This window comes from Oreochromis aureus, linkage group 23, assembly GCF_013358895.1.
Source record: "Oreochromis aureus strain Israel breed Guangdong linkage group 23, ZZ_aureus, whole genome shotgun sequence".
In the NCBI taxonomy this organism is placed as follows: Eukaryota; Metazoa; Chordata; class Actinopteri; order Cichliformes; family Cichlidae; genus Oreochromis; species Oreochromis aureus.
This window is the reverse complement of record NC_052963.1, coordinates 42,292,149-42,352,234: the sequence shown is the minus strand read 5'-3', so window position 1 is coordinate 42,352,234 and position 60,086 is coordinate 42,292,149. Positions and strand designations below refer to the sequence as shown.

Genomic DNA, 60,086 nt, shown 5'->3' with positions numbered 1-60,086 from the left:
AGCAAACTGACTGCGCTTCACAACAAGATGACATGAAGGTGAACCACACAACAGGTAATCTAGACCAGATTAATTTTAGACAGGAGAACACACAACTTTAAACTGCTCCAGCTGTGTTCATTTCTTAGCTGCAGTCACCTTGAAATGCTGCCAGACGCTAAGCAACAACTTATGATGAACAAAATTGTTCTGTACAGATAAGCTGCTGGATGAGAATCTGCCTCCCCCATGGCTGTCTCTCAGCTCCAAAGAAGGAGGGACACTTCAGTTTATGGATCCGTTTTGTAACAATTGCACATCAGCAGAGACAGCTGCACATCTGCATCTGGAAAGAGCAGATGTGCAGTGTTGGCAGGATTTTGTTGTACTTTGTTAAACCTAATAAAAATTATTTAAGGCATTTCTTTTAAGAATTGGACATTTACATTATCCTAACTTTTTATACTTCAAGCTTCAAGGATTAAAAAAAAAAATAAAAGCAGATCCTTTGAAACTATTTCTAAAGTTCAAAAGGTCTGCAGAGGAAATGTTATGTTATGCAGCCGCTTCACATGAAGCAGTGAAGTCTATAAAATGCCTCTGTGGATATTTGTTTCTGGTGCACTGTCACCCAGCGGTTCACTTGTGACTTGGTTTCCAGTTGCTTTGTAACTGATAGAAGGCGCACCTGAGAATGGACAGCAAGACTCTGGCAATGTGACGACTGGTCAGACATTTCGGGAGCTCAGAGTGTATTCCACTGCTGGCTGTTACGTGTTGCATAAAGCAGCAGACAAGCTGAAAGCTGTGCATTGATACATTTGTCAAGCTGGTCACACAGACCTCTAGTACATTTTCTCTCTCTGAGCTGTGATCTGTATATCCAGATTGTTCAGTTCCAGCCAGTTGAACCGGCTTCAGGTGTTCAGTTCAGACTCAAATGGTTTTTTTTTTACCAAAAATTATACATAAAATATTGACATAACCACTGTGACAAATGGGCACTAACCCTGGAGTTTGGCCTTTTTGTACAGACCAAACGGACTACAACTTAAGAAAACACCAGCAACAAGAAAACTGCTGCAAAAGCACACAAAACACAACGGAAATAGGAAAAACAAAAACAGAAATAGGAAAAAAGAAAACAGAAATAGGAAAAAAATGATTTCCAAAAGCACAAGAGAAGTGTTTATGGGGAGACAATAACCCGACGGACCAGTTGCAGGAACCAAAATATGCTAGGTAAGAGTGCTTTAATCTCATGATTCATATAATACTGACAGATTTTTAGGCTAATAGTTAGGCTAACACACGTACCTCTCATCTTTTCTTTCCTCACAAAACTGATGGATCCTCCACTTCTTTTAAGTGTCTCCCAGCACAATTGTAAGCATATTTTGGTTCCTGCAACTGGTCCATCGGGTTATTGTCTGTTTTAGTTTTTCTGTTTCTGTTTTCTTTTTTCCTATTTCCGTTTTCATTTTTGCTATTTCCGTTGTGTTTTGTGTGCTTTTGCAGCGTTTTTCTTATTGCTGGTGTTTTCTTAAGTTGCAGTCCGTTTGGCCTCTCGGGGCCACCGTATTTTTGCCTCTCTGGACTATATTTGGAGAGAATCGGGGCTTTTCAGTTTGCTAGCTTGGTAAACACAGTGCATCCACAGACTTATCTGAGCTAATTTATAAATAAAATATTAGAATTTTACTTACTAAAAAATACAGACTTACATTTACCTTTCTAAAAGACAGTGAAACTACAAAAACAGTTCAGAGGTGCACTTCGGTTACTCCAAGTAGCCGAGCTAAAGGCTAGCAGGCTAGCCACCAGTGTCAGCATCCATCATCCCCTCAAAATGGCCACAATATAATTTAAACAGGTAAGTTTTAGAAAATTTCAAATTATCTACAGATACTACAACCATTTTTTAGTAGGCCATAAATATATATATTGCTACTTTTTTGCCATTTTAACATAGGAGCATAGAAGGACTCATTGCCCTTGGAGCCAGCCTCAAGTGGCCATTCTGGGAACTGCAGCTGTTGACACTTCAATATTAGCTTTATTACTGTTTTCACTCTCTCTGTGTGTATACAACACTTTGTATTTAATCATGAGTTATTAAATTCTGGCTATGTTTCACAGTGTGTCTTTTGCACTGCCCCCCTCCCCTCACCCCCCACAGGTTGGAAAAATGGCTTCCGCTCCCTCAGCCTGGTTCTGCCAGAGGTTTTTTCCTGTTAAAGCTATTTGCTCTTTCCCACTGTTGCCAAGTGCTTCCTCGTGGGAGGTCATCTAAATGCTGGTGTTTTCTCTCTATTATTAGAGTCTTTACCTTATATTACAAACCACCCTGAAGCAACTTTTGTGATGATTTGGTGCTATATAGATCAGATAAAATGGAACTAAACTGAAAGGAAATTTGACTTTGAATTTTTTTCAGCCTTGAAGGTTGCAGCTTGGTATTTACTGCCTGGAGATTTATTGATCAACATTAGATCCACTTCAAAGAAAGACCTACTAATGCTGGCTAATAGCAGCTAACAGTGGCAAAAACAGCAGAGCTTAGCAACAGAAAAATTCAGGATATCACCAACAACAAGTGAGCATCACAGACTCATCGACTTATAGACTCCTTTCAAGTCTCCTCCAAGGAAAATAGACATGGACACCAGCTGAGATGAACAAGGAAATGACTCACTATAGATGAAAGGTGGGCAGAGTTGTTTGCCTTACAGTGGCCACCACAGATAGGATTATGCACTTTAATTGAGAGGAGTAAGAAAACAGAATTCAGTTGACTGCAACGTCTGCGATCTGCTGATGTCTAGCTGTGATATTTTACAAAGTGCACCTTTAAAATCAAACAAATCTGTCCCTCAAATCGTTCCAGTTCTTTGTACATTCCCTCATGTCCATTCTGATGAAATAAAGGCATGAATAACAATTTCCAATTAACAGCATGGTACAAAGGAACTCACCTTGGCAACTTGGAAGTGATAAAAGCAAGAGCGAGTCAACATGAGCCTCCAAGGGGAAGGCTGACTCAAATATTAAGTCATGATTTCGCAAAAGTGTCAAGGAGGACCTAGAGTTTCCATTTCCACAAATCTGTTGAAGGCACAAACACTACCTTCTCTTTATTAAGTTGGAGAAAATTGTCAAATATCTGATTTTTGATACAGTCCAAGCACCTATGGAAGATCTATAACTTAGAAAACAAAATATATAGTGCTGAAAAGAGACAGTAACAGAAACAGTAATGGCCCCAAAATAGGACCCGAACTTACAAGCAGCCACAGAAAAGGATCATTCAGACAAATATGAAGAAAATAATGAAAAACAAATCTACAGAATACATGAAAAAAAAGCTTTTATTGGTGTAACAAGTCTTAGTGAACCACTAGTTTAACATTAGCCAGCCGGTCCTGGGTAACATATGCGCATGTGTCCATGCAAATAGAGACTCATACAGGTCTTTCTCTTCAGGGCCATCCATCTTTCTGCATTTCTCTCTCTCTGTAGGCGAATGTGGACACTGGTCTCCATTGTTTGCAAAATCTCTCAGTCTGATTTCGTCCATCAGTCATCAAACTGAAGTATCAGGTACACAGAATACAGAGCTCAAGTTTCAGAAAGCTTGTCGTAATCCATCGTCCCGCAGATGATCACACTTGAAAAAGTGCAGCAGGGAAATTATCATAGAGTTATAAAACCAAAACAGCTTTATGACACTCTGACAAAGGCAACATGTGAAGGCTGAATCATCAAACTACCCTGTACTACTGTGGCACAAACTAATCTCTGAAAAAAGTATCTTTGCGTCTGTATTCCATACGTGTTTCCTTTATGTCTTCTTTCAGACCACATCAATGCCTCTATTCTGTTTCAGTCTTCTTGACACAATAATGAATTGGGAAAAGTCAACACCTTCACTTTAAATGGCTTAAAAGTCAAATTAGAGCGATCACATCATGGAAACTTCCTTTCTTCAGTCTCCTTTCTACCTAAATCTGTCTCCTTCTACTTTGCCCGTCTATCTCTGTTTGTCTTATATACGCACCCTCTAAGGCTTTAAGTGTGAGATGCTGTGTGCCAGCAGGACTTGTAGCCACTGACATTGGGTTAAATGTGGAAACAGGACCTGCGTGTCTGATCTCCGTCTCTTTGTGAAAACATAGCAACCCAAATAAGGAGATCGGCCACGGCTGAAGAGCGGAGCAGCCAGACCATTCCTGAGAGCGAGCTTGGATGGGTGGTTTGATAGGGTGGAGTGTGTGTCTAAGAGAGTGATAGCCAGGGAGTAAGGATGGAGTGGACGCAGAGTGGTGAGTGGCTGAATGAAGAGAGGAATGGACAGAGAGTGAGAGGATGGAGAAAAGTGATGGATGTAGGGAGGGAGGGGGAAACATGGGAGGAGGATGGCGATAGGGGTGGTGAGTGGAGACTGGAGGCAGGTTCTGTTGAAGTTTAAATAACCATCCTTATAGGGCTTGACTCTCCATCTCTGTTCACAGCTCTTTCTGTCTCCTTCCATCTGTCTCTCCTTTTCTGTCTCTGCCTCTCTTGCTTTCTCACTTTCTCTGCAGCTTTGTTCTGCTCGAGCTTTCTCCTGCACTGCAAGCAAGGCTGAATCTCCTACATCTCAGCGAGAGCCCAAACTTTTAACGGTGCGTTTGAACATCTCAGAGGGAGAAAATCCAGCCAAGCAGCCACCATGGAGGCCATCAAGAAGAAGATGCAAATGCTGAAACTGGACAAGGAGAATGCCATCGACCGGGCCGAGCAGGCAGAGACAGACAAGAAGGCGGCAGAGGACAAATGCAAGCAGGTGGGAAAGCCAGAGCAAGAAGGAGATGGATCACAAGGGATTCCAGTGCATATAGAAAAGATTTTAGAAGAAGGGATATTGATCTGATTTTGGAAATACGCAACTAGAACTGTATATTAAGCAAAAATGTATAGATTAACTTTATGGTTTACTTATAGATTTACTGATTAGTTGCAACTTCTGAAGGGAAATTTATTTCAAAACAGTTTTTCATGAAAAAAGAAATGTCCACACCCAGTAGGTGCGCTTTTCTCTGAAGACCTTTCTTTTTATCCAGTTCTTAAACTAATCACAACATTCAAACCATACCAGACATACCTACAAGGACACGGTGTGTAAACAGTGCTTACATTTATTTATTCTACATTCCTCACAGTTAATTTACTGGTTTACTTTGCTGGGAAATATTTTAGGAAATAGTTTAACTTTTTTTTCTTTTTCTTTTCTGAGGAATGTCTCATAGTACAGATGATCCAACCACAGGTCCAGGAAAGTTTGGAAGTTATTAAATTGCTGACTTTGGATCAAATGAGGTGCAAATCATTGCTTTTAGTTTCTACTCGTTACTTTTTTATTCTTTAAACAAAGTTGTACTAAACGAGATCTGCAGGAAAACAGTAGTTTGAACTTCTCTTCACTTGAACTGGTCAGCACCACCGGTACACAAGTGATGAGACCACCCGGGACCAGGATTTGGTCTTTGGGGAAAGAAAAGCCCACCTCAACTGCTTTAGAGAGAGGACCTATTTTAAAGAACAGCCATTATGGAGACTATGTGACCCTTAATAAGCATGCAAATGGACATGCATAGACACACAAATGGAGGATTAGACACACGTGCATGCATGCACTCACACACACACACACACACACACACACAAAACCTATGGTTCCAGGCATCTGTGTGTTCTCGCTGATAACAGCTGTATTTTTAGAGCCCAGAAGAGAATGGCAGTGTGGGACACAGCAGGGTTATCAGATGTACTTCATGGACTCAGAGGGGAACACTGATTAGGGCGAACAGTTAACCCTGAGAGAGAGAGAGAAGAAAAGGGAGAAAGAGAAAAGAGATTAGACTGCATACCAGAGTTCTTGTCATGAGAGGGTGATGCCATTTAAATAAATGTTCTCCAAACATCATAAACACAGTCCTGCTTGCAAATTAGCCACCGCTGCTTTATCAGTTGCTTAACATGGTTTCCTTTCAACCATCATTTTGCTCAGCAGTTGTTAACTCGATAAAAGTTTCATCATTATATCTTTGCAAAGGTTCATTCATCTGTGAGAACAAACATGATGCTCTCAGTGCTCAGACGAATGCGAATAGAATAGAATAGAATAGAATAGAATAGAAAACACCAAAATAGAATAGAATAGAATAGAATAGAATAGAATAGAATAGAACCGACCAAACCAGACTCCATCAGAATAGAATAGAATAGACTACACCAGAATAGAATACCAAATCACCGAACAGAACAGAACAGAGACTACAATAGACCAGACCAGAATGGGATAGAACAGAACACAAGAGATCGTAACAGACCAGACCATACTATACTATACTAGAATAGAATAGAATAGAATAGAATAGAATAGAATAGAATAGAATCAAATCAAATCAAATCAAATCAAATCTATGAACAGAAAAAAACAGAGACTAGAATGGACCAGGCCAGATCAGAATAGAATCCAATCCAACACCAGGCCAGAATACACTGCACTAGAATAGTATAGAATAGTATAGAATAGAATAGAATAGAATAGAATAGAATACAGGTTCATCTAAGGTTTTCGTGCTAAACTGAGTTAAAATGAAAAAATGTGCTGTAGAAAAGTAGTAAAGTCGAACTCCCTACAACACTAACAGTGTCCCTTGTTTTAGCTGGAGGAGGAGTTACTGGATCTGCAGAAGAAGATGAAGCAGACAGAGGATGAACTGGACAAATTCTCTGAGGGCCTGAAAGATGCTCAGGAGAAACTGGAACTGTCTGAGAAGACAGCTGCAGATGTGAGTGAACGGCACGCACACACAGGAGGGTTTGGTGTCAGTTCATTTTCAGGACACTTTAATCAAAGTTAAACTAGAAATCAAACTGCCAAATAACTATGACCATTACTGTCACTGAATCCTTGAATCCCGTAAAGAAGAACAAAGGATATTAATACTTGTTTCATCTGACATACACACATTACTGCGGCACTACTGAAAACTAGGGACCATTCTTCCACAGCTGGACTCTTTCTAAGCCGACACCAGCTGTGGCTTTACTTTGATCTGCGGTGAACGATTTGGAGCACTTCAGAGACAGTTACATTCCTGTGCAGCCACTCCTGAAAGATGAGCACACGGTTAAACTATAATCCCTTCACCCAAACACACACACACACACACACACACACACACACACACACACACACACACACACACACACACACACTGTAAGCCTCATCATGACATGTGTTCTGACATATACAGTTGCACAAACATGCGGTGGGACATTTACAACAAATTGCATGCAGATGTTGCAGTCATGATAGGAAAGGGACAAACATGGAAAAAATGTAAGAGTTTTTCATTTTGTGCCACTTTATACAGTGGCTTGCAAAAGTATTCGGCCCCCTTGAACTTTTCCACATTTTGTCACATTACAGCCACAAACATGAATCAATTTTATTGGAATTCCACGTGAAAGACCAATACAAAGTGGTGTACACGTGAGAAGTGGAACGGAAATCATACATGATTCCAAACATTTTTTACAAATAAATAACTGAAAAGTGGGGTGTGCGTAATTATTCAGCCCCCTGAGTCAATACTTTGTAGAACCACCTTTTGCTGCAGTTACAGCTGCCAGTCTTTTAGGGTATGTCTCTACCAGCTTTGCACATCTACAGACTGAAATTCTTGCCCATTCTTCTTTGCAAAACAGCTCCAGCTCAGTCAGATTAGATGGACAGCGTTTGTGAACAGCAGTTTTCAGATCTTGCCACAGATTCTCGATTGGATTTAGATCTGGACTTTGACTGGGCCATTCTAACACATGGACATGTTTTGTTTTAAACCATTCCATTGTTGCCCTGGCTATATGTTTAGGGTGGTTGTCCTGCTGGAAGGTGAACCTCCGCCCCAGTCTCAAGTCTTTTGCAGACTCCAAGAGGTTTTCTTCCAAGATTGCCCTGTATTTGGCTCCATCCATCTTCCCATCAACTCTGACCAGCTTCCCTGTCCCTGCTGAAGAGAAGCACTCCCAGAGCATGATGCTGCCACCACCATATGTGACAGTGGGGATGGTGTGTTCAGAGTGATATGCAGTGTTAGTTTTCCGCCACACATAGCGTTTTTGCATTTTGGCCAAAAGTTCCATTTTGGTCTCATCTGACCAGAGCACCTTCTTCCACATGTTTGCTGTGTCCCCCACATGGCTTGTGGCAAACTGCAAACGGGACTTCTTATGGTTTTCTGTTAACAATGGCTTTCTTCTTGCCACTCTTCCATAAAGGCCAACTTTGTGCAGTGCACGACTAATAGTTGTCCTATGGACAGATTCCCCCACCTGAGCTGTAGATCTCTGCAGCTCGTCCAGAGTCACCATGGGCCTCTTGGCTGCATTTCTGATCAGCGCCTCCTTGTTCAGCCTGTGAGTTTAGGTGGGCGGCCTTGTCTTGGTAGGTTTACAGTTGTGCCATACTCCTTCCATTTCTGAATGATGGCTTGAACAGTGCTCCGTGGGATGTTCAAGGCTTAGGAAATCTTTTTGTAGCCTAAGCCTGCTTTAAATTTCTCAATAACTTTATCTCTGACCTGTCTGGTGTGTTCTTTGGACTTCATGGTGTTGTTGCTCCCAATATTCTCTGAGACAACCTCTGAGGCCGTCACAGGGCAGTTGTGGAGCTGTTTTGCAAAGAAGAATGGGCAAGAATTTCAGTCTCTAGATGTGCAAAGCTGGTAGAGACATACCCTAAAAGACTGGCAGCTGTAATTGCAGCAAAAGGTGGTTCTACACAGTATTGACTCAGGGGGCTGAATAATTACGCACACCCCACTTTTCAGTTATTTATTTGTAAAAAATGTTTGGAATCATGTATGATTTTCGTTCCACTTCTCACGTGTACACCACTTTGTATTGGTCTTTCACGTGGAATTCCAATAACATTGATTTATGTTTGTGGCTGTAATGTGACAAAATGTGGAAAAGTTCAAGGGGGCCGAATACTTTTGCAAGCCACTGTATGTTCTAATACAATTTACTAAAGGCGATAACTAAAATTAAAACAAACAACACAAATCAGTTTATATGCCTAAATTCACTTTTGGTACTTTAAGGATTTTTAAATGTTTTAAGTATTTATGATGCTTTTGGACTTTAATTAAATAAATTATGTAGCATTTTAAAAGTCAGTTTGATACATGAATGTGCAAGTTCTGGACACATCTAGGACACAATAGGAGATAATTACTCAATAACCTGTCTCTTGTAAGCTCACTGTATTGCACTTACAAGAGACAGGGAACAAGACGACCACTCACTGGTTCTCGCTGTGAATACAGCACTATTACTTGGGCGGTTCTTACATCAGTGGAAATCAGTGCAGTCCCACATCAAACAGACTTTGTTCTAGCGACTTAGCAGTTTTAATAGCATTTCATGTCCAAGCTGACTAATTTGAACATTTGGAAGCTATTATGTTTTTTTTATTCTTCGTTAAGAAGCACACTGCCTACATTTCCAACAATGCATTTCAACCTCTAGCTGTAGCTTCAGGTAGCTTAACCCATAAACTTCAGGCATGACTAAGGAGGCGGCGAAAGAAGTCTGATAAGCTTTTTTTATTTCTAACTTCACACCACCAAATTACTTTATTGTCAAACTCGCAGTCTTGCGGTCAGAGCCAAATGATGTAGACACAGCTGGACCAAAAGCTGTAAACAGACTTCCCCTTTAACTAAACTCAAACTTGCAATGGCTAATTTTTTTGACTCTGGAGTATTTACTTTTTCTCATGTAAACATGTAAATAAATTTAACCACCACTGAGAAATCCTATATGGATCTCCTTGTTTGTGGACAGTAATTGAATAAATATAGCAGAACATTGGAATTGGCAGTTTTCCTGTGCCTAATCAGCTGCAATCTGGGAAAGACGGTCATATTTTAGATTGCTGGCATCACCACAAACCACATGGTTGTATATCTGTCAGTGGTGATTCATCCAGCACAGCTGTGTGTTTGCTTGCTTGTGTCCGTTACTGTGTGTGTGTGTAGGTGGAAGGGGGAATCACATATATCCAAGCATACAATACTGTTTACAGTATACCTGTTTATCAGTTAAATGGCATTTTAATAAAAAGTAGGGGAAAGCAGTACCACAGCATTACAAAGCAAAGTGAGCACAGAGAGAGAAGAGTCATGCAAAAACCTCCCCCACCTTCCACTAAGATGTGGTATTGTTTTAGTCTCATGGAGGATATCCCAGGGAAATGCGATGTTGCACTACACACAAAGAGAAGGGAAGTGCCTGCTATATAGACATAGACCTGAGGGCTGAGACATGCTGGTTTATCCTGACGCAGTGATTAAATAAACTCAGGATGGTTCTGAGAAGCCTCACATATAAACTGGGTCAAGTGGGCCCCTTGAAAACCCAGAGCCTGACCTGTAGCTATCACTCTTGGGTGTCCTGTAGTGTTTGGAAAGAGAACTCAAGCAGTGCGAGTTGTGTTAAAAAATAGATGTCCACTATGGCATTTTTTTAGATTTACCACAGAGTACAGAGTGGCATCAAATTATGAAGTCTGCTCTGCTCCACTTCCATGAATTCCCCTCCACATGTCATTTATTAGAGGAAGCAGTCAAGTCATTACGCATCTGAATTCACACCGACCAAAATTGGAAACCTGGAAGCGACTGGGAAAACAGAGCAGTGAGCCAGCAGCTCCAGCAAGCAAACCGTTTATGATTCATGAAAAAGGGCACCAGAGCAGACGTGCTGATATTTAGGTCATCGCTGTTTATGCTAGCTCAAGCCACCAGACAAAGAGTCTGTCCTTATAGATCTAAGTACTTACGCACAATGCAGTAAAAAGTAAAGTTAGCGCATGTGGTCTTGGTACAGGCATTGATTACACCAATCACAGCAGCAACAGTCACAGTTTTTGGGCAAAGCTGGTCAGCCGGGCGGAGAGAGCAGAGAACAGACAGGGGGGGCTCTGGTATGTGAGGAATGTAGCTAAGGCAAACAGAAAGCCCCACACTCCTGTGTCTAATGAAATCAATGCTTCCAGCTTTTCCGGTGCAAGGGGCAAATCAGAGAGAGAGCAGCTCAATCAACACACGAGACTGACTGTGAGACATGTTCTTCTTGTTGAGAACAGCAGGACTGAATCTGAGATGAGCCTCAGCTGAAATCTGCTGGCCTACTTGCCCGTCCACCCGACATATTCAAGCTCCCAGGCTGATCGTGTGAATAGGAGCCGATGGGGGGTAAACACAGGCAGGGCAAGCATTGAAACATGAAAGATGAAGAATAAATTTGATTTACACCCACACAATGCACATCGTCTGTCAGCAGGCAAGTGGGATATATTGTCTATTTGCTTGCTGCTTCAAGACAAACACTAACACATTTCTATTTAGAGAGTTGCGGGTTTACTGAGAGGTTAGGAGTTGGAATTATATATATATATATATATATATATATATATATATATATATATATATATATATATATATGTATGGTCTATGTTTAGACTTTGCTGCTAGTTGAACTTCCTCCCATCACTAATGTAAGGTCAGAGTGCTGAGTTATCAGCTAAGGCTTGGCTATCAATTTGTGTCCATAAACTGTTCTGTACAACCTAGATATCAGCTAATTAATGGTAACTAAGTAATAAAATACTGTAAGCACAAGTAAGCTGTAATATAATACACCAAATGGCACCAACAGCATAAACACAGTGGAGGGGTCGAGCTCTGTGACTGCAGTTAGTGAATGTAAGACCAACCAGAGATATCAGCTAGAGATGCCTGTGTCTGGATGCTTGTCTATCAAAGAAGCTACACCCCTAACTCCAGTACCCATGAGGATGTTACAAAAAAGACTAGACTCCCATGAGTTGATATTAGATGGGGAAACCTTCTTTTTTTGCACGAGGCTGTAAACATGTTGCTTAGTGCTCTGAAAGCTGGGTATTTAAACATGGAGTCTTGTTTTTGGAATCAGCGGCACTTTTTTGCACTCCTACATTAGTTACCCCCTTTTTTTCTTTTTGGCTTAGTGGTTTAGGTTACTGGTTAGTGTGGGTGCCAACCCAAGATAACTGAGATCAGATAGCTCAGACTACATCTGGAGGGTGCCGGGGCCACATATGGCCACATTCTTTAAGCAGCATGCAAGTAATCACATGTCCTCAGCAAAAGCTGCGTGTGTACTCCTTTGGGCACCTGTGGTGTCTTATTCGACATAATGAAAATTTTGAACAGGATTTAGAAATATATTAGAGGTTCACTAATCATCTTGGGCTGCTTAAATGGCCTGCAACACACCAAGGAATACTTATTCTGACTTCTTCTTTTAAATTCCAGCACACCAGTCATAATTTCTGGTCTTTTCTCACTGAAATGATCTAGGTGGTTACTGTCATATTGAGCAGGGGTGTGACATTTCATTACACAAGTGGTCACTTGAGACCAGATGCTGTAAATAAAAGATGGATATAGCCATTGTGACCTTACCCATTGGTTTGTGCAGCCCTGGTGAGAAGTCTCACCATTTTTTCCCTTTTTTTAGAGATTGAAGTGACCGTATATGGACGAGAAGATCTAGAAATAGGTTGTCAGCTAACAGTTGCAACCTGGGTTAGCTGCGTGTATCTGTAGACTGCCATGTTATTTGTCTGATTACTGTATTAAAATTGCTGAAAAAACACACCAACATCTCAAATATGGCCGAGAGGTCTATTTCAGAGACCTCATCATATTAGGTAAGATCGGATTTAGCAGATAGCATAGCAACCTAGCTGGAACCTAGTTAATTAAAATGGGTCACAAAAGGAAAAAAAACCAAAACGCTTTAGTATCTGGCTTTAAACGTGCTTATTTCTGCAGTGAAGTTTAGTATTTGAACATTCTAGCCAATTAAATTTACCTGCTTTGAGCAAGCCTCAAGTGGCCATTTAAGGTACTGCTGTTTTTGGTACTTTTCTGCTAGCTTCAGTTTTCACCTCTAGAGGTTGCCCCTTGCTCTACATCAGGTTAGGCAATTCCAGGCCTCGAGTGCCTGCAGGACACCAAGTGCCGGTGTCCTGCAGGTTTTAGATGTGTCCTTGATCCAACACAGCTGATTTAAATTGCTAAATTACCTCCTCAACATCTCATGAAGTTCTCCACAGGCCTGGTAATGAACTAATCATTTGATTCTCATGAAGTTCTCCACAGGCCCGGTAATGAACTAATCATTTGATTCTCATGAAGTTCTCCACAGGCCCGGTAATGAACTAATCATTTGATTCTCATGAAGTTCTCCACAGGCCCGGTAATGAACTAATCATTTGATTCAGGTGTGTTGGCCCAGGGTGATATCTAAAGCCTGCAGGACACCAGCACTCGAGGCCTGGAGTTGCCTACGCCTGCTCTACATTCATGTCAAGAATAATAAGAATAATAATCTTGCACAGTCTGAGCCCAACTAACCCTAGCATGCCATTTTGAAATATGCCTGTGCCATCAGAGAAGAAAAAATATCAATTGATAGAAAGTCCAGGTCATTTAGTGTATTCGGGTAGTCAGGTGACCTCAGTTTTTCGGGTGGCATGTTAACTGAACCTGGATTTGATCAGGTAAAGCTGCCTCGGATCATTAGTGTTGCCCCCCAGGCTTGTACAGTAGATGCATGTGGATGCATCACTTTATCTGCCTGATCCACTGATCAGTCTGGAAGAAGACAAATCTGGACTCATCAGACCACGTGACCTTTGTCCTATCTTTATGCCCCATAGAAAACACAAGCCTTTTTTTTTCCATTGAGCCTCACTGATAAGTGTTTCTTCCTCAGTAGTTTTAATCAATCTCCTTAGCTGTTTTCTGTGCTTGATGCAGGCCAGTTGTTTGACCCCTCTGAAATGGAGCAACAGCTTCTCTGTGACCACGTGGTCATTTAAGACATGAGACGTTAAGGTTAAATAATCTGTTGCCAGCCAGAACACATTAATCGCTGCTGCTTAGATTTGGATTTCCACCATTAAGTTAGAGCAGTATGTGCAGAGTGGCACTTTAACCAGTAGTCCACGATGACAGAATGAAATATAATTGTATGGGGGGTTTTTTTAAAGAGGAAATACTCAAATTATTCACACTTCACTGGAGGCAGTTCAAACTCCATGGAGACTGTAAGGGGAAATTTAACTGTCACATCAAGTTTGGAGCGGCTCAAGTTTGTGTGAGACAACTAAACAATGGACACTGCGCCTTCACAATGACTGAAAGTAATTCATCCTGGCTTTGCTTTTTCTTTTCAAATTCTCGCAGCAGTGCTCACATCAGTCACAGGGATCAGCTTTTTACACACACACACTCACTCACTCTGAAGCCCCGCCCTCTTTGGCGTCATCGACCCAATCACTCCCTCTCCTCCGCCGGCGCAGTCTGGCGCTCTCAGCTCTTCTCGCCGCGCAGCTTATTCTGTATCCTCCTCAAACTCTAAGTCAGGCTGAGTCCGGACCAAAACTGCTACCTACATTCCCGAGGACCACTTTCTGCGCCGCTCATGAACTTTTTATTTCTACAATCCAGAAGAAACACTCGGGGAACACCTGGACACTCACGCTTCCTACTTATATAACTTTTTGCTGCACTTGCGCGACTCCTTTACATTCCTCATACTTTATCTCCGGATTCACGCCGATTTTTCTCGTTTTTCTTTTTTTAAATCAACGAACAAAAGTCTTATTTTTCTGTTACTCAACTACTCTGAATAGACCAAATAAGCAGGAATCAGTGGCCTCTTTTTTGCACAACATATACATAGTCTTAACTGTGTTTTATTTTTTTACGTTTAGTCTTAAGTTAAGTAAAGAAACAGTAAACAATGGCAGGTGTGAACTCTCTGGATGCTGTGAAGAGAAAGATTCAGTGTTTGCAGCAGCAGGCCGACGACGCAGAAGATCGGGCTCAGGTTCTACAGAGAGAGCTGGACAGTGAACGGGAACTCCGAGAAAAAGTGAGACAATCAACTCCTCTATTGTCCTAGCTTTTTCTATTGTCGCCATTTTACATGTATTACAATCATTAAACACGGATTGAATTGTTCGTATTCGCCTCTCGGGCCCTAGAAAGTCTTATTAGTTTTATGTCATTGATTCACTGGTGGCGGGCGTGAATGTGCCACAATGCAAGGCGTTGGTCTGCAACGAAAAAAAAAGTTTGGATTCCTACAGCTCTTCGCGCATGCTCGGTGTGACTTGAAGGCCGCTGTGAAACTACAGTGATTAATGTAGACCACGTAGACAGCGTTGAAGTGATTGTGCAAATTGTGGCGAATCTATTAGATTTACCAGTTTATTTCATTTAAAGTCAAATCATTCTTGTGTTAATTGTATCATAATTGTGACGATTTTTTCACTCAGATTCCATTTGGTTTGCGGGTTAATGGGACAGTGTTTTGATGGAATTTCAATGGAATTTTTAACGCTCTGATTTGCTCAAAGGCACTTCGGCAAGGGTGGCTGTTTTCCCTCGGCAGCTGTCTGGTTGAAGGGCTGACCCTCGGGCCTCCACAGATGATCGGAAAATACAGGGCACAGTTAAAAAGTGCCTCCTCTGTTATTAGGAGTAGATCTAAAAATGTTGCTGTTTTCAGCTAGAAGTAAAAGATCAGCTGCTTCATTGATCAGTCAATCAACAGTAACAGCTGAGATTACCTTTAAGTTTTTACCATCTGATAATCAAACTGTAAATTGGTGAAGTTAGCCAATAATGAAACTGCAAGTTACCTCCCTGTTTTCCACACCTCTTTACATTAAACTGTAAAGTTTGAGTTATTTGCTCAGCTTGGGCTGAAATTCATTCAGTCATTGCTAAAGTTCCACAAATTGAGTGTCTTCAACCATTGCCTTCAATGTGTCAGATGTGACTCATATATTGAGTAATTGGCAGCTCTGTCACCTGCCTGTCTCTTGACTGTGCCCACATCCGAGTTTTATGGCTTCACATGCAGAAAAGGTAGTGGCTGGAGGGGAGAGAGAGAAAAACGCTTAGTAGCAGCACAGTTAGGCAACAGTTCTTGACTCGTTTCACGTGCTGCTTTATGGCACACGGTGCCATACTTTTTGCATAGGAGTTAGTTTAATGATAGGACAATGAGAAAGACTTCAGGAGAGTGGGAGGGGAAGGTGTGGCAGTAAAGATATGGCAGCTGAATTGATGAAAGGAGTTGGGCCTGCTGCAAGGCAAAGCCCTTTGTTACAGGATGGCTATTGGGTAACAGGCCACCTTTTTAATTTGACCATTGGGCGTTTGCTGAGCATGTGGGTAATTATTCTGGTATGGACTCGCATACCGGCATCGGTTTAAGAAGTTTGGCTTCTAGTTGGCTTGTTTGTGTTGCAGTTTGTGGTTGTTCAGTGGGTGCTTTGTGTACTTTAGAAGTGTTTCTGTTCAGTGTTTGTGCAACCTGCAGCATGAACTTCAAAACACTGACACGGGAATGGTAGATGAATGAATGAATGATATGGGGATGCCCCGTATAGCTACATCTGCTGTCAGGGTGCATGTGTGGTCTCACATCAATGAAGAGCTGAAAGGGTTGTGTTTTTGAAAAAATAAATTGTTAGAATTTTTTTATTGCATACGAGGCAGACTGTTTGTTCAGTATGGTCCAGCATTTCAAAACTGGTGAACCAGTAATCTGTTACGTGTTTTTTATGGTGTCATTCATTATCAGCTTACATACCAGCGTCCAGTTTGGGAGGTTTCAGAGGTGGAGTTATAGTTGTTGACCAGTACTTATAAGTATGTCTTGTATAGTGTGTTTACACTGAAATGGGAGGGTGTGGTTAAACTCTTTTATCTTCAGAGTGGATGCTGCATTTTTAAAAAGTCTTTCATTCCTGTCAGGATTAACGTGCACAAGCAGTTTGATGTCACACATGTCCCTCCATTCAAAGTCGAACAGAGGGGTGCGACTGTGTGGCGAGGCTGGTGTGGTCCCATGTGTGAATAATTAGGACAACCTGGAGTTATTCCTTGGCACAGAAAGTCCTTCTTCTGAGCGCGGGGAGATCAAAACAAGAACCTTGCCGCGTGTAATGAATCATTGTTTAAAAATGTGTGAGGGAGTACAAAAACGTTGGCTACGTCTCTCGCTGATAAAGAAAATTGCTTCATGTTATTGTGGTTTTGACGCTTCTGGGGATGTTTCTTAACCTCTCGGTAATGATTTAAGGCTGTAGTCAAAGTCTTGTGATGCTTTTCGTTTATAGCCACTATTCCTCAACGTGACTTCGTTCAGTTTTCTCAGTAGAGTCGGGTCCGAGGTGATCATTTTTACTGTGTTCGGAGTCCTGTGAAGAGCACAGATGAAGCAGATTGGTTGTTTTTGGAACATGGAAGCAAATTTGAGAGAGTGCTTCTCCTTCTGTCAGACACTTAATAATGACAAGATTAGTTTAAACGATCAGTCATGACCAAAAAAAGAAAAAGAGACGGGAAAAAATATTTGCTTCCTTTTCTGAAATTGAGGCTGTTGTGCACTTCGCTGAGGACAACTTACAGTTGCCATGGTGAGGATCAGTGTTTGACCACACGCAAGTTGAAATACAGAAATAAATATAAAAAGGGAAGTGGAATTCTTACTGAGGAATCCCCACGCACGCCCTCCCTCCGACTGACCCTCCCAGGATGTCGGCTGCCGACCCTGGTCCAGCACTTCCTGCGCTTCTACTCCCAACACTTCCTGTCCCCTGGCTCCAGCCCTGATCAACAGGAAGATTACTGTGTGCGACGAAGTTGGTGTTTCTACATTGATGTGCCACTTTATCTTGAGTGTCCTGTTATTTTCTTATAGTTACTAACACTATTTCTCTCCATGTAGAGCACAAGTCTGCAGTCTTTTTTTGCACTACAACATTTAATTAGACACGCTGAAGTTGCTTCCTACGCTTATGGCAACTGTATTTGTTTACTTGCATCTCATATCGAGAGTAAATTGCAGGAAGCCATTCAAAAAAATGCTTATCGTGAAAAACAACGTCCACACACTCATCTGCTGAGCTGAAGGTGTCCGTTTGTTGCTTCGTGTGGTCAGCTAAGGCTTTCTGCTGGGCCTCTAGGAGTCTCCAGCAGATTCTGTGGAAAGAATTACTTCCTGATTTCACTGTTTTCTTTGGACTTTCTCCCTGGGAATAGCTCAACTTTCCAAATATAACTGCCACATGTTGATACTTTTTGGCAGTCGCTGGCATCCTGGGGAACACTCCCATGTAAGTGGCTTGTGGCTTTGCTGATTATGCAGGCCAAGGCTGAGGGTTCTCATTCAAACGAGGAGTGGGTTATATTTGTTCGGTTAGTCCTAGCACAGGCGAATTTGCTGTAATGTCGTTAAATTGCATGTATACAGCACCAAGTTGTGTTTGAACCGTTTTTAGAGTCCATGAAAGTGAGTCACTTCAGCGAGTCTGTTTGCATGTGAATGCAGAGTGGAAATGGTAACCTGAAGGAAACTCGTATTACCGGGATTCATATTTGACCTGCAGGTAAAAATCACCCTGTTAATATTTATCTGGAAAGTTAGATTGTATCAACGCTGGAAAAATTTGGTTTTTCTTATGGTTTGCGGATTCCTGGTGGTGCGGTTCACAAATGGGTTGCAGTCAGCCTCTGGTTAGGATTAGACACACTGAGCTAAAGACTCAGACCAGAGTCGAGATCCTCCTAAAAGTCTGAGTGCATACTTTTAAATGGCGACAAATTGCGTTTAGCGCTGAAGGAGCTCATTGTGATGCTTGTCTGAATGTTTAACAACCGTCTTTTACATACTTCATGACAGACTGGCTTATACTTTATGCAGCTTTCTTTGCATGCCAGATCTTTGTGGGAAATGATTACACACTTTCTTTCTGTCACGAACCAACACAGAGTAACTTTAAGAGCAGCAGGCAGTCAGGAATAACTTGCACTGAACCCCAACAGCATTGTGCAGCTCATTAGCCCACTGCCCTGAAATCAGCCAATAATTAGATTCCTCTTTCACTTGTCCTTGATGCTGTCTCTAAGATATGTAATACACTCAGGTATTTCTTAAGTCACTCCCAGCAGTCTGCAGCCTCACTTCGAGTGCTCTAACTTCAACTAAGACAGATGAATCACTCCATGCCATCAGTAGTACTGTAGTCTGTGCCACTTACTAATGCAGTGTCCGTTAAAGAGGTAGCTTAACGTCTTGGACCATCTTGCATTGCTTTCTTGCTGCACAATACAAATAAAACTATGGCAGTCAGTCAGTGTAATCTGCTGAAATCAGCCCATCTAAGCTCACTAATTAACACATTATTTATTGGCTGGGAATGATGGCAGTGAGGCTCCTTAAATCCGCAGCTTATCCATAGCCTCCACTGTAGCTGGTAACCATTTTGTCAGCCCAAAGTTTTGTGTTTTGAGACTGTTAACAGTGGGTTTTTTTAAAATCTCACACTAGAATTTAGTTCCCGAAATGTTGCGCTAAAGCTTTAGGAATCTTGTGGCTCTAATAGCCACACAGCCTGTTGGTGATGCACTGAGCAGTAAAGCTCCATTCCTGACTTAGAAAGCTGGTGTTACATATTAACTTACGGTGACAACAGAGCAGCTACTTGTGTCCCAGTATCTTTTAAAGTCTGTGTCTACATATCTGTCGTTGTTGCCCCAGTCTTCCTGATACTCCACCACAAACATTCTCCATAGTTTGTTTTACCATATAAGGCAGGGTGCGTCCCTGGCAGCCAAAGAATGAAAAGTGGGTGCTAAAGGAAGGGGCATGGCCAGAGAGACAGACGGAGCGGTGAAAGAAAGAACAATCAAAGGGAGGAAATGAAAGGATGTTGGGCAGCATACTTCCTGTCACCTTTTTTCAAGATCCTCATTTGCTATCTGATGCTAGTAGTAGAGTAGTGAAAGCTCGTCGTTAACCTCACTTCTTGTTTCTTGGCATTTCTGTTAACATTGTTTTGACAGCATATTTGCACAAAGGCTCTGAATAACTTTCAGTCAGCTTTTGCTGCTGGGCTTGTGACCGCACCGGCCAAGGTTAAATGATTTTCTAAAGCTGCAGAAGAGACTGTGGTTAAAACTGTACCTTCAGGATTTACAGGAAAAGCTCTTCTTTGTTCACAGCTCAGTCAATTAGAAGCATGAGATAACCTGTAAATGCATGCATTTTTTTGTCCTTTTAAACCTGACACAAGGGTGTCTCTGTCTGTGTGGGGCTCCCCCATTCCCTGCCTTTTTCGCTATGAGCAGATGGCAGATAAGGCACCAGTTTGCACACATTTCTGTCACTGCCACCATACTGGTGTTAGCTGAGGTTTCTATGTTTGTGTGTTTGTTACTTGAATGCAGTTTACAGGGTAGGAGACTGGATAGCTGGTAATTATGTGTGTGTATGTTTGAGAGAGGCAGAGATTGGTGCAATAAGAGTGTCTGTTTGCATGTTTGCAGAGCGTGTGCGTGTCTGGAAGCGCATTACAGCAGCTGGTGTGCTAACGTAGCTGACCTAAAACGCATGAATAGCATGTTTGTTTGCGTGCTGGACATTGCTCCATTCAGGACACAGGAAGTACCAATATCTGTTATTTCAGGTTGCAGTTGAATACTAGGTAAAGTTTCTGGGCAGCCAGATGTGGCGTCGATGGATGCAGACCCGTGCGAGCGACACAGCTGATGAGATTTCAAGATGTTCTGAGCGATATGAGTTTTCATTCATTCTGTGTCAGGTTAGGTTTTCAACGTCTGTCAAGTGCCGGCGGTTTTGAGACACGTCAGCGATAGTTAGGCAGACATTTCCTGTCTCGTATGGGTGGCCTCCCCTGTGAGCTTTCTGTGCAGCAGGGGAAGACCTGGGAGAGGATGAAGAAGAGGGTGGAAAAAAAACACACAGACAACCGGGGGAGGGAGTGGCGGGTCACCAGGCCAGGATGAGATGGAGGAATACTAAAAATGAGAAAGAAGCCTGTGCCCTCATGCTTTGATTTCCTGAAATATCGAGTCTATGAGAGAATGGAAGTCTAGCCTAGATATTCTCAGTATATTTAAGCTCTGTTTTTTCTTTTCTTGGCATTGTTCCTTCTTGTCAGTCATTTCACTTTCTATTTGTGACTTTCAGTCACCAATTTCTGCACAGAATGACTCCTCTGCCTGTAAGCTGAATGGTGGAGGCACTGACGGTTGATCAGAGCGATTGCTGGACTGAAAAACTGGCTAATGAGTCACTGACCTACTAACTGCTGCCCTCATCAGAGCAGAGAATACAGCCTGCGTGGTTGTAAACATAATAAACTTGTGTGAGTACTCCGGGTTTCAGTGAATGGTTCAGCACTTATCGGTCTAGTTGTGAACTTTCATTTTAACAACAGGTTCTTTGTGTTATGCTAAGACCGAGGTCCTGTTTTTACTTTGAATGCAGCTCCCAAGGAGATGATGGTTGGATAAACTCCCTGACCAACAGAGGAAATTCTTGTGTAGTTGTCTGTTTGCTTTCTTTTTTCCTCTTTCTGGCTTTGTGTTTATCGAGGGCAGACGAGCAGAAGCCCATTCGTTCTCCCTTCTTTGCCCAGTTGTGGCTTCACCATCACCGGAAATTGAGTTTGTCTAAATGTTTCGCTCAGATGTCCTGCTGCATTGTAAGGAATTACACTTTCCAGCCAGATGCAGCATGTTCTCATTAAAGACGGTTACAGTTGGGCCCTGCTTTTATGGACGAATCTCCCAACGACCTCCAGCTGGCTCCGTTTCACATTTTAACCGTCACATTTTGATTTGAGAAACCCGAGTGACCCCAGAGAGCACACAGAGTAGATTACACTGTCTCCCCCCTACTCACTCACTCACTCACTTGTAGCCTTTATTTGGATTCAGTTTGTTAGTGAGGATTAGGATATGAATGATAAGGGTGAATATTTCCCTGTTGTCATAGCACCATGATTATATTCAGGTGGCTGTATTTAAATATTTTTATCAGAGTTCTGGGTAGGCATTGTACTGTGTGACTGTATAGCTGCTCTTCCATTGACATGACTAGCTTTAAAAAAGTGTTTCATGTGGTGAAGTATGCAACACTTGAGTTCAGTTTTTGGACTTTTGTTCAAAATAGATGTGGTTTGGTTTTAAAGTGATGCATCAATTTGTTGGATGAGGAACTTAAGTTAAAAAAAAGAAGAAAAAGACAGCGATTCAACCTCCTGATAACAGTAGTTGTTAGGGAAGTATAAACAGGACATCACCATATCCTGTCCACACAGGCCTTGCTTAATTCCTTAATAAGTCATTCTTATTCCATTAATCCAAAAAAGTAAATATACAAGATGATGAATTTTTATTCCCTTTTAGTTTTAAAGTTACGTCCCTCTGGTTGGTTTGGACATTCACTGATTTTTGTTGCAACAATCGCTGAAAACAGGGCAACAAGTTACTCTTCTCTCCCCCGACTTCTGTCATTGTGTCATTTCCTTCTCTTCCTGTTTTATGATGGAGGACAGCAGACATCTTTGGGTGACTTAAAGTTGAATAAATGCATGACTAAAGTTCTTCCTATTTTTTTTTTTTTCCCTTTGCAGGCAGAGGGTGAGGTAGCAGCTCTGAACCGCAGGATCCAGCTGGTGGAGGAGGAGCTGGACCGTGCCCAGGAGAGACTGGCCACAGCGCTGCAGAAACTGGAGGAAGCAGAGAAGGCTGCAGATGAGAGCGAGAGGTCAGTTTCTTATTCGCATTAGACACAAGTGGAGAAAAAGTCTGCCTTGCGCGGGAGAACATGTGTTATCTAGTTCACCTGACTTTCACAAAAGAAAGTCTGTGCTCTCCTCATGCTGTGTCCTGTCATCCCAGAGGAATGAAGGTGATCGAGAACCGAGCGATGAAGGATGAGGAGAAGATGGAGATTCAGGAGATGCAGCTGAAGGAGGCCAAACACATCGCAGAGGAGGCCGACCGCAAATACGAGGAGGTGATTCTGACAGTGACGACTTAAGTGCAAGAGAGAAATTCCCTTATTCAGATCGTTAATAGCCTCTTAGTGTTTTGAGTTTAAAATATTTCTTTTTCTGTGTCAGGTGGCTCGTAAACTGGTGATCCTGGAGGGCGAGCTGGAGAGAGCTGAGGAGAGGGCCGAGCTCTCAGAATGGTAAATGCAATAAGCGCACAAATGCACAAATACATTGACTCACATACAGATGCATGGTCTCTTGTGCGGCTCTCGCATTAAAACAAAGTATGCATGCGATTCTCTACTCGCAGTAAAGCCAGTGACCTAGAGGAGGAGCTGAAAAATGTGACCAACAACCTGAAGTCCTTAGAAGCCCAGTCTGAGAAGGTACAAGGCTGATAGAAATGCATTGACACGTTAAGAAGTAATAATTCTGCTTTGGCTTCCTGGAGCTTGGTGGTGTTTTTCCAAATTAGAATCATCTAAATATAGCAAAAAAAATCTGATTTTATCCAGTAAAGGAGGAAAAAAAGGTTTCCTGTCAAAATGCTTCAATGTGATGATAAAATCTAATAATATGACAAAACAAACTGAGACTTTAGGCAGTTTCTTTCATTCTCTTTCACAAACACAAGCAGAAAAACTAAATATATATACTGAACACCAAGTCTGGCACCCTGCACACACGTATCCTATCATTAGGGCTTTACTCATGGCTCAGCGCACCGTAATTTGGGTGAGCTGTCCTCAGGGAGGGAGACCACATGGCAAAGGACTGTTTCATACTACCTCCATTATAACTGTGTATCATCAGGCCCTCCTTACAACCATTTATTTTACCCTCAAGCTATTATATAAGGGAGCTCAGTACCTGAACTCCTTTGATATGCAGCTGTTTAAATATATGTTTGCACACCAACTTATCTACCGCATGACAAATTAGCCACTGAGGCTTTTTTTTTCATGTGTGTATGAGTGGTGTTAATGGCTACGTAAGGTGTTTCACTGTGTGTGCATATAAGCAGCCAGTAGAAACCTGCCGCACTCAGGAATGTGTCTGCTTCATTCCCGCCCGTGCACAGACATGCAGTGCAACGGCATGCCAGGTTTACCTCATGACAACTTTTCTTTAGCAAATATGGCATGGCTTTTCTTTGAAACAGACCTGCAGTGGTTAGCGTAACAGCAGAACTTGTTCCCAGGACAGGCCAACACCTTTCCTGTTACGTGCCAGCGAGGGAGTGGCGCCATGAGCTCTCAAAGCAATAATAATCCTGGGATGGTGCCGTTTTGTGCTCCCATTGTGTGCACGTTTGCTGGTGAAAGCTAAGTGTGAGCTAATGCTGTTTCTTTGCCTCTCCGTCTGTCACCAGTACTCAGAAAAAGAAGACAAGTACGAGGAGGAGATCAAAGTTCTGACTGACAAACTGAAGGAGGTGAGATGATGGTGTTTTCACAGAATTAAAAATAAAATTATAATAGAATAATCCAGTCATTCAGAGACATTTGTAGCATTTTTCCCCATCACTAAAATGTAGTTTTAACTCGTCTTTCTGAATCCGATTCATATGGAAACTGCTACAAATGTTAAACGTGGCATTTCCATAAGCTCAGCAAGGCTGGCTGAAAACCTCTCCTGTTGCAGTCTTCCATGATGGATGTGTTTGTTGGAGCTCATCAGTTTGTTTTGACATGCTTTGTCTGAATTCCTCCCAGGCTGAAACCCGTGCAGAGTTTGCCGAGAGGACAGTTGCCAAACTGGAAAAGAGCATCGATGACCTGGAAGGTACGAGAGTCACATTCATATTGAGGTTTTTAGGGGACTTGCAGCATCTGTGGCCCAAAATCTTGTTCTGTTAAAAAAGAAAATGTAGACCCAAAATCTTTTTGTCTGCTAGCTTTAAGTGAACCTGCAAAGATGTGTTCAGTTTCATTAAATGGTGATTTATTTGCTGATGAACTACGAGCACATCTTAATACACAGTTGCAAAATCACTTACCTGAGTTTTGGCCTGAGTTCTAGAAGAGGTGTCCTATTTCAGCATCACTCAAATTTTTTCCTGTGGAAACGAGAATTTTCCACAGGAACCAAATGTATGGAAACTATTTCACTAAGACAGGCTAATAAAAGACCCTTGTTACTGAAGGACAAGTATTCCATGTCAGCCACGAAGCTGCAGCGGCAGCAAAGAGGACAGAATGTGCTCATATTTTTTTTAGGTCAGGATCGTTCAGTTGTTGAACCACAGGCAGCTGAGTTCATGGATTTATTGGTTCAGTTTTATGAGACTTTCACAAAAGTCTTAAATGCTCAAAGCTCCCCCAGCAAAAAAAAGACAGAAACGTGAAAAGCTTTGAGTGTAATTAGGTATTCATCATTCTTTCTTCCAAGCATTTCTGCATCTTTAAAAAGGCTGACCTATTTTTTTGTCTCTTCCTTTCTCCCTCTGCTCTTTGCCTCCATCTGTCTCTCGCTCTCGTCCTGCTTTCGGCTTGCTTGTGTCGCTGCTGTCGTTGGCACCTGCCTCTGCTTCTTGTCGACCTCTGGCGTCCAGATGAATTATATGCTCAGAAGCTGAAGTACAAGGCCATTAGCGAGGAGCTGGACCATGCCCTCAATGACATGACATCTCTGTAGAGATGTGTTTCGCTCTTTCTCTCCGTCTGCTGTGCCTCTAAATGTTCATCTCCTCTGATCATATGTGCCTCTGCTCATCTTACTATGCAAAACATAATTCATTAAAGCTCCTTTTCTTTCCTAGTTTGCAGCTTTTGTCTGTTGTTTTTTGTTTGTTTTTTGCCAGTGTGTAAGGAAATTATGAACTGTTTGATGCAAAGTCTCAGCTAACTATATAGGTTACTATGATTTTCTAATTAGGTAATTAACAGTGTATTTTACGATTAGTTGTTACTCTACACGTTCATCTGAATATCAGTTTTACAAAGGTGAGCATTTCTGGTTTTAGTGTGGATTAATAGTTTGCAGTCACCTGGGTTTTAATCTACACGTTTTGGTGGTTTCTGATATGTATTTCCATAAAGTATACATAGATCTTAATGCCATTTCCACAAAGTGGGATATACGAATAACTTCACAGTGCAGCAAACGAGTCCTTTAAAAAGTCCATCCTGTATGATCCCACTAACAGTCTTCCAGCAGTTTATGCATGAAAGGCACTCTGTAGTGGTTTAATTTTTTTTTTTTTTGCATGTGGCACAACTTAACCAAACCAGTTATGCAAAACATCTGCCCAGTAACACCGACCTTTGTGCAGCCTTTAAAAAAAGGGGTGCTGTGTGACAAACCTCATGGAGAGATTACAGTGGCATGAAATGAGCAAGCACTGCTAACTGGTGATTGAGGGTTCACCGTGTCATATTTCTTCTTCTCCCCAGAGAAACTATCACATGCCAAAGAGGAGAATCTGGGCATGCACCAAGTCCTGGACCAGACCCTGCAGGAGCTGAACAGCTTATAAACACACACAGAGGAAGCTGGAGAGGATGAGGTCGTCATTAACATTCCATTAAACGTTCGACTCCATTCCGCCTTTCGAGCTGTAAAATCTTTATTCCCCACGTAAAGGGGGATTAACTTAATGCTTGTCCCTTTTTTTTCTTTTTGTTTAAAGCACAACTTTTTTTTTTTTTTTTAATAAATTTTTTTGAATCCATCGCTACTTTATTTTTTTAAAACCTACAGATGTTCTTGTTGAAATTTGTTTTTGACCACTAAATTTGGCACTAAATTTGTCCAAAGAAACCTCCCATTTGGTCACTCAATCACTTAAACAGACTTAATTTTACACATTATGTGCACATACATTACACTTCTGATTATTTTTAATACATAGGCTACATATGGCATAGGGGTTTGCTCAGTCTTGTGTGGCTTTTAAGCGCCACCTAGTGGTAATTTGAAGTTAGTCAACATTTTTTTTTTAATTATTATTATTCCATTTTATCTCCAGTGGCTGCAAATTAACAGATATTTGACAGATCTGTGCTCGTCTCAGTCTCTCTTTAAATCTTTTTGTGTTAGAACAACACAACAGTCACGTGAACAGATGACCTGGTAGAAAGGCTCGGTGATTCAGACTTCTTTACATTTAATTATAACGTAATGCCTCTTTGGCCAAGGTGTTGAACCTGATGCGGACGTTCTGAACACTTAAATGCTTGACCTGACCACTGATACCTAATGCATCATTACCAACAATATGCCATTATGTAGCCAATATTTACAATATGAGTGAGCTAAACCCCAAACCACTGGAAGCTCAGTCAAGTTTTATCAACCATGGATACTTATTGTATATAGTAGAATAATGTTAGGTAATGTGAGAAGTTGTATTTTTTTTTTCCTTGGGTTTTGTTTCATTTACACCACTTCTTTTTGCCAGAGGAACTCTCAAAACCAAAGAACACAACACAGACAATTAATTCATGAAATGTTTTTTTATTTTTTTTTGTGATGGTCATTGTGGTTTCATCTCATGTCAGAGCCACTGAGAGTGCCTCACATTTGATTGAGACTGGTAATGAAATACTTCATTCACCCACCCCCACCCCATCCATGTCAACCTATTAAAATGTTTTACAGAAATCATGACTTGTCTGAATTTTTTTGCAAATTTGATTGTTGCATTTTACTCATGCACAATGTCTTTACAGCAAAGTGCTTCATTATGTCAATCTGTTTGGGAGTGTACATGCATCCGTATGATTCTCTCATTCAGCCCCACTCGGGGGTAAAATCGTACTCATTTAGATAAATAGAGGCAGTTTCTCTATTTGCTGAGGATTTGCAACATGGCATCGTTCAGCCTCGATTATCCTTGGGCGTTTCTGCTGCATGGTTCCAGGTTCATTACTGTTCATGTCTGTTTCTTTCTGAAGGCGCAGCCTAGAGGGAGAAATGTCAAACATTTCAGTAACGTCTTGCAAGCAAATTAGGAGAATCTTATTCAAATCTACTGTTTTTGGCTTTGTACTTACCTGCTGTCAGTCTGCATTTCCCCCCTCGTGGCCTACAGAGGATTATAGAGCAGCCTGCGCAGGGCACCACTGTCTGGGCATGGCTGAAGATGGTGGTGATCCTGTAACACCCTGATGACCATTTGCAGATTAATTAGAGCTTGCCACACATAACTAAAAATAAATCCTAAAACTTTGCACCATGAGCCAAAATTCCTACCCATGCATTTAACATCCATGAAGTAAGAGTTTGGATTCTGCACCAGCCTCTTCTTCTTATGCCGCCTCCTCTCCTCTGCAAAACTTGGGTGCATCAGATCCTTAGCCAGCTGCAAGAAAAGGCATTTTTTTTTTAAAACATGAACTATTCAATTGTTCTACTAAATGACAGAATGGGGTTAATGGAGGGATACAAATATGAAAATGATTATTTACAAGATCATGGTAAAACTGCTATGATGTATGGTTTGGAGACAGCACTAACAAAAAGACAGGAGGCAGAGCTGACAGAAATTTGTACAGCTCAGGTTAACTGGTTTGGAAATTAGAGAAGAGGCTGAATATTGGATATACTGGATAAAGGTGACAGTGGAAGATGATGGGGATAGGGTGAGATGAAGACAGATGATCCGCTGTGATGAAAGAAAAAGACAGGATTGTCTTAACAGATGTACCGCAATATGTTTTATAGCCGTATGCCCCCTACAGTCTGAAGAATGAATTACTAGTTAGAGGAGCAACATGTCCAGACAAGCCCAAGCATCATTCGTACAGTACAAGAACAATGGGCAGATAACAGTATATGACATGTTTCTACAAGTTCAATATTACAAGAGTTAAAAAAAAATATTACTCACTTTATTGCTACTCTTTTTAAAATTCAGTATAATGTTGTATTTCTTAGTTCACAAAATACTATTAAAGCATCTTTCTGTCAGTCAGAACTGTTCTACTTTCTAACATTTCTAACAAAAACAGTCAAATTTAAAAATTATAATAAGATTTTCACTTACAGACATTTTTGCTCAGATCGTCCGGTTTTCTCGTCAAATGTAAATAAAAGATATAGCAAACTAAGCGCACTATGCTCGTCACTAAATCCACCTGTAGTTTGGTGTAGGTCTGAGATATAAGAATCGAGTAGGCGGAGTCTTCGTGTAAGGGAGGGGCAACAGATACTTGCTAAGCACGTCCGTGTAATAATACGTGTTTTACAGACAAACAGCACAGCTGTAAGAGAATGGAAAGCTATTGTACTGGAAAGGGGAAGTCTGCTTTAATTTAGCCTTTTAATTATTAATTTTTTAAAACAAAATCTAAACAGGTCTTAATAACACCTGTTGTAAAAAAAAAAAAAAAGATAAGAAGCAACAATAAATTAAGCGAAAGTAGAGAACTCTTAGAAACTCTCAGGGTTAAACAATTGTGTGCAGTTTCCTTTGGACTACACATAACCAGCGGCTTAGTATTGTGTTCTTACAAGCAGTGGTTAGTTAAGCGATTAATTAACAACACTCTCCCGGGTGGATACAGGCATCAAAACGAGCAAACCCCCTCGGGAGAGCAGCCACGACGACAGTGGGGAGTGACGTTTGATTTGTCCAAAAGAAGCTCGCAGGAAGTGACGCCTCCCTGTCCGCGACGGGCGGGATATCCGCAGTAGTAAGCTAACTAATAACATGGCGAAGACTTACGATTACTTGTTTAAACTACTTTTAATCGGCGATTCCGGCGTTGGGAAGACCTGCGTGCTTTTCAGATTTTCAGAAGATGCCTTCAACTCAACGTTTATCTCCACTATAGGTGGGTAAAAGCCGAATTATCGGTGTGGTTTTGGACGAAAAGAGACATAGGAGTAGCCCATCCCGACAGGCTAATTCTGCTAACTTTTCTGGCTAGCATTCATATTGTACTACAGGCTAGTCAGGAAGCTTTCAACCGGCTAGTTAGAGGGGCTTTCCAGAAACCTCACAGACGTTGTAACCGGCCTGAATATTTGGCAACCTCAAATATATGTGATTTCCATGAGAGTGCACCCCACCTGCTATTTTTATCGTAATAAATACCTTAACAGGGGTAAACTGAGCTAGCATGCTTCAAAGCTAACAGTGGTAGTTGGCAGTGTCATTTCCCTTATGACAGACTGCCCTGTACTTCGCACTCCTTCTGCCAACGTTATAAAAGTGTGAATTATCTCGACATACACTCTCCGTGCATTAAAAACAGATATTGTTACTGTCTGTGGGGTGGTCAGGCAAAGTTTGTGGTGCTTCAAAAGACAACAATTGATATGACTTTTTTTTTCTTCAGGTATTGACTTCAAAATCAGAACAATAGAATTAGATGGAAAGAAGATCAAGCTACAGATATGGTAAGATAGACAAGTCCATAAATTGTCTTCATCTGACAGGGTTTGGTGATGGGTGACAGTGATATTAAGCTGCCTTTTATTACATATATCAAACTGAAAGAGACACAGCGTAATTCAGCATGCCTGCACTCTTTACTTTTTAGAATAATTGTTTTAAACTGAGAAGCATTTCTGATGAAGAAGCAGTTCAGTATGATGCACTGCAATTTAACAGCAGCACAAACTAATTTAAATTAGAAATGTATTATTTTATAAATTATTTAAATCAGGAAGAATGTTTCATAACAAAGTTATCTTTAAAAACAGGTATTTACTTGTATTTACTTATTTACATGATCACTGCCATACCTGTATTTTCTGTGTGTATTTATTAACTTACAGATGGAAAGTTCCCAAACAAACATACTCTGTGTACTCCCCACATTTGGTCTGGTTAGGTCTGGTCTGGTCACCATTGGTCTAACCATTCTTAGGGTTAAGGTTAAGTCTTACCCTGAATCTAATTCTGTATATTTTAGAGAAATATACAGGATTAGAATGATTTTCTTTGTCCCCCTATTCCTGAGACTTGAGAGAAATTCAAAAGCAAAACACCACACAGCCTTGACTTGGCTACCTAGCGTCACGAACGATCATGACCTCACATTGTTGGTGTTAGCTGAACAAGTTATTGTATAACTGCTGTACTACTGGACAGTATCTAGTACTGTAACTGACCTGAATAGGATTGTGTCAAGCATGGAAATTCACCATACACCACTTGTATGGAACACTTGGAAACTTGGTCCTGCTCCCTATTTTGTATGCTTTTAAAAAATCTCTAAAAAAAGCTGTTATACTTTTAATATGTTCTGTGAGAATAGTTAGCAGATGTGTCTTCTGTGTAGGGATACAGCAGGACAGGAGAGGTTCAGGACTATCACAACAGCCTACTACAGAGGAGCCATGGTAAGTTGCATCGTCAGCCTTTCAGATAATACATTAGCTGAGATAATCTCTGGGAATGGAGTAGGTGAAATGATGTATGCACTGCAGCATGAACTTCTACTAGAACCACACCCCACATTGTTGTTAATGCGGTGTACACCTAAAAAATCAGGTGCGCTCAATACAGCACCTTGGCATTTTTTGCTAGTCCCTCCTACAAGCATACAGTTAGTATGCTTGTATTTGTAAACCTAATTGGACCTTCTTACCTTTGACCAAAGTCCTTTTACTTTGCTCCAACACAACATGATTCATCACCAGTAGATGATGTTTCATGTCAGTTTCGTTTTATTGACATAGTACTAATTAATAAGAAATGGTTATCTCACAGTGCTTACATGAGCTGCATATTTTCATTAGAGTTGATTTTCAGCTCTGTTTCTGTGGATCAGATAGATTTAAGAAATACGAGATGACAGCACTGATCTTATGTCTTCTGCTCTATGACCTCTGCAGGGCATCATGTTAGTGTATGACATTACCAATGAGAAGTCCTTTGAAAACATCAAGAACTGGATACGGAATATAGAAGAGGTAAAACCCTTGCATTACTCGTACTTTTCTAGTTCTTTCTGTTCAGATTTGTTCCTCTTTGGTTAATTATTGATTTTGATCTTTTACAAAGTGCTATAGAGTAACGCTGTAGTTTTGATTCAGTTTCTGTTACGATTAAAATTATTGTACCCAGATAATTAAGATAAAGCAATTATTGTGCAAGGCCCTGTTTTGCAGGAACCCTCTTGTTTTGCCTCCTGCACATCCTTTTCCTTGTAATTTTGTCAACAAATAAAAGTCCAAATCCTCCTGCAGAGCTACATTTATTTAAGTAGCTTAATCTATTTGGGTTTTACAGAATAATTGTAATTATAATTTTTGTGTTAGGGTTCAACAATTGGTATCAAATCTGAATTTCTCAGTGCTTAGAATATCAATTTGGACAATAGCTGATGTTTATGCCCATGTTTTGCATTGTTATTTGTTATTCATTCTCTCTTTTGTACCAGAGAAGCAAAATTATAATTATTAAGTAACAGCAAAACTATTTAATGTTACTACATTAAATGTAAACATACTGTTACGTCCCCACGAAGAGGTCTAGGGGTGTGGGAACCAGTAACAAATGGGTCCAGAAATAGAATGAAAAGGAAAACAGACAGAGTTGTTCTATAATAATATAGTTTTATTACAAATGATATAGTTTCATTACAAATAACCTTAACTTAAAGAGCTGGCAATGCTGTTTTACCAATAATGCCAAAGAAACAAAGGAAACAGTCGCAGCCACAAAAGGAAAAAAAACTACCAAACAAATTAGGGAGGCACTTCCCACCTCCTACTTAACTCCTCACCACGGGGAGACACTTCCAGGCCCACAAGCCCGTCTACTCACTGCTCGAAGGAGCCTGTCCAAAACCTGGGAAAAGAGCCACAGGGGAAAAAAACCACCTCACTCACAGTTCATCCCCAGCTTATATAGCCTCAGAGGTGATTGCTGACTGGGCCCAGGTCGCAAACAAGGCTAATCAAAAGCAGCTGTGTCCTGGGGAGAGAGGAGAGTGAGAGAGACAGAGGGGGTAGGAGTAGCAAGAGAGGAGGAGGCGGAGAGAGCAGGCAAACACCCCACCCACACACTCCCACAGCCTCACAGGATGTAACACATACAGATTCATGCAACAGTTTTAATCATTCACGATAAAAAATTTTGGTAGAGAAAAAAAAAAAATTCCAGAGGTCTTTTTCGTCAGCCTCATAAATAACCGACACAGTATTTAACGAGTGTAAAATACACAGCAGATAAACATCAACATCAGCTACCTTTAGTAACGATGTTCTTATTGACTGATGAGCTGGTGGCATTGAACAAGGTGAAAACATACCAGTATATTCTTAGTATATATGAGGCAGCTTTCCTACCTGTTCATCACGAAAGTTTCTTTTCCACAGCATGCATCAGCAGACGTGGAAAGGATGGTCCTCGGGAATAAGTGTGACGTTAATGACAAGCGGCAAGTGTCCAAAGAAAGAGGAGAGAAGGTGGGAATTGATTTGTTGGTGATAATGTTACTCTGAGGTCCCCGCAATATAACAGTAATGTCTGAATAGTCTCACTAATAACTCTTTTCTTCTGCTGTCAGCTGGCGCTGGAGTACGGTATCAAATTTATGGAGACCAGTGCGAAGGCGAACATCAACGTGGAGAATGTGAGTTCACTTTTCCGTAATTACTTGCTAGTTGTTGAAAGTGGTGTTGTGGAAGATGGCCAGCTTAATTTATGTTTTTACTCTGTAAAACTAGGGGACAGCACATGTGCGACAGTTCAGATGTTAAATCATTTTTAACTCTTGAAATCCACACCGGACAGCGACACGATTGTACTTAGTTCAATATATTAGCAGGAAGCAGGGTCAAGCAGCTTTCAGCTGCTCTATCAGAATATTACAAGCCTACAAGCATACCTAAAACCAAATATTTATACGTTATAAGAAAAAGAAATACTTTGTTTATCCCAAAGGTTGGGAAATGACTTTGAAACTCTTACCTAAGTTTTTCTTTAAAGTGTAAACAACGTCACTAAATATATAGGTAGAATATAACAGTTCAAAATAACTTTGAAAGGTAAAGTAAAGAGAGTTCAATATGATCAAATAATGATCTTAAATCTTTCTTTTAATTCTTTGTTTAAAAGGGACAGTGCAGTTTAACATAGTCCAAATATAAAACTTGAAACTCATGTACTGCACATAAGTTTATAGCTATTGCTAATTTCCAACCATTGTCCCTTGTTGGGCTTACATTCACAATACACAAAGTTACAACATTCAATTACATGAAAACCAAAATACACCATGAATACAACTATAATTGATAAACAATGTAAAAAAAAAAAGATAATTTTATCTGAAATGAATGTGGCTATTATGGCATGAAATGGTGAAGAGTTTCTGTGTCTTTAAACACATTAGAGAAAGTTTTCAGCTGCCGTGTGGTCAGAATCCATTAATCATGCACAGCCACAGAATCCAAACCTTTTGCTCCTTCAAAGTGGATACAAAGAGCAATAGCAAAGATGAATTTCTTCATCAAGTAATATGGTCGCATTCCAGCAGCTAGTAATTCAGTATTCAGGCCCCAGGAATGTTCCACGACTGGGATTTCACCACTTTTCAATCATCATAAGTGTAATCCCTCCACATATCTTCTTACTGCTCAGATTAATATCCCTGTCTCCCCCAAAGTCCTGAAGCCAGAGGCAAGGAAGGAGTGCAGCAGTGCTCCGTGAAGCACACCAAACTGCCCTCACCGTGTTCCCTCTGGTCTTGGGGTGTTTTCACATGCACATGCACTTTGTTGTAAACTCGTAGCTTTTCCTTGTTTTTTGGTATTTGGTTTCTTTTCACATGGAGAAAACTCCAACCAAACCAAATGCAGAATTATAAAATACACAAGAACTGTCAGTTTGCGCCACAGACACATCTGGACAATAAACAATCTTAAAAACAAATACAGGATGAAGGTGGCCTATTCTAGACTAGTGGATAACATGGAGAGTTTAGTTAGCCCTCACTTCATTTCGTGGTTAATTACTACAGTTTTTGCCCTTGGCACATGTGGTACTCTCAGACTTGCAGCCTACACGTTGTAGTTGGGTCAAACGACCTCCTCCAAAGAGTCTGTGTGGTTGTTCTGAGCTGTGCCTGAATCTAATCACCGTGTTCACAACCGCACAAACAAACAAAATGAATTATTAATAGAGCACTTTTTAAAAGCACAAGTTTGGCAAAGTGCTATAGAAGGCATCAAAACAACACACAACAAATCCAATGAATCATTGATTATTTTTGATGTTTTTATTATTCTAATAATAAATAGAGGGTAATAAGAAACCACTCTGAGTTAAAAGCCAAGTAATAAAAAATGAGTTATTGTCCATTTCTGAGACTTGATGTTACACAGCTTGCAGTAAAACCTCCTCTCAGCTGACGTGAGCTCGTGGAGGCTGGCGATGAAGCCCATCACATTCCTGCCAGAGAGCGCCACCCACATTTACATTCCCTGTGATAATTGCTGGAACACTTGTTTGTTTCCTCCTGTTGTTTGGGATTACATCGTCTTGTTGTTTATTATTTATTTCTTAGTGATAATTGTACGGATGTATTACTTTAATGCAATGTAATGATCTCATATGTTCTTTTTTTGTCCGCAGGCCTTCTTAACGCTTGCCAGAGACATTAAGGCAAAAATGGACAAGAAGCTGGTAAGAAAGTAGAGAAGTGAAAACCCTATTAATAGCTTACCCACAGTAGTTTTAGTAGGTATGGTGTTAGTGGTGTTTTCTGGTGTCTGGGTGTTTTCCTAATTAATGGGATTTAACATTTGTGCCTTTTAGGAGGGAAACAACCCACAGGGCAGCAATCAGGGAGTAAAGATTACAGAACAACCCAAGAAGAGCAGTTTCTTCCGCTGCACGCTGCTGTGAGAAGACGAGCCCGTCGGCAACCACCATCGCCTTAACCGTGTCCCCCCACTGGACATAACTGGACAGAGCACACGCTGATCTCTGTTTTATCCTTCTTCATTTGTCTTCCTCCTTCTGATTTGTCCCGTGATTATGTAATTAGGAAAAGGAAAAGTCTACCCCCCCTTGGTTTACCAGTCTTCCTTTAATACCTGTGGATCTAACTGCTGTGGGCTCTGTTACATATTTAATCTGATTTCTTTTTTCTCCCCACCCCCCATTAATTACTATTTTCATTGTAGGCACAAGAGTGAAAGATCCTTAATGGTCACTTCCTTGAATACTAAGAAAGATCCAACCTTTCGGCAGTGACGAATAATAATTAAGGGACTCGTTCATCAAATTTGAGAGAGTTTTAATATCTACGTAACTAAAGAGGCAAATTTTTTTAAGCAGCCATTTTCTGAGTTTATCATGTTCAAAAGCTGATTATGCACAGCTAAATACTATATGGACTGGATACAAAAAAAAAGAAAAAGTATTCTTCTTCTTAGAGATTAAGGGCGTTGCACGTTCAACATTGCCAAAACTCTGTGCACAGAAGAGCACTAACCAGAGGAGAAGGAGAAGTGGGAGACCCCAGTGCCCAGCTGAACAACAACAGGACAAGTCTGAGAAACACACACAGAAACGCCTCACAGTTCCTCATCTGGCAGCTTTTTAAAAAAATGTATTCGTCCAGACTAGTTTTGAAGTGAGTAGGAAGTGCTGTTGCATTTCTTTGAAGAAGAATATAACTTTTTCAGGTGCATTTTGAGCCTTTAATCCAAGACACAAAGGCTGATTCTCCAGACGCTGAACTAGCCGCATTGTTTGCTTCTTTAGTCAGCACAGCATTCTTCAGCTTCTTACATGATAAACTTGCCTTAGGTGACACGATGCGACATTTGAAGCCAGAGGCGATGGTTGCTGAAAACAGGGCTCTGTATGCTTGATCTTCCATTAAAGCTCAGTGATGGTTCCTGATGAATAATTCCATTAATCATTAATTTCATGCGCTATTACATAAAAACAAATATCCTTTTCTTTCAAAAGGAAGGATGTTCCACAGTCACCATAAACCTTTGGGCAGCGTTGTATTTGATCCTTATGACCAACAAAAGCCCAGATTATACTTAAAGAATACACGTATTACACTCGTGTTTAATTTTTCTAATATTTTGATTGTCACCTGTGCTTCCAAAGTGATGCGTGCAATCCCCGAATCTCCCCCCCCCCTTTTTTGAAAGATATTATACTAGATATTTGTACTGACAGGGTGATCTAGCTCTTTCCTTAATGTCCACATCTATGTAAATGCATCGTGTAAATATATATATAATTGATTATGATTCACCGTATTATACAGTAATGCCAGCACATGTCACTCATCATATCCACAGTGGGGTTTACATGTCCTTTCTTCTCGTGTCTTCTGCTAAAACATTCCAGTCCTCTTTAATGTGCAATGTAATGTATGAAAGAGCCCTGATTTTTTTTCTTGTGTTCACATGTCTGCAGTAGGGTTGGGTTTTTAGGAGAGGGGGGGTAATTTAAGGGCACACACATGCTCCTTTTTGATGTTGCTTTCCACACCGTTTTAGCAATACCTACACTGACCACCTGGAGGCAACTTCAGCTACACAGCAGAAAGAGTCACAGCAACGGTGAAAGTGTGGTTTTATGTATTAGTACTTGTTCCAATGGGGGAACATAAACACAACTGTTTCCTGGGCCTTGGATAGGTGCTGTGCTGTAGCAGTATTTATGGAGTGAAACAAATCATAGCACCAAAATGACAAAGTGCCCTTTTATGTTCTTCTTGATTATGCACTTTTCTTCCTTTTTCTTTCTGTTTTGGAAAAAAAAGATTTCTTAACGTTTATTGTCTGTGTTTATTGCAAGTCTTAACTGAAAGCAAAGAATTTGCATGCACAAGATTTCCACAGAGCCTCTCCGGGCTTCCTTAAAACATCTGAGCACTGAAACCAGAAATCTAGAGATTTTCTTTTTGTTTTCACAACATTCCCACTTAGTGATAGAACTTTTTTTTTTTCTCGCCATGTTGTTTATGCATTCGCGTAGCTTCTGATGCTTTTGGAAACCACTGTCTTCCACCTCTCCTCCTGTGTTGTTTTGGTCCAGTATTATGGCCATCTAATCTATGCATTCTTGGTGCGTAGGAAACCTCAAAAGGCTTTGCACAGTTGACTTAATGAGCTTTATTTGAGATTAAAATTGTGCAGAGGATCCTTGATCTTGTTTTATTATTTTCTGCTGTCACTCCATGCTATTACATCGAGAGTTCATCAGAGGACAAAAAATAGGAAATTGAGCGAATCACGTCAAAGGCCAGTTAAGCAGGTCCTTTGAAGTGGTGCTGAAGAGTCATCGAATCAAACCTGTAACAAAAAGGTTTTCCTGTGGCTTTAAGGAAACATCAGCTTTGCTGGTTTAAATTTGTTTTGGCTGTTTCTTAAAATCACTCTCAGTTAAAATCAGTTCACAGCTTGATGAATATTCAGCATTGTGAGCTACAGTCTGCCATTGCTTTATTCTGTAATTCTCTTCCTTTTGCAAATGTCACGGTTCTGTGTTCACATATCTTAAGCATTCCTGAACTACAATTGGCTTTCTTTGCTGATTACTGATGGGCTTCATGTGGAATAAAGTAAATAATTCAGCAATTGTAAATAAGATCTACAATGATTGTACTGTAGTTTCATAAATCTTATTGGTCTACACTTTTTGTAGATATGTGTACTTTTGATGATTTATTAAAAATGAGATTCTTAAATGTGTCTAGTATGTTTTTCTGTGCAAAAACACAGAACATTTGCAGGACAAGTACTCGATGTTTTTCTTTAATTTATAAACAATTAGCATTACATTCAGTGTAGGTACACCTGTTCAGCTGGTTGTTGATGCATCTAACCAATTACATGGCAGCACCTTAATGCATTTAGGCATGTAGTCAAGGTCAAGATGACCTGTTCAAACTGACAGATGCTGTCCCCATTGCTGTTCTGCATAGGCCTGAACTGCCCAGGCTAGATCATTAACAAGACTCGCTAGGGATACCGACTACAGAATGGCACAATTGTTATCCTCTACATCAAGCTGTATGCCAGGAGTAAATGAGACATATTGCAATGTCATTCGGGCTGGAGAAGTGTAACAAAGAGAGGGAAGATGGTCAGAACTGAGAGGATTGCACTATCAGAAGACGACACTGAGGACAGCTACAAGTACCTGGGAATCCCACAGGCAAGTGGGAACCACGAAGAGGCTGCTAGGAAAGCGGCAACCACCAAATACCTGCAGAGAGTAAGCAAGTCCTGAGCAGTCAAATGCCCGGCTCAGATAATCAGCTGGCTAAAGGATGAGATGGAAATCCAGCACCCTGAGACTGTCTGCTAAGAAGAAGGAAGGCCGAGGACTAGTGAGTATCAGAACCACCGTCCAGGATGAAATGGCAAACATCCATGAGTACACTGAAGTAAATACCTCAGACAGCATTGAACCCAAACTGGGTAAGTGGCTCCAGCAGATCCAGAGCACAGTCCCATAAACAGAATTAATATACAGTATATGTCATCATAGATCATCAATTGGTTAACTGGTTGCACCATGACACCAGTACTAATTGAAATTTTTGGTTCCTATAATCCAGTTTCTCTGAAATCTATTTATTGATGTTTTCCCATCCATGATGTAGAGTTTTGCGTTGCAAATGAATCTGCCACTCTGCCACATGGTAATATGCAAATGTGTATGGCGTCAAAGTGGCACAAAAACTGCAGAGCAGTCTATAGCCTTGTATTATAACGCGGATCTTGAGACTTTATTATTTCTGTACAAATGGGGAGATTTGTGGAGTCAGCATGCCATCTATTCCACACCCTCTGTAAGCAAGCGTATTGTACTTGTGCACTTCCTCCTCAGCCTTACAAACAGGGAAAGAATATGCTCGCAGTCTGAGCTGCAGCTCTCACTTTAGTCAGCTGATAGAACCATGATTAGACTGAGGCTACTTCTCCCTGCAGCTTTCTCCTCTCTAATGTGCCACTGTTTTATTTTCTTCTCTATCAGTAGTTGGCAGTTTAAGGATGCTTTAAGGTTTACAATAGGGGCCTGTTTGCTTGAGGGGAAGACATATGAGCATTAGTGGTTCTCTGATAACTTTCTTCACCAAGGTTTGAAAAAAAACAACAACCCAAACTTCTTTTTCATAAAATTGTGGAGGAGGTGGAGTGCGTAGGTGGGGGCACTTTGTGTATAAATGGAGAAGAGCCGCAGAAAGATTTGCACTGGAGCTCAACACTTCTGCTTCACACCAGAAAGACTTTGACCTTTGTTCTGACTTTTTTCTTTTTAACAATCGTCAGGTGGGCGGTGGATTTTCTCTGAAGCGGATGTCAATATTACAGGGAATTTTTTTACTGAATCATAAATCAGTCAATAAGTCACCTATTAAGCCTGAAAGCAGGATCTATTTTTTCTTTGTCTATCATGCACTGCATATAAAAACAAATATGTTTTTACTAATGATAAATCACATGAAATGCTGTGGGATGTGGATGTACTGCCTGTCGTCAGTGACGTCTAGGAACTTTCCCAGATGTAAATCGTTTTTCGGCACTCTGTAAAAATCTGGCCCTGGAATAACGTGGGACAGCTGGAAAGTACTGATAAAGTCATTTGAGGTTTTTTGTTGTTGTTGCTTAAAATCACTCAGACTGTAGCCTCTCATTTCACTTGTGTTTTATCTCCAATCTGTTAAGTCAGAACAATCACTTAAAGGTCATTTTCTCCACAGCTTTGCGCATGTGCGCTTGTGTGCATACAGCCACAGATACAATCAACACATGCAACTTCAGCCTTAACATATGTGGAGTATCTGAATAGTTTAATTTCTTATTCAGTGATGTTATTCAGTGTTTTCTATGCGTCTCTTAAAAAAAAAAAAAAAAAACTATTCTACTGTACTTAAAAATTGACTGTACTCTACTTGGGTCGAGTAGGGTTTTGCCCCCGCCCCCAGACAGGTTTTTTCAGGTGAGCGAGCTCAGCCGTGTCATTCTATCTCGGAGCTGCCAGACAGGGTGAGTAACTTTTCCTATGAGCTTGTATTTGACGCCAGAAGCAACATTATTGAGTTTTAGTCACAAAATCAGTCTTCTGTAATGAATTATGTTTTCATATTGCAAATTTAAGATGAATTCACAAATATAATTGATAAAGTCTTACAACAGGTCCCGCTGTAAATAAAAGTATTAGTGAGTAGACTCGATCCTTTAGCTCTTTGCCATTTTAAAGAAAACCTGCATTAAGTTTGAGATTGTTAAAATGCATGGGAACTAATAATAATTAACCTGAGGAACTGTTGATAGACATCACAGAGCACTTCACCTGAAACAGGAACAATGAATATTTAAAACGCATATTAACTGACAGCTTTCATACCTGTATGTGGTTTGTACCATACGTGCGTAGTTAATGTACAAAGTAAATAAACTAACTTCTTCATTTGCAGGTCTTTGTGCTTAGTGACTTTTCCAACAGCCATAACTGCGGATTAAATGAACCACTACGCAGGAGGATGGAGGGAAGTCAGACGTTTCAGGGACAACGTGATCCTTACACCTGGTTCACAGAGTCTCAGCTCCAGTCTGTCATCAGGAACGGTGTAGTCCCAGAGTGGTTTCATGGGATCATTTCCAGAAAGTAAGTTTATGAGATATATAATTATGCTCGCATTATCATTATAAAAGAGGGAAGAACATTAGGTTATTACAGCTTTCCAGGACCCTTATACCCCAGAAACAACCCTGATAACTCATAAACTACAAGGTAATTTTAAATGTGAGTCTTGCAGTACAATAAAAATGTTAAACCATTAGTGGCAACATCATCAATATAAAAGACTTTATTACTTGCAAAACTAAAAATGTTGTCTATATGATACACTGCCTATGTAATGCAACATCTATAGGAGAAACATCTCTGAAAGAACGAATTAATGAACATTTAAGTTCTATTAAGAGGAATAATTTAACCAGTCCTGTTGCAAGACATTTTATGAAAAATATTGCAGCTTACCTTTATTTTTTATAGGCATTGAAACCATTAAGCCCTGTCAAAGAGGTGGTAATATGAACTTTATCAGAAAAAAGACAGAAGCATTCTGCATATTTTGTTTAATTATTTCCTGCAGGTATGAATGAGTTTTGTTTTTATGTTTTTAATTAGATTTTCTAATACTGATTTTTTTTTAAATATATGAGTGAATGTGTGATTGGTTCATTTGACTTTTTTTCTGCAGTATACTTTTTTATTTAAACACACACTGTTTGGTATTTTGTAATGACCCTGATGAAGGCCACACGTCTTCACCTCATATATCATTACCTTCCATCTACTCCAGTGGAAGGCAAACAGTCCAAAACAAAATACGAGGAGCTAAGACTGAAAGACATCAGTGTTCATGACCTGCAGTGATTGTCTGACTGAATGTTTTGTAAATGCTTCATTTCTTTATTAATGTTTATTAAACTGTTAAATTGCTCACATGCCACGGTATTCCACTATTTCTGGGAGAGCACAGGGTTAGACTCTTTTTTTTTCAACCTCCCATCTAATAGCCTTTAAACATCTAGGCACAAATATGTGTCAGCAGAGATTTGCATTTACTTTTCTTACAGTTTTTTTTCTCTATTTTTAGGCAGCGAGACTGAAACTAATCTTTCACTCTGCAGGTTTACTTTGGTCACTGCACAGCAGTGTTGGTCAAGTTACTTGAAAAAAGTAATCAGTTACTAATTACTGATTACTTCCCCCAAAAAGTAATCCCGTTACTTTACTGATTACTTATTTTCAAAAGTAATCAATTACTTAGTTACTTAGTTACTTTTTAAAAACACGATTTACAACCTGAATAGGTGATAAAGTGATAGATCTTTCAGCCCAATTCTACTTTTTCTGCATAATTCATCATACAAAATGTAATCAAATGGAAAAGTCTCTTTTTAAAACTTGTTTTATTAGTTTTAATCTTTTAACTTTATGCATCAAGCAAAAATTAAATTATATGCAACATTCTCTGACTGGAAGAAATTTGTTTAACATTTAAACCTATTTTCTGCACATTCCAGCACATAAAATAAAATATTTTTTTATGTTTACACTCACTCTTTCAAATAGATGAAAGTAAAACACAGCAGAAAATAAATAAAATCAAAGACTCAGCGGTCCTGTTGCTCTATTTTCACCTGTAAAGCAGGACTGGGGTAGGCGGAGGAGGTTTACCCTGGTGCAGGTGTGCCGCGGCGGTCAGTGGAAGAATCCGCGAGTTTCTCTGTGAATTTCACATTACGTCGTAGTACACTCGGTGCTTGCTTGGAAGTTTAGGGGTTTTTTCGCTGTAAAAAGAAGTTTTCTTCCCACGCACAACGGACACTAATGTTTTTGTCACTTTTTATGGAATCAAACTCAAAATAAGGTCAGTACTTCCACGCTTTAAACGCTGCATGCTACACTCTGTCCCGCACTCCATATATTATGATCTGCAGACAGCTGTTGTCACGAACGTCGCACTCGCTTACGTCACTGTCATGAGACGTTCTCGCAAAAAATCACGGTTTTAGTAACGCAGTAACGCAGCGTTCCTACGTGAAAGTAACGGTAATCTAATTACCGTTTTTGCAATAGTAATCCCTTACATTACTCGTTACTTGAAAAAAGTAATCAGATTACAGTAACGCGTTACAAGTAACGCGTTACTGCCCATCTCTGCTGCACAGTAATTCCATAGAGTAATGGTTTATGCACTCAGCTAGCATGTGAAAGATCCCTGGTTCCATCCTGGAAGGAGACTCAAATCCCTTTAGAGATACAGCATTAAACAAAGATACCTGCCGTTGTGACCTCTTGTGAATAAGAGAACAGCTGAAAGTAGCTTACTTCACTTAATATGAGACCAAACCTGTGCTATACAATTGCACTATAAGAGGTGATTATATGGGATGTATTGCACCATTACCATCTTTTAAAGCTGTAGATCAGTTATTAAATATAGCTGGAAAAAGGACTTGTATACTTTTGATAGTTTAGTATCTTTAATTATGGTGACAGAGCAGTTAGTACTGTTGCACAGGAAGACAATCACAGGTTTGACTCCACCAGCTGGTCTGCATGTTCTTCCTTTGACTGTGCTGGTTCTGTCCGGGTACTCTGGCTTCCTTCAGCAGTCCAAAGACCTGCATGTTAGACTAGCTGGTGATTCTAAATTGGCTGTAGGTGTGAACTCTTTCACTACATCCAGTTGATAGCTTCATATATTTGGGCTATTGTTAGGTGTAGTTTACAGTTTATTTTATTGAAACAATATCTTATATTCTGTTTGACCGATATGTATACAAAAACAGTTTGTAAAATATGCCCAAAGGCCAGGCTGATTCCCATTATGATTATCAGTTGCAGTTTATAAATAACCCCAAACCATAAAATGTAAAGATTGAAGTGCATGCATGAAAGAGACCTTTGTTTGTGGTCCTTTGTGTAGGACAGCAGAGGAACTGCTAATGGCTAAGCCACCGGGTTACTTCCTCATCAGAGTCAGTGAGAGCAGGATCGGCTACACTCTCTCGTATCGGTGAGTGTTTTCAGCATGACAGAAACTTTATTTTTAAAGTAATGTGCTCACACACTTAGTCACCCTGACACTCCACTCTGTTCACTCTAATGTACTGACCAATCAGCGCAGAGGACCGCTGCAGACACTTTATGATTGATGCACTGGAAACTGGCTCTTACATCATAGTGGGGGAAAACAGGTATCACCGGTTTCTGCATGACCTGGTGGACTTTCATCGTAGAACTCCCATCATGCCTTTCACTCAAGTGCTGACTGTTCCTTGTGGACAGGTAGGAAAATGTGCTTGTCTCAACTGCATTCATGCTTTTTTATGTTATTGTAAACTACATGTTTACTTTTTAGTACATTATATAAGCTCAGCATAAGCCAATTAAGCTAAGCTAAGTAAGATTAATTGTGTAAACTACAATAAAACATCTGTGCTGTAACTTTTCTACATCTTTCAGGCCTCTAATGACAAGACTGACTATGCAGAACTACTGTTTCGCTCAAGAGGTCCAGGCTCCAGGGCCAGTTTGCCACCAAACAACTCCCAGGTTCCCAACATAAATCCACCAGGGTCAAGAGAGGATATCCCACCCGCCCTTCCTCACCGCCCAAATTATTTGGGAAACTCACCAATTTTGCCTCAAAAAAGCCAAACAAATAGACTCTACCCTTCTTTGGAAGATGAGTTTCAACACAATACCTCTCCACCTCCAGCACTGGTAAAAATGGCCTTGAAAACTATTGTTCAAGCTAAAGATCTCCGTACATTGTCTGATCAAGTTAAGGTTAAAAGATTTTAATGTAAAAAGCTTTTCTTTGGAGTTAGCATCCTTTTATACGAATCTAAAGAATAAGTATGGCTCTAAATCTTCATGTAAAAGGATATTTGCTTATGATGATCAGGTTTGATTTAAACTGAAATAGTAGCATGAATATTTTCTAAAAACTGAAGACAGGTCCTGAAACCATGTTATCAATGAGCTACTTGCTGTGAGTAACTGAGAAGTCTAGATTTTCGACAAATTAGAAGTAAATGTAACCCTGAGTGTTGATGGATTTGTGGTGATGCACATTTGAGATTAGGTTTTCATTAACTTTAAAAATAAGACGTAAAGAGATCTAAAAGTAAAAAATCATTTAAGTTTGTCTTTATGTTCCTCTGCAGCCTGTCCCAACACCCAGGAAGAAATATACAGGTGATAATCCTCCATCCAACCAGCCTCCCGAAGTCCCTTTTCGAGACTGCATGGCTCCGAAGCAGAATCAGGCTGTCAGAACAGTCTCTGCACCTGAGAATCTGCCCACGTTTGCAGGCTCCGAACAACCGCCTGCTACCAACAGCCAGCAAGTGAGGAATCAAGAAGTAAAGCCGTCGGTCGTCACCAACCTAAAGAACCTCAAGAAGAAATTCCAAAAGAAGAGGGGCCCATTGCAGGATAATTCATACGCAGAGACTAACACTGAGGCAATTGACAGGGGTGAAAATGGTGAGCATGAGTACCAGGAGATCACGGGGGATCTGACCTTTTGTGATCCACCACTTTCCTCCAGCTGCACTCCTGTGAAGCTGACTGACGACATGTTACCCTTAGAATATATGCCACCTCCACCTTTTGCTCCAGGCTACGGACCCACATGAGAAAATAAAGTGCATAAAATATAGTGAATATGGACAGCTCACAGTGATCACCTGAAACTATAATAAACAAGTGAGTCAAGTCAAGGAAGAGGGTTAATGTGTACATGCATCCTCATCTGGGCAAAGGAGAGGAAGTGGTAGGCTCCATGCTGAAAAAATACTGCATTCTTCCAACCTTTATGATCCTTTATCTTTGTGACCTTTATTCACCTAAAGAGGGACTTAATGTCAACGCATTGCACCAGTCTTTCATTCTTATGCTGTATCTACAAATGGCTAATGCAGACACTGAAAACACAGTGAAACAGCTAGACTAGACACAAAATGTGCCTATCAGTTCCTTTAAAGTTTACTAATTAAATCATTCTGTGTGTTTTCTTTTATTTCCTTTTGTATAAGATAACAGAGGCAGGATAGCTTCCTCATCCTGTTTTCTGTCTTTATGCTAAGCTAAGCTAAGCCAACAGCTGCCACAGCCTCATATTTACCATAATATTCCTATAGGTCGCATGGAATATTTACTATGCATAAAATTATAGAATAGATTAAACTGCCTCCTTCATGCAAATGTATTTAGTGCCAAATTATATATTCTTTTAAAAGAAAATGTTTTATACATTAAAACTCTATACAGATAAAAGGTGTCACATTAAAATAAATAATGCAATAAATTTGTTACATAGATGTCTACCTGAAGCCAATTTTCTGTCCTTTTTGTATACACACTTTCAAATTGAGGTTAAAGTTTTTCATACACTCTTTTGGTAGGATGTTAAAGTCTAAACGTGCTCAGGGGAAGTTTTGCGTAGCATATGCAAATAAGAAATAATAGCTGCTTTGAATAAAGGTGGCATGCTGCTGCATCACATGCAGATCTCTGATCAGAAGTGTAATAGAGATGCTGAACGAGAGAGAGAACACCCAAACTGGTAAATTTTTACAGGTGGAAACATACAGGTCAATTAAATTCACCTTTTAAAAACTGCTGTGCTATTTTTTGTCTGAAATCATCATCGTTGGTGTTTCAGATCATAAAGGGTGCATGGTAATCCCTCCACACTGTAGTGACAGAAAAGTCTTGTATCATTACAGACTACCATCTAGTGGCAGCAAAACACACAGGATGCTTGCACAATAAGTAGTACAACAGTGTAAACGTGCCTGGCTTTAAATGGTTACTATTTTTCGTGTTTTACTTTGTTACTTCAAATCAGAAGGAAACATTTACTAATAATTAACTAAACTTGTGTAAGAGAAAAAAATCAGCTTAACAAAAGCAATAAATCTCAAATATCTCAAATATCAACATCTGTATAGCATTCATAAATATTTATAAAAATCGTTGGGGTGTTTTGCCTCCATAAGGAGGGTTTTTAAAAAAAATATTTTTGTTATATTGTTTTCTAGAGGAAATTGTCATCTATGTGATTGAGCGCAAAAGTAAAACCAAGCAAAGTGTTCTAAAGTTGTACAAAATCCATGATCAAAGTCGAATTAATTTTCGAATATCCTGTCGACTAAGTGCGATCAAGAAAACAGGATCGACCGAGAAGTCACTGTTAGCCAATTCGATATAAGGAAAACAGCTGTCGGTGTTCGCCTGAGCAAAGGAGGAGCAAAAACCCCGTAATGAGTTCGATTTGTTTTAAATTTCTGTTCAGAGTCATAACGGGACGACTGCCAGCATTTAAACACCGCCCTCCCTGGCTACAAAGGTGAGACAAAACACGCGAACCCGAACGCCTGGGGGCGACGTGACATCATCCCTAAAGCCTTTGGTTTCCAGCTCAGGATCTTCCTGCGCTATTTCATGTAAGGATCTAGGAAGTAGTCCCGCTATCTGAATCGAGTTGTCTTTAGTTTTTAAAACAGCAGAAGCGGAAAGTTTCTTCTCTATATAAGCCAAACAGCTCAGCGAGTATGTCTTTCGTCCCAGGTCAGCCGGTGACTGCTGTTGTGGTAAGTTTGAGGGCTGTGGCTCTCCACATTTGACCGCACTCTATTGTTCAGCTTCTCACCCGACGTTAGCATCAAACCGTATCGGTGCAAACTCTGAATTAACTAATGTTGGGTAACTATACGCGCTAACCAGCTAACTGGCGTTTTTGCTAACTGCAGGGCGACTTTCTTTGTTTAGCTAAAAGCAGTTGAGTGGGAGCAGCTGAACAGATATGAGCACTTTATGTTCCCAGTAATGTTAAATTTAACCGAATAACTCATTAAATCACACCAGCAAAGAACTGGGCACTAACGCGGGACACGAAGGGTGACATTTAGTTGAGCGTTAATTAAAAGACAACTGAGTTTATCGTCAGAAAACTGCTGTTAATGAAAATGGGCGTCACCACCTTTGTAAATCAGCTTTCCTGGTCTTCTACATGTAGCCTCACACAGCGTTTCAACTATTGTGCGCTGGCAAAATATCACAACTCTGTTTTGTACAGTTTTGTGGACACTGCTCCAAAGATGAAGATCTAGCTGGAGATGGACAGCTGGGATTTTAGCAGGCCAGTGAAGCATGTGTGTGTGACAAGCACTGAAATATCAATACTAGGAAATCTGAACAATTGCTGTGATTTGAGCTAGCTGATAAGTCAAGTTTTTCAGAGTCAAATCTTTATTTAACTTTATATTTTTTCATAAATCACTGTTGCTTGATCTTTTTTGCTTTTATTTGACATTTGCAGCTCAACATTTGTCCCCTCAGAGCCCCTTTTGTGTAAATAGACTGAAATATTGATATGAAAGAGGCATTGCGTTTGATTTGTCCTGATCAAACAAAACAGCAGTCAGTGATTTGTGGGGACTGGGATGAGGGTGGATCCATACCCATCCAGTGTATCCACCTTGTAGCCTCTACCCCCTAGCATCAGAGAGTGTGCAGGGGCAGAGAGGTTGTTTATCCCAATCATAGTCTTGTCAGTTGTGTGTAAGAATCAGTTTCTGTAATGTCTTCTAAAATACATTTTTAATTCTTTAATATAATTTTTTTTTTTTTTAAAATGATCACTCAGTTGTGCCCCTGCTGGCTGACACACACCTCAGATCAAGCCACCTCCTATAATAAAATATTATAAGATAGAAGTCCTGACTTGCGCAATAATTGCGCTACTGTACTATCATTGTTTTTCGTTCCAAGCCCTGGAAGGACGTGTGGGTGTGTTTAAATTCCCGTTAATTTTTCAGACATTTTTGAGTCATGAATTCTTGCGTACAGGAGGTAGTTACATAACATTGTACCAAAAACCTCCAGTGGCGAAAACCTAAAGACATAAATCCAAAAGTTTGTTTTATTTTCAGAATAATGTTTATGATATATCATAGGACCAATAGTAAAACTGCATGACCAATTTAACATAACAGCAACTGCAACTGAAAGATACTCCATGTTTTAGCTTTTTTCCCTGATAATTCAGCTAAGAAAATGTTAAAAAAAATTTAAGTTGAATAAACTTTTAGAGGTCATGTCAAAAAAAAAAAAGTAAGTTTTTTTTTCTGCCTGGAAGTTTCTTGTGGCTACTTCTTGCACTTATAAAGTTAAGAGGAATCAAAAATGCTGGAAAAATGTGGCAAATTTTAAATTGCAAAATTTCGACCTACTTTTTGAACTTTGAGAATTTGTAACTTGAAAAGTTTTTACAGCACCAACCAAGTATCCACAGGCAGTGATGTTACAGGTCTACACAAAAATACCTTTGAAGCAATTTTAATGTAATACACAAACTTACACACACAAACATCATCTAGTTTCTTTTTTTTTTTGTTTGTTTGTTTGTTTGTTTTTTCATCAAGTCTTGAACAACCAAATCACCTGTGTTGGCACACAGGTACAACTTAGCCCCTGAAAGCTCCAATCTATATCAGATATTATGAGTCATAATAGACTGGTGTATGCCTTTAATGCACAAATAACAGCTATTAAAAGTGTTATATGATTTTTATTTCATGTCTATAAAACTGAATTGACATTCACAAAAACTGAATTATACATCCCTAGCAACCACCTAGCAACAAGCTGAAATTGCCCATTGTTAGCATATAAAGAAAGACTTCTCACTGTGACTAAGTACATCAGTTTGTCAACAGCATGAACACGTCAAAAAATACTGTAGCATACACATGCTGACTTTTAAGTCTGCCTGTAGTGTCCTTGTGATTACGCAGACTGTGTGAGTCCTACCTGCCTGTCTGACTGGCGCACTGAGAAAAGCAGCTCAAGTCATTGTCAGACTTTGGATCAGCCACACCACCGAGAGGCTGTCTGATTATTCACTGTCGCACACACAGAGCCAGGCTTTGTGTTTGAAGAGTCCCTCTGAGTCATCTGTCTCTGCGATGTAGTGAAACTGCAGCTGCTTGTCAGTGTCAGGGGTAGGGCCCGTTAATTAAGAGTCTGTCTATGGACTCGAGTTAAGAAGAAACAGCCTCTGAGTTCAACCGTTTGCCTGCGCTGAAATCTACAAAATGAGTCTGTGGTGATAAGTCGGTGCTTCACTACCTAATGGAAAGATAAGTTGCCCATCTTTCTGTAATTACTGCGATGTGAATGTCAGTTGGGAGTTGATATAAAAATATGAAACGTGTGCTTCATGCATGCATACCATCATTTCAGTGCTTTTTGGATCGTAATGATTTCCAAGCATGAGCTGTTATATAAGACAATATACACATGGGTTTTAAATGAACGCAGCTGTGATTATTTATGGGTATGGAAGTGTTTCATTTTTCTACCTTCATAGTGAAGAGTTTTTAAACCTATCGTAGTGAACTGTGAAGGGAAGCAATTATGTTCTTTCCATGGTGCTGTCAACCTAATTTAACTGGAGTTTATCTTATTAACATTAGCAGCAATGGAAACAAGAACATATTTCAGCAAACGTGACTTAGCAGCACACGAGAAAGCTTGGTGATAAGCCTACCCAATATTTTCCTCAACAGTATTTAATGTTTTTAAATTTGTTTTCCTTTGTTAAACAGGAACGAGTTGAGATTCAGAAGCTGCGGCAAGGAGAGAATCTCATCCTTGGCTTCAGCATCGGAGGAGGGATAGACCAGGACCCCGGGCAGAATCCCTTCTCTGAGGACAAATCTGACAAAGTGAGTTTATCTGCAGCCATCATCTCTTTAAGTGCAGTCATTTTCATTTTGATTCTCTCCCTTTGTTCTTAATAGAATATTTGTAGACAATAGTGACGTAGCCGAAAGGAATAAACCCACAAATGACCCTGTCAAAAGTGAAATCAGATCGTTTTAAAAGTGGACTTCTATATATTTTCCCTGTTTTCTGTCATGGTTATACATATACAGCGGTGGATTTTAGTATAAATGTGATCGAAGTTTAAGATGATGAGCTGCTCTGAACGCTCAGTTTCAGACAATTTTTTTTTTTTTGATGAGAGAAGATGTCTTTTATTTGTTCATTTTAGGGACATAGTTTAGGGAAATAGTGGGTGGTAGCCCCACCAGACTTTCTGTTTGTGAGGAGCAGCCAATCAGAACAAATGTGTCTCAAAGGGAGAGGAGCTAAAGCAGCTTGTTTCATGCAGTGAAGGAACTGAAGGCCTTTGCTGAGGTTATTGAGTCCAAGAATAAAAATATTGTCTTTGGGTCACTCGTTTTGGTTATGTGGATTTTATTCTTAATTTGGCAAGATACTGAATATCCACCCACAAGTTGCAATTGCACTAAAGCGTAGTGGTACAAGTACTCCACAAAGTACTTCTTGCTTTGGTTAGCTACAGGCCTGAACACATTACTCATGGCCTCGGGTGGTAACTAAACAAACTCAGCAGAGTCACAGTAAGGAAGACTTCAGGTTTACATAAAGGCATGCTGACTGCACAGAAATGTACCAGCTGATTTGTTAGAGAGGAATAAGACTTAAATACTGGCTTCTACACTTTTACCGTTTCCTTTATTAACATATTTTTGAGCATTACAGGAACTTTGTTGTGAGAGATGTGTCCTCTGTGCCCTTAAATTAACAACAGATCAGGCCTCTGTCCATTTTTCTCTTTATTTTATCCTAGTTTTACTTTAATGGGACAAAAATCATTTCTTATGCTAGTGTATCCTTTACACTTGATGCTTGTCCCCCTGAGATCCTCCTCCTGTACTGCCAGAGCTCCAGACTGGCAGTATTGGAGGCAAAGGCCACCTTTTTTAAATGTCCTTCAGGGATATTCTGTATTATTTTGGACAACCTATTTTAAACCAGACCTGCTGTCCAATTCTGGTTTAAAAAAAAAATAAATGAAATGGTGAGTTCTTTGTTTTCACAGGGCATTTATGTGACCAGGATATCACCTAAAGGCCCAGCAGACTTGGCCGGCTTGAAGATAGGAGACAAAATAATGCAGGTGTGTAGTGAAATGAAGTTTTTCTTTTTGAATAGTTGATCCACAAGATGGCGCTGTGTACCTCAGGAGCAGTGCTGTAGTGACTTTCACTTTTGGTATTTGATTCTTTTTATTTCAAACTAAGTTCCTTCCTTCTTTCCAGGTGAACGGTTGGGACATGACCATGGTGACTCATGATCAGGCTCGTAAAAAACTAACAAAGAAGAGAGAGGATGTGGTGCGACTGCTAGTAACCAGGAAGTCGCTTGAGGAGGCTGTCAAACAGTCTAAGGGCTGTTATCACAAACCCTAGTGTGCTGGCTCTACTTTTACACAGACTAATGCAATAGCCAAGGAATGAAGACTCACATGGAGAACAAATACTCCCCCAAATAGTTGCACCGTGGCCTTTATACTCCAGTAATGCAAAAATAAATAAGTAAACAAACTGAGACCGATCAGTCTGTAGAAAATGAGACTCTGTTATTTGTTTTGTTTTTTTTCTCTCATTTGTGGCATATCCAATTGTAACCGATCTCAGTAAATTATGTGAAATAACGCTGCTTGAGTAACAGCATTCGAGATATTTGCAGTGATTATCATCGTCATTTGTACTTAACTCAACTTAAATTAGCATTGGGGTTTTTTGAATATGGGTTATTTGGGAACAATACGAGTTTAATTTGTTTTCCACCAGCTGACCAAAGTGAAACCGGACACACTGGATACACCCAGAAAAATTCACTGTTGTTTATTCATCTCAGTTAAAGAACCAATATTTTTCTGTCACTAATACAGCATCAAATGCCAAAGTAAAATCAAAGTTTGTGTAATTTAGTATTTCCAGTTTTCTTTTTCTTTAAATAATGGTACAGTAGATTGTATAAAATCTATGCAAAAAATGTCAATAGAGCAAATTTTCAATGTGTCTTTTCCCTAATGATAATTCTACTGATGCATCACATTTTCCAAGTTGCATTCACTTTAACATCCTCTCACCTTATGCATCTGTTAAAGTAACAACACAGCCAGAATTACAGTAAAGGTGTTTCATATGAACGTTACTTCACATGTTGGATGTTTCTGGATGCACACTTGTCAAATGAGCTTTATCAATTTCAGCATATTTGCTTCCAGTTACCTTTTATCGGCTTCAGAAAAAGAACAATGCTTGTTTGTTTGTTTTTTCCCGGAGGAGATGTCATTCAGCAGTTAGCTCCACTGAGACCGCCTCGAGGTTTAAATAGTTTTGTTTCTTGTCACTGAACAAAAGTCCAGTTTGAAACTATAAATCAGAGCCAAGAAGGAGTGAATGTTGTTTGTTAACTTGAAAATGTGCACAGCAGCCTTAAATGTATTAACACTAAGTTTTAACAATTCATTTCCAATTTACCAGTGTGGTATGATCTCAGTAGTGCATCTTTGATGCAACATGTAATAAATGACACTGGAGATGACTGGTTTACTTCTAATAATCAGTATGTTTGCTATGAAACCTTTTTGTACTGAAACCGATACTGTGCTACGTTTCTTTTACTTTTGGGTGAACTTACTTTTTTTGGGGGTATGTAAGTTGCTTATAAAATATTAGATTTTTACAATATTATACAAGCAATAATCAAGTTTGTAAAATGGAAGTTTTGCTCAAATAAAATACCTGTATAACTGTAAAAAAACAAACATGCTGCTGGTCATTTATTTATTATTGTTTGATACTGTACTGTAGAGTTGATTATCAGAGCACCTGTAGGCCTCTCAGTTTGACCTCTCAGTATTTTAAATTCATGTCATCTTAGGCTCTCTGAGTTTTTGTGGAACTGCTCTGTTGGAAACCACTGCTTCAGAAAATGTCGGTATAGCGGTACGTTTATAAAAGTTTAGCCTGCAAAATTTTATGTTTCAAACATATTTTCCTCAAGACTTTGCGCTCATCTGGCAGTTTACAAAGTTTGTTTGTTTAGTTTTTTTTTTATTGTTGTTTGTTTTATTGTAGAACACTTGAAAAGTGAATGTTTGTCAGATATAAAAGGAGTTCTGTTTTTTCAACAATGGCCGACTGAATGCTGTTTAGACTTGTGCTGTCTTGATATGTTAATGTCAGTGGGTCTGATCCAAACGTTGACAGGGTGCTCGAACATGAAATCAACAGATTCAGATAATGTCATGTTAATGGAAAGGACCGCATGTGTGAAACGTGCTAAAATCTGCAAATAACATGCCAGTCTAACAGATACACAGTAACTGATTACTTTACCCCTCTTTTTTATGTTGCAGGACCTTCAGATAGCTTCATGATGCCAGTTAAAGAGTAATCAGCTGACATTTCAAAGCAAAGAATCTATTCCCTGACCTTTCTGTGTTTAGCAAGGCTTTTTGATACAGTGAGCTCTTCTTTTATCTCTTAAATGTGTCTGCTATCAGCTATTCAAAGCATACCTTTGAACAGAGGTCTCAGAAAATTCATAGAAAGGAACCTTTCCATTGTGTTTCTATAACTGCATATGCCTCTAATATTTCATTTCCCACTTTGCACAGTGACAAGTGTGTTCAACATAACACTAGAAGTGCATTTCTCTGCCTGCAAGCTACATAATTGTAAACCCTTTTTTGGGGTACACGTATGTTCCAGAGCAATAAAAAGTAAATATTCGCACCAGTTCTTCTAGATTTTAAGGTGCAATATTAAGAGCTATTTAAGGGGAAAAATAAAGAAAGGAAATGGGAAAAATATATTTACTGATTTTAAAGTTTTACTGTTGTTTTTAACTTTATTTTATTAATTTTGAATAGATGAGGGCTACTGTGATTTGTGTTGGTAAAGCTGTTTTTTGTGTTGTGTAATGCACTACCAGTAAATTATCTGTATTCTGAGGACCAAACACACCTGAACTGAATGTGCTGTGTAATGTTTAAAGTCTTAAAATAACATCTGGACACATAATGGGAGAGGGTCGATTTAGGGCACCGCTTATCTAAAATCCCCCCTTTGAGAAATAATTTATGAGCGAGCCGTGTGTGTGCGCTTGTTATTTTTATCAGGACAGAGGAAGCATGCTCCATTCCACTTACCTGGGCTTCATAATACTATTGCACCATGTTGTGAGACAAGAATGAGATTGTGCAAACACCAGCTAAAGCTCAGACTCGCTATCTAGGTTGGCTTTCCCTAATACCACAACATTAATACCTTGTGTGTTGCTAGGTAACTAATGGACAGCTATTAAGTGGGTAACAACGAGCCCCTAATTTGATTCCAGTGTGATTATTTAATCAGCACTTCCAAGTCAGCTGTAGTTACTCTACAACTACAACTTACTTAATTTGTTTGATAACATGGTGGTCAAGTATGTATTAATGAAGACACTTATAAACTCATTAAACCCAGCACACTTTCCCATCAGACTAAACGAACCACCTATAATGACATGAGTAAGAATGCAGCTTCTTGCTGCTGAAAGATAACACTAAGACAAATGTTTCTTCCTGCAAGCGGGTGAATAATTACACTATCTAAACATGGATCATACATGATCCATGCCTCCCACGTTGTGGCAGGATAATTGGGTTGCCATGGTAATGCGGTCTGCTCCTATCACTTTGGTCATACGCCAGGTTGGAACTTGAAGGAAGCTTACAGAGATATCCCAATCCTAGGCTGGACTGTTGCAATTCCTTATTGCGAGGCTGTTTAATAGCTCTCCTACCTGACAAAACCATATTTCTATCTAATTGTTAGCCACGTATCACTGGCTGCCTGTGGGACTCATAATATCCTTGTGGTTCTTGGAGTTTTGAAAAGTATAGTAGGAGGTAGACCCTTTGACTTTCAGGCCCGTTCTGTAGAATCAGCTCCTGGTTTGGACTCAGACACCAAGTCTACTTAAAAGATTAGGGCTAAATTCCTCCTTTTTGATAAATCTTATATTTAAGGTTGGATCTGTTGTTCAGTGATATAGGCTCAAAATGCTGGGGTAGATGCCATATTGTGCAGAGCACCTCTTCTCTGCTTTCCTCTCTCTCACCCACCATGCATTTATTAGTATGTTGCACTATTTCTGTAACCTTCTCTGTTTTCATTCTTTCTGCATTTTGTTTTCTAGCTCTAGTGCTGCACGTTACTGATCTGCTGCTACCGCCATTAAAAGCTATATTGTTTATCATCTCTCTTTTGTCTTTGCTTTCCCCTCACCCCAACTGATCAAAGCAGATGGTCAACCTCCCTGAGCCTGGTTCTGCCAGAGATGTCTTCCTGTTAAAAGGGAGGGGGTTTTGGTGATCCAAGGGAATTGTTGGGTTTCTCTTTAGAACATTGTAAAGATTCATCTTTCAGTCTGAAATATTGTGCAATATAAATAAGGCTGAATTGAAAGTTGAATGTTGGAGACATTGAAAATAAAGGAGAATCCTAAAGAGACTAAAGATGCTAAAGAGTCTCTCAAAAATGAAATGTTACAGCGCTTACCATTCTGTGACAGTTCATCAGTTTAGGAATGATGCTCCTAAATTTAAAATTAAAATATTTGGTTCCCTATAGCACTGGCCACTTCCATATCTGAAAAGGCACCATTAAAGCTGAATTCTATATACAGTCATGTGAAAAAGAAAGTTTCCAAAGGACTCTGTGCAGTCCTGTGACAATCTAAATACATCCATGATTCAACAGCTTGTGAAACCAACACTGGAAGGAGTGTTGGCCCATTCTTCTTCTTCTTCTTTTTAATGTAGCACTTAGTTAAGGTCTGGACTTTGACTAGGCCATTGCAGCATGTTGAATCTTTTGTTTTTCACAAAATAAGCTCATCCATGCTTGGTAAAAGGTGTTTGTGGTGATATGCTGTGTTTCGCTTTTGTCAGACTTGGCAATGTGAATTATAGCCAAACATGTCTGCTTCAGTTTAATCTGTGGAAAGGTCACAGTTCCAGGAGCCTTGTGGTTCTTTCAGATATAACTTTGCAGAGCTAAGCTATGCTGCCATGTTCTTTTTGGAGAGAGGAGGCTTTCACCTGACAAGCTTTCTAAGACTGATTTTGTTCAGTCTTTCTTTAACTGTAATAATAATAATAATAATAATAATAATAACTTTATTTATAAAGCGCTAGCAATACAGGTAAAAGACACAATACAAGTTAAAAACAGTAAAAATTGAAAAACTAAAAGCAATAGAATTAAGACATGTAAGATAGGGTGAACAAATGTGTCTTCAGCTTAGTTTTAAAAACCTCCACAGAGCATGCCTGCCGAATATCTTGAGGGAGGTTGTTCCTCAGAAACGGGGCACGAAAAGAAAAAGCCTGCTCTCCAATTGTCTTTTTTCTGGCTCTAGGAACCTTTAGAAGGCCAGAGTCCTGGGATCGGAGAGCACGGGATGGAACATAAAGATGTAAAAGGTCGGAGAGGTATGTAGGTGCCAATCCGTTTAAAGCCTTGTAGGTGAGCAGCAGGACCTTAAAATCTGCTCGAACCTGACAAGGTAGCCAATGCAGAGAGTTCAGTACAGGGGTAATGTGCTTAAATTTCCCACTCCTTGTTAAAATGCGAGCAGCTGCATTTTGCACCATCTGTAAACCTCTAAAACTTTTCTTTGGTAGCCCAGAAAGAAGAACGTTACAATAATCAATACGTGAAGACACAAATGCATGGATAAGAACCTCTGCAGTGTCGCTTGACAAAACTTGTCTGATTCTGGCTATGTTCCTCAAATGATAAAAGGCGGTCTTTGTTATCTCTTTTACATGAGACTCGAAAGAGAGCACCATGTCGAACCACACGCCCAAGTTTTTTACCTTGTCCCTGCAATTTATGACACTGTCATCAATTCTCAACTATACTGTCATATTGGTAACTGCATGGTAACTGCAGCCCGTGGGGCCTTTTTTTCCATTTATTTTAGCACTGCGTGGTCTGATTTTGGGGTGAACTTGCTGTGATGTCTACTCCTGGGAAGATTGTGGCATTAACATAGTATGGTAAAATCCCCAAACTTCAGCATTTATGAAGGATGGTAAAGTTCACTGATGATCAGTTAATCAAATGCATTTGATTAGCAGCACCTGGTTGCTATATACCCTCTTAATTCCCATGCAAGCAGTCAGGGTGTGTTTAGTTTTTTCACAGGAATGTACATGTCCTATGTACAGTCCTGTCTATTTAGCTGTTCTATTTAGCTTCTGACAATGCTAGATTACAATAACATGCATTTTATAATAAAATATAATAAGCACAAATCATAAAGGAATCAAAATTGAAGAAGGAGAAGGGGAAAAAGGTGGTTCTAGAGCTGCCTTTTGTCCGTGGTGTTGTAAAGATTGAGACTGTTCTTTATCTCTAATCTTTCTTGAATCTTTCTGGAACAGTAGTTGACAAAAACTCAACATGGCAAAAGTTTTAATAAGTTTTAAATTTCTAGTCTTCTAGTCTCTGCACATCAAACTTAGCAACTGTAAATTAAAAGCTCCAGAACAGTTTCCAAAGTCTTCAGTCTCAGCAGTTGTCACATCTGGTGGTGCCCAATAAAATTAAGTTAAAAAATCTCTACAACACCTTGATTCTGTTTGTTGAATAGTTTCACTCTGAAAAATAAAAGTTCATCCATTGTTATGTTTATTCAATGGCTTTTATTTATCTATTTATTTATTTTTAATTATCCTCTATTTATCCAGGAAAAAGTCTCGTTGAGATTAAAATCTCCTTTTCGACAGTGACTTGACCAAGAAAGAGGCAGAGCCAACCACATAACAATAAAACGAGTAAAGAAACAAATATAAAGTGACCAAATCAGCTGTTTAAACTCGTCTCCAAATCCTGCGCAGTTTGTTGGCTTGTTGTTTCTTTGTTCGTGCCACACAGTTGTGTATATTATGTGAGTATGACTGCATGTTAAAGCTACTTTATGTGCTCATGCATATCAATGCACCGTTTGTGAACGTGGATATGATGCGTGGGAGTGCGAGTGAAAAGCCGGTCAGCTGGATGGCATCGGGGTTACGGACGATCTGATATCCTCCAAGGCGGGTATTTTCCGAAGTCGCAAAAGTATGACGTCACAAGAAGGTGATTGGTTACTTGTAATGTGGACCCTGGAACAACATTAATTATAATGATGTGGGAACAACGCCAACACGAGAATATCAGATCGTCCTCGGGGTTACACATACACGAGCTCCCCAGAGTCCAACTAGCAGATGCATGTTGTCATAGCAATAAGTGCCGTGTAGTTACACGGTGAGATCTATTGTGGATCTGTTGTGCTGTTTTAAACACATAAACCGGTTATCCACCAGCGCATGTGACATGATCATGAAACCCACCCAGATAACTGATTTGCGATGAAGCATTTCGCACAGCTCTGGTGCTAGTGAATGGGCAGCAGGCGGCTTATCTTCATCGTTATTTTTCTCTCCCGAAGAGTCCTTAACCTCCTCCTCCCACGCAGACCTCCCAGGTGCTCATGTTGGCTGGAGGCTTCACGCAAAAACAGAAACCGACACACAGTAAAATAGGAGTTAACAGTAAAGATGAAAGGGGGGGGGGGGGATACAGTGGGTGGGCGACACTTGTTCATTATCGACTGCTTAGTGGAGAGGAAAGCATCTACATGACTGTGTGAGGAGCGTCTTGGACAGAAAGGTGTGTGAGAATTTATTTCCAATCGTTTTTCAAGCAA

General features: G+C 40.0%; 5 protein-coding genes across 8 annotated transcripts; 4 read left to right on the top strand and 1 right to left on the bottom strand.

Annotated features, from left to right (window-relative positions):
• Positions 1-4,473: 4,473 nt before the first annotated feature.
• Positions 4,474-27,544, top strand: tpm4a (tropomyosin 4a). Of its 4 annotated transcripts, none has more exons than XM_031725771.2 (9): positions 4,474-4,804; positions 6,690-6,815; positions 22,607-22,740; positions 22,875-22,992; positions 23,099-23,169; positions 23,283-23,358; positions 24,345-24,407; positions 24,688-24,757; positions 25,527-25,732. In XM_031725771.2, the coding sequence occupies exons 1-9, from the start codon at positions 4,691-4,693 to the stop codon at positions 25,607-25,609; spliced, it is 855 nt and encodes a 284-aa protein (XP_031581631.1). In that variant the 5' UTR covers positions 4,474-4,690; the 3' UTR covers positions 25,610-25,732. The 4 variants fall into 4 exon arrangements, with proteins under 4 accessions (XP_031581631.1, XP_031581632.1, XP_031581633.1 ...); XM_031725772.2 differs by lacking the exon at positions 25,527-25,732 and adding an exon at positions 26,368-27,544 and having other exon boundaries at positions 4,476-4,804; XM_031725773.2 differs by lacking the exons at positions 4,474-4,804; positions 6,690-6,815 and adding an exon at positions 14,441-15,021.
• Positions 27,415-29,105, bottom strand: LOC116309226 (40S ribosomal protein S27-like). The gene is made up of 4 exons (XM_031725775.2): positions 28,962-29,105; positions 28,169-28,277; positions 27,970-28,080; positions 27,415-27,877 (listed from the first exon to the last, which is right to left on the bottom strand). Exons 1-4 carry the CDS (start codon positions 28,965-28,967, stop codon positions 27,849-27,851), a joined length of 255 nt encoding a protein of 84 aa, XP_031581635.1. The 5' UTR covers positions 28,968-29,105; the 3' UTR covers positions 27,415-27,848.
• A 157-nt stretch (positions 29,106-29,262) lies between these two features.
• On the top strand, positions 29,263-37,035 carry LOC116309217 (ras-related protein Rab-8A). Its single transcript, XM_031725764.2, has 8 exons — positions 29,263-29,751; positions 30,259-30,319; positions 31,207-31,267; positions 31,763-31,840; positions 33,251-33,340; positions 33,442-33,507; positions 35,511-35,561; positions 35,694-37,035. Exons 1-8 carry the CDS (start codon positions 29,628-29,630, stop codon positions 35,781-35,783), a joined length of 621 nt encoding a protein of 206 aa, XP_031581624.1. The 5' UTR covers positions 29,263-29,627; the 3' UTR covers positions 35,784-37,035.
• Positions 37,036-39,306: 2,271 nt separating this feature from the next.
• On the top strand, positions 39,307-46,785 carry hsh2d (hematopoietic SH2 domain containing). Its single transcript, XM_031725767.2, has 7 exons — positions 39,307-39,334; positions 40,826-40,906; positions 41,338-41,528; positions 44,365-44,454; positions 44,561-44,726; positions 44,904-45,164; positions 45,611-46,785. The coding sequence occupies exons 3-7, from the start codon at positions 41,404-41,406 to the stop codon at positions 46,082-46,084; spliced, it is 1,116 nt and encodes a 371-aa protein (XP_031581627.1). The 5' UTR covers positions 39,307-39,334; positions 40,826-40,906; positions 41,338-41,403; the 3' UTR covers positions 46,085-46,785.
• Positions 46,786-47,825: 1,040 nt separating this feature from the next.
• Positions 47,826-54,102, top strand: tax1bp3 (Tax1 (human T-cell leukemia virus type I) binding protein 3). The gene is made up of 4 exons (XM_031725782.2): positions 47,826-48,043; positions 51,062-51,181; positions 52,366-52,443; positions 52,586-54,102. The coding sequence occupies exons 1-4, from the start codon at positions 48,005-48,007 to the stop codon at positions 52,733-52,735; spliced, it is 387 nt and encodes a 128-aa protein (XP_031581642.1). The 5' UTR covers positions 47,826-48,004; the 3' UTR covers positions 52,736-54,102.
• The last annotated feature ends 5,984 nt before the right edge of the window (positions 54,103-60,086 follow it).

Coding starts and splice junctions, on each gene's coding strand:
- tpm4a (XM_031725772.2), top strand. CDS start 4,691: ATGGAGGCCATCAAGAAGAAGATGCAAATGCTGAAACTGGACAAGGAG. Junction 6,816..22,606: donor CTGAGAAGACAGCTGCAGAT/GTGAGTGAACGG, acceptor TTCCCTTTGCAG/GCAGAGGGTGAGGTAGCAGC. Junction 22,741..22,874: donor GCTGCAGATGAGAGCGAGAG/GTCAGTTTCTTA, acceptor CTGTCATCCCAG/AGGAATGAAGGTGATCGAGA.
- LOC116309226 (XM_031725775.2), bottom strand. Junction 28,081..28,168: donor CATGGATGTTAAATGCATGG/GTAGGAATTTTG, acceptor AATGGTCATCAG/GGTGTTACAGGATCACCACC. Junction 27,878..27,969: donor GAAATGCAGACTGACAGCAG/GTAAGTACAAAG, acceptor TTCTCCCTCTAG/GCTGCGCCTTCAGAAAGAAA.
- LOC116309217 (XM_031725764.2), top strand. CDS start 29,628: ATGGCGAAGACTTACGATTACTTGTTTAAACTACTTTTAATCGGCGAT. Junction 31,268..31,762: donor CCTACTACAGAGGAGCCATG/GTAAGTTGCATC, acceptor TGACCTCTGCAG/GGCATCATGTTAGTGTATGA. Junction 35,562..35,693: donor CAAAAATGGACAAGAAGCTG/GTAAGAAAGTAG, acceptor TGTGCCTTTTAG/GAGGGAAACAACCCACAGGG.
- hsh2d (XM_031725767.2), top strand. CDS start 41,404: ATGGAGGGAAGTCAGACGTTTCAGGGACAACGTGATCCTTACACCTGG. Junction 44,455..44,560: donor GGCTACACTCTCTCGTATCG/GTGAGTGTTTTC, acceptor CTGACCAATCAG/CGCAGAGGACCGCTGCAGAC. Junction 45,165..45,610: donor CCTCTCCACCTCCAGCACTG/GTAAAAATGGCC, acceptor GTTCCTCTGCAG/CCTGTCCCAACACCCAGGAA.
- tax1bp3 (XM_031725782.2), top strand. CDS start 48,005: ATGTCTTTCGTCCCAGGTCAGCCGGTGACTGCTGTTGTG. Junction 51,182..52,365: donor CTGAGGACAAATCTGACAAA/GTGAGTTTATCT, acceptor TTGTTTTCACAG/GGCATTTATGTGACCAGGAT. Junction 52,444..52,585: donor TAGGAGACAAAATAATGCAG/GTGTGTAGTGAA, acceptor CCTTCTTTCCAG/GTGAACGGTTGGGACATGAC.